At 45.9% G+C, this 60,483-nt stretch overlaps 1 protein-coding gene across 2 annotated transcripts; it reads left to right on the top strand.

Moving 5' to 3' along the window:
- Positions 1–19,563: 19,563 nt before the first annotated feature.
- On the top strand, positions 19,564–57,599 carry TNFAIP2 (TNF alpha induced protein 2). Of its 2 annotated transcripts, none has more exons than XM_032771618.2 (12): positions 19,564–19,740; positions 36,482–36,894; positions 39,264–39,903; positions 44,972–45,086; positions 46,517–46,639; positions 47,864–47,964; positions 48,068–48,166; positions 49,942–50,068; positions 50,834–50,956; positions 53,653–53,808; positions 54,341–54,462; positions 55,527–57,599. In XM_032771618.2, exons 2-12 carry the CDS (start codon positions 36,498–36,500, stop codon positions 55,666–55,668), a joined length of 2,145 nt encoding a protein of 714 aa, XP_032627509.1. In that variant the 5' UTR covers positions 19,564–19,740; positions 36,482–36,497; the 3' UTR covers positions 55,669–57,599. The 2 variants fall into 2 exon arrangements, with proteins under 2 accessions (XP_032627509.1, XP_032627510.1); XM_032771619.2 differs by lacking the exon at positions 19,564–19,740 and adding an exon at positions 29,741–29,918.
- The last annotated feature ends 2,884 nt before the right edge of the window (positions 57,600–60,483 follow it).

Below are 60,483 nucleotides of genomic sequence, written 5' to 3' on the forward strand. Positions count from 1 at the left end.
TCTGACGAAGTGGGTATTCACCCATGAAAGCTCATGCTCCAAAACATCTGTTAGTCTATAAGGTGCCACAGGATTCTCTGCTGCTTTTACAGATCCAGACTAACACGGCTACCCCTCTGATACTAAGCTAAACAAAAGCACCTTGGGTTAGCACCGAGGAATCCACAAAGGTTCCTAATCACATCTGTCTTAACTTTTCCTGTGCTACTTACATATCTGGGGTTCCAAATGAGGAGTTTCTAGGTATGATGCTGATGATTTCCCATACCTGGCTCAGAGTTTACAGCTTGTTGCTGCCTTCCCCTCTCTCCAGCCTGAGAGAGGAAGAAAAAACCTCCCACACCCAGCAGTTTTTCCAATTTGAAAGGGTACAGCCTCCCTGTTGGTTCGCCTGGTCAGGTGGCAGCTCAGGTTAAGCTTCTCTAAACCCTTTAAAGTTAAGGCAATTAGGGTACTGACTGGCTGGGTGTCCATAAAAGGGAGCTACCCCTCTCCCCTGCCCCCCATTTATCACACCAAGTTGTGTGATTTTATCACAAATCTTGCAAGATTTTGTTATTCTGAAAGCTCCAGCTTCTGAGGCCTGGGTTTACATGGGAATCTCAGCTTTCATTTTCTAGCCTTGCTGGCTGCAGAGGAGAGCTTGTAGTTCAAAACATGATCTGGATGCACCCTAAAGACTCAAACACCAAAATGCAAATGAAAAGCACTCCCATCTTTATCGACTGATTTCAGTCTTATGATTTTCTAGATATTGAAAAATCATGTCTCGTTCAGAGGTGCAATCCTTAATTTAGGAGTTTTCATCATTTCGAGCAGGGCCTGTTTCTAGGCTTTGTGATTATATGCCTAGCACTATACAAGGCACCACTAGAGACAGTCGCTGCTCTGGGCCTTTTTACATATTAAACTTCCAGGAAAAATCCAAGCCAGCCTGGTGGCCACAGAAGCAGGTGGAACTTGAGGAACGCTCCCTCACCCATGTAATATCAGGGTGGAGAGGGCATTTGACAGCTGTGGGTGAGTGTTGATCAGCTTTGCAAAGAAGCAAATCTTGAGGCAGGATTTGAATGAGGAGATGACAAGGCCAGGGGCTCTTGAGTGAAGAGCTATTTATCCTACAACATGCATTTGAATATTAATGATCGGCCTGGTTTTATTGGGAAAACACTTCATTTGCCAGGACAGTGAAAGCAAGGATTAATGATGTGTGTATTAGTAAGTATTTCACTCTTGGGTAGTAAGTAACAGAGCCTCATTATACTGGTGACTTGCTGTGTTTGCTGGCTGAAAAATGCATTGTCTACCACCAAGTGACACTTGTATTAGTTTTTGGAAGAGGGGCAAACTGCCTGCATTACTGCTGGATGCACTCCAATCCTTTTCTTTAATGATTAGAAACTTGGGCTGCAGATTCAGAACCAGCTCCCACCTGCTGAGTGTTTTGTGAGCTGCCTCTGAAGGTCTATCTGTTCTGGTGGATTGGGTTGGTTCCTAAGCCAGTCCATACCCATGCTATGATGCCTTGATTTGAGGCTGATAACATAGTCAGTGAGGGCCACATCCTGCTTGCTTTACTCCAACTGGCTTCAATGTGAGCACATGCAGATTTAAGGCAAGCACAGGTAACCTCAGAGTTACGTTATTACTCAGTAAGCTAGAGCGTCGGGATTCTGCTCTTTTCCCAAGTTTGTGATGCATCCGATCTAGTGTAACTTTACATGAAGTTGATCAAATGTACTGAAAAAATTTAAAAAAAGGGATAAAATTCTGGCCAGGCTTTACCATCCCACCTGTGATTATTTTTTGCCCGTTCTATAGAGATGATTTGACAAATTACAAACTGATCCCACAGAGGCTCTTAACTGCCAACAGGTACATGGTTTGATTACAAAAAAGGACAAACTACTGGAATTAGAGGAAGTGGTAGTGATAAAGTTTAGCAATCTGGTCAAATCAAGCCCCTCCCTCTTTCCATTCATATCCCACAGCGAGACTAAATATCTGTAAAATACAGAGAAAGATCTAGTTTGGCAGCACTGATGTTTCAAGTAATGAGCTTGATTCTCACCAACAAAGTATTAATTATTCCCCAAGGACATGACTGGAATAACATGCATTTATTTAAGACAGATGAAATGGTCTTGTTACAATGGTGTACAAAATCAGGGAAATGCAGTGAAAATGATGGTCTGCAGACCCTTTGAGAGAAATTTAGGGGCCCAGTACATCATGATTGCTGGGGGTCCCCACACCCTCCCATTTCACTTTATTTACACAGATGTTAGATAATTTGGGGGGACCCCTGAGCTCACCTTTTCTCCCCCCGTTCATCAGCACTGATGGCCAGTTTCTGTATTCTAGACTGTAGTCTGTCTTTACTAACAGTCCATACTAAGTTATTTAGAATAACAGCAGCAGCAGCAATTCTTTGTACTTTATCATGCAGATCATGGAAGCATTCCAAATCACTAAAAACATTAGGCTTCTCAACTCCATTGTGAGGTAGGTAAATATATTATACCCATTTTACAGGTGGAAATGTATGTAGAGAGAAATCTAGTGATTTGTACAATACCAAACAGCAAGCAGGTAGCTGTGCAAGCAGGTAGAGTTAGGAATAAACTATCTAATAAATTCATATTATGGAGGTGCATGCACAGCTGAGTTTTAAATTTATACATAGACATACTCTAGGCTGGGATTTAGGGGATATATAGTGACATCATGACTACACCAGATTGTAGGTTAAGCACTTTAATGTCATCAGAACCCCATTTTTTATTTGATGGGTCAGATGATTAAAGAAAAAAAAGTCATGTTAAAAAACAGTATAGCAAATCAGCTTTTTAAAATAAATAAATTAAATAAAAGCAAGCTCTCTAGCCTGCATTAAGTGAAAAGCAGAATCTTGAAGTCACATATGTTGGTCACAATCCTGTCTTCAGTTTTGTGGAGCTAATAAAATGTATACACACAATTCTTCTATGTCCATCTTTTTGCCAGTTCTGTAGTGTTTTACATACTAGGAACAATGACACCAACCAATAGTTAACACTTGTATTGATCACCCTTTAACTTTGCCTCAGACAAGTAAGATTACCTCAGCATTTGCTATATTCCCTGTACTTCCTTATCGTTAATAGGGGAAAATACCTCAAATCTAGTAAATGCTGAAGAAATCTTATTTGTCTAAAACAAAAAGTTAGCAAGTTTTGAAAGAGTGACCACCGGCAGGGCTAAGTATTATTACACCATACAAGGATATAGGACTATGGGGGAAAAGGCCACTTACTGTGCTTTCCATCTGCCAGATACTATTAAATATTAACCAACCCTCAGCACACTGTGAGAGTCAAGTAATCCCTTATTAACAGATGAGGAAATAAGTGGCTTGCTTGGGGAATGCAGAGGAAGCTAATGAATGAACCAAAATGATCACTTACAAGTTCTGCCCCTGCCCAATCCCAGTTAATATTTGAAACAAGTACAGCAGGACTTGACACAGAAGTGTTTCTGGCACCATTACTAGAGCCTGATTGTACAACTGGATCTGTGCAGGTGGGCTGCTATTGATTGCATAAGAGGTCCATTGTCTCAGGGTGAAGGGGACAATTAGATCATATAGTCTGACAGGCATATCACAAGTCATTAAATGTCACCCAAATAGCCTGATGGCAAACCAAATGACCTCAGTTAAACTGAAGTATTTTTAATCTTCACCCTAAGCTGTGGTGTGCCACAGGCAGCAAACAGGTGAGACTGAGGTGCCACCAATGTGGAGGCCCCACAATGGGAGGGAATTGATTAGGTGAGATGCATCCAGAGCCTCACAGGTGATCTGTGCCACTTGTTGTGGAGTGTGAGGTGGTGTGTCAGTGTAACAGCACCCCCATTAGCCAGTGATTTTCTCTTGCCTGGGGTTTTCCCCTTGTGCTAGGCAGGGTCAGCTGGTCTTGGTGCTCTGAAAACCCCTTCACTTCTTAAGTCTCAGGGGTCTGGAGCTGAAACTGAAAGGGGAACCCAGGCCAACCTACTCCACTGGGCTCCAGATCAGGGCCCTTAAGCTAGGCAGGCAGATTTGGGCCTCATCAGCTTCTGCTGACAGGGGCGACTCCAGGCATCAGCGCACCAAGCACTTCAGCTTCGGTGGCAATTCGGAAGCAGGTATGCTGAAGGCATGGGACCGGCGGACCTCCCGCAGGCATGCTGCTGAAGGCCACCTGGACTGCCATGCTTGGGGCAGCAAAATATATAGAGATGCCTCTGCCTGCTGTGCCCTGATCTCCTTCCTACCTCCTCTGGTTGTTGTAGGCTTTTCTAGCTTGTAGGTCCAGTCATCCCACCTCAGCGTATTGTCTCTGCATGGCTTCTCAGCAGCTTGCTGGCCAGAAGTTTTCTCCAGCCAGCTTGCTCCTCTGGCAGATATCATACCCCTCTGTATCCCAGCTCTTTTATTCTCCCAGCTCCTGTGAGGCTGCCACTCAGCACTGGCCAGCAGTACCTGCTTTAACCCCTTGGTTGCTGGGCCAGCATGGAGTATATACACCCCAGGACACAGAGGTAGGCAGAGGGGAAAAAACAAAAAACACATAAGGTCCTTACCAATGTGATTTGGAGGAAAATTCCCAGCCCCAAATTTGGTGATCAGTTTGATCCTGTACACGTGAGCAAGACACACCAGCCAAGCATTTAAAACAGAGAATTTTCTATATGACCATAGAGCATCTGTGTGCCCCAGCTGGTATCCTATTTCTAGCTGTAATCAATCTCTCATACTCCAGAGGAAGATGAAAAAAAAAAACAGATTACAACAGTGCATTGGGGAAGGGGGAATTTCTTCCTGGCTCCTGCACATCACTGGTTTAAACCCTGAAGCATGAGATTAGATTATAATCTTTTTATGATATAGAGCTACAAGGGTTAGGAATATGTTGAGGGGAATGTAGGCAATCATGCTTCCCCCAAGGTTCATGAAAGAAAGAAATGAACACAGAATCTAACAGATTCAGATTGCAAGGCCAGATGTACCATCTAGTCCAACTCCTCTCATATACAGGGTACAGAACTTCTCTTAAATTTCCAGCCATGGGATCTTGTTCAGCAGTGGATAAACCCATGGGCCCAGGGGGCCCATGCCAAGAGGCCCCAACCAATTTGGAGGCTCCCATGGAATGCTGGAACCTATATAGAAGTGCGGGGGACGCTGACACTGGAACTGTGGCCCCACCCCCTGCTCCTCCTCTTCTTCTTCCACTCCCGCTGGGGAGCTGCCGCCCTGCTCCTCCTCTTCCCCCTGAGGCCATGCCCCCGGGCCAGGCCTGAAGCCAGAGCCAGGCAGTGGTAGGGTGACCATACTCCTCCAACCCCTGAACTGGAGCAGTCCCAAGCCACTTGTCCAAGTGTGACCAGGAGTCCCAGGGGAGCCATGCTGTAGTTACTCAGTTAGAGTGAACTCCAAAGAATGGGGTAGACCAGGGGTCAGCAACCTTTCAGAAGTGCTGTGCGGAGTCTTCATTTATTCACTCTAATTTAAGGTTTTGCATGCTGGTAATACATTTTAACGTTTTTAGAAGGCTCTTTCTGTAAGTCTACAATATATAACTAAACTATTGTTGTATGTAAAGTAAATAAGGTTTTTAAAATGTTTAGATGCTTCATATAAAATTAAATTAAAATGCAGAGCCCCCCGGACTGGTGGCCAGGACCCAGGCAGTGTGAGTGCCACTGAAAATCAGCTCATGTGCCGCCTTTGGCACGCGTACCATAGGTTGCCTACCCCTGGGGTAGACAATCTCCAAAGCTGGTGGATAGTCCAATACTCAGATTTACCAAATCAGCACAAAACAGCTTCTATATCATCTTACTGGTTACCCAGAAGCCAACAGCACAGTTCCCTTAAAGCAGTGATCTCTAACCTTTTTATGCCCAAGATCACTTTTTGAATTTAAGGGCAACCCAGGATCTACCCTGCCCCTTTCCAGAGGCTCCTCCCCTTTCCTAAAGCCCTGCCCCACTCACTCCATCCCCTCCCTCCGTCATTCACTCTCCCCCACCCTCACTCACTTTCACTGGGCTAGGGTAGGGAGTTTGGGTGCAGGAGGGGGCTCTGGGCTGGGGCAGAGTGTTGGGATGTAGGAGGGGGCACAGGGTGCTGGCTCTGGGAGGGGATTCAGGGCTGGGGCTTGGGTGTAGGAGGGGACTTGGGGTGCAGGAGGGGGTTTGGGTTGCTGGATCTGGGAGGGGGCTCAGGGCTGTGGGTTGGGCTGCAGCTTCCCACCAGGCAGCACTTACTGATGGTGGGTCCCGGTCATTGGTGCAGCATGGCTGCCGTTAAGGCAGGCTCCCTGCCTACCCCAGCCCCACACTGCTCCCTGAAGGGGCCAATGGACCCCTGCGGGGGCTGCACATGACTCCATGCACTGCCTCTTTCTGCAAGCACCGCCCCCGCAGCTCCCATTGGCCAGAGGTCCCCATTCCCGGCCAATGGGAGATGCAGGGGTGGTGCTTGCAGGCAGGAGCAGCATGCAGAGGGAGACCCCTGCCTGCCCACCCCTGGGGCCATGCTGGCTGCTTCCAGGTGTGGTATGGGGCCGGTGCAGGCAGGTAGCCTGTCTTAGCGGTAGCCCTGCTGTGCCACAGGAGATCACAATGGACCAGTTGGTGACCACTGCCTTAAAGCATCCCAGCCTTAGGCCTCCACCTAGACACCCAAGTCAAATATGATGAAGATTACTGAAAATCTTATTCATCGTAAAAGAATGTTCTACCAATCCCAAAGGACCGGACACATTACCCCCCAGGTTAATGAATATTCCATATTTTACTCAAATACATGCTTACAGCCAATTCTTATTAACTAAAATAAAATAAATGTATTAAAAAAGAAAGGAGAGAGAGTATTGGTTAAAAGATCAATATGCATACAGACATGAGTACAGTTCTGAGATCAGATTCATAGTAGAGATGTAAAAGCAGCAAAGAGTCCTGTGGCACCTTATAGACTAACAGACATAATGGAGCATGAGCTTTCGTGGGTGAATACATGCATTCGACGAAGTGGGTATTCACCCATGAAAGCTCATGCTCCATTATGTCTGTTAGTCTATAAGGTGCCACAGGACTCTTTGCTGCTTTTATAGATCCAGACTAACACGGCTACCCCTCTGATAGTAGAGATGGTGAGCTATGTAGTTGCAGAATTAGTCCATAGGTTATAATCCAATGTCCATATTCAGGGTGATCTAGATAGGACTGAAGATCTCAGTGTTATGACTTTAGTTTCCCCTGCATGAAGCATCAAGCAGATCTGAGATAAAAAGGATCAGGACCAAAGGGTTTTTATACAGTTTTAGGGCTTCTTTTGACAGCTCAGTGTCCTTAGACAAACAATAGGCAATCAAGGAGACTTTGAAATAGACCTATTTCCTAAGTATCACCAGTAGTTAGCTACAGGGATTAACACAAGGCAATTGCCTGTTTTCCACCATTCGTAGGTGACTTGCTACATATTTCAAAGAAAGAAGAATTCAGTGATACCACTATGTTTACAGTTCATTTAAAAGTTAAGATGTCCTTTTGATATGTCTGCATTAATAGCTATAGTGACAGACAGGAACTGTCTGTTTACATGGCTAACATTTAACAAGATACAAGTAGACACACACAATTAGTATAACCTCCAATTCTCTAACACTACAGGTTTGCATTTCAAAGTTCTAGTCTATCTATCATGGAATGGCCCTAATTAACATTCACATACTTTTCTAACATGCCTCTAAAGGTTGACTCTGGGTCATTTAGCCTGCGAGCCCCTTAACCCTTTCTATTGACACTTTACTTAACACGCTTTGTATAAAATTAGTTGTAATTATATAAAGGTGGTAGCAACAATGATTTGCACAGTCATATTGTAATCAGATAACGTCACACCAAGCTCCCCTCCTCACTTACGCGGGGCTCGTCTGAGCTCCACCACTCACCCCCTCCCTGAGCCCTTTTTTGACAAAACTGGGCATTTGTCTTGTTTGCTCTTGCCAATTGATGACAAATGCTCAGTTTTGCCAAAAAGGTTACAAAAAGAGACTGTTCTGCCAAAACAGGATGTATGGTCACCCTAGGCTGTGATAAGAGCTGCCCAGGAAGCCCTGGTAACTGCAGGGCACCACAGACCCTCCACTAGCCCTGAACAAGAGCAGTCCCCAACCCATGTCCCTGCCCCCCCAGCACACCTGCCCAGGGCAGGTCAAGGGTTCAGGGCTCTCCACAGCGTCCAGATTTCCTGGGCAGCTCCTACCACAACTCGGCTTTCAGCCTGGAGAAACCAAACACTCTAATTAACATGTCTCTCCTTAAAGGAGAACTTGAACAGCAATTTAAAATTTCTTACCTCAGAGCCTAGGTTTGGATTACTCAAAACTTCAATTTCAAAACAAAAATCTCTGCATAAACCCAACTTGCAGAGAGCTGGGCCAGAAGTCACCAGCTCTGCTGCTCCTGGTCTCTATGCCCCATCACTTCAGCTTCCTGTTTTAAATAGAGCAGATCTTGATTGGAGCATGGAGGCTCCTTGATCATATGAAGGTGGTTCTCACTGCAGCACCTGGCTCGCCTGTTAAAGGTAGTACCCTCCGTAATATCAGGAGATTCAAATCGTTCTAACAGTAACCTGTCTTCATTATGTACTACCTCACCAATCATTGTGTCAGCTGCAAACCTGAACAGCAGAGATTTTTAATCATCTTCCATCTGCATGGGTCAAGTTGCAGGGTAAGTGTATCAGACGAAATTGTTGACTACATGAGTCCTATGACCGTATGAAAATGAGTTAGTGAATGTGATGTGACAACAATGTGTTGAACCTGCTGCTGCTAACACCTACCTATTCTTTATACAGCACTTGGAATCTTCAGGGCACCATGGAAACACAACTAACCATCCCTCCCATCCCCCATGAGGAAGATCGACAAAATTGTCCCCATTCCATAAAGGATGAAACTCAGACATGGTGGTGAAGTGACTTATCCAAGCCCACACAGTGCATCAGTGGCAAGATAAGGATTTAAATTTGGGATTTTAGTACCCAGTCTCAGGCTTAGCTCAAATAGTGCATTCAGTTTGCTCTTGTTCTATTGTAACTCATGTAATCGGTTTAAAAAAACTGGTATCTCGAGCAACTGAACATGACATTCTGCGTGGCTCATTGGGTGCATTAAGGGAATCTCACATCTTGTAATCTATTTGCTTTTCAATATGAGGAGGCTGTGCTGTAGGCATAACCTTATGCCATTTGTTGGGCATTCAGTGGATAATGTGTAACTATGGGATTATACTTCAGGGTTTCATTAGGGATTTGGAAGGGCAAAAATGTCAGTGGAAAAATGCCTTTTGCCACAAAGAATGTGGAACTTTCACACATGAATATCCTAGCAATCCGCACTTTTTAGAACACATTGATTGCTCTGCAAGAATGCAATACACAGGCTTTCCTTATGAGACTCCCTAGAACTGAATGGGTCCTAAGAATTTTATACCACCACAGAGAGACCATGAATGAATTACCTGTTGGCATCTCAAGACTATCTCCAGATTGTGTATGTTCTCACTGAATACCTCGTTAGTAGTAGCAATTCACATATTCTGACATAAGCCACTCCAGAGGACTGACACACGAAATGTATTAACAGAGTTGCATGAACAGGAATGAATATTTCAGAAAGAATGTGCTGGATTTATACTCAGGCAAGAGTTACTCCTCTCCAAGACTCCCCAAAGGAGCCATTATTTGGGAAGTTCTCACTTAGTGACTCATTTAACCCAGCAGGAAGATGTTGAGAAACACCAAGCTGACCTTTGATAACTGTAGGGTGAGCAGAACGGTTGTGCACTGTGGGCTGAGGTGCAGAGAAAAGGGAAAGGGGAGGCATTCAGGGCTGCTATTTGTGCTGCTTAATCCATGCTCCTTCTATCGCTAATGTAGCCAATCGCCAACCCTTCACTTGCCTCTGTCCCCACTGAGAAACCTCATGCAGAGTGATGTCATTCTGAACACTAGTTCCAGGAACCTAGGATTTCAATAGATCCCATGGATCTCGTGCCTGGAACTGCTTGAATTTTAGCCTTTGCAGTATTGTTCATGAAGTTCTTTTCCATGAAGTGCATGGTTTCAAGTGCCATTATTCCTTTGAAAAGAGAACAGGAGTACTAGTGGCACCTTAGAGCCTAACACATTTATTTGAGCATAGGCTTTTGTGGGCTACAGCCCACTTCTTCGGATGCCGTAGCCCACGAAAGCTTATGCTCAAATAAATTTGTTAGTCTCTAAAGTGCCACAAGTGCGCCTTTCTTTTTGTGGATACAGACTAACATGGCTGCTACTCTGAAACCTGACATTATCCCTTTGGTTACTTTCAGATGAATCCATTGTTCTGTTCTGCATAGCAAGATCCGTAGAGCCAACTTTAACCCTGGAATAAGCAGGCACAATTCTATTGACTCTAGTGTAATTGCACTGCCTACACACAGGCTGGTTGGGCCCAAAAGGCCTCAATCACTTTAAAGCTTGTTCGAGCCAAATTGCTCTTTAAACACAACTGGATTCTCAGCTATTAGTCTGTACCTATGCTCTACTGAGACAGGCCCCCCAGGCCCTCAGCTGCAGCACAGTTTGATGGTGCCAGAGGCAATGTGTAGTTGTTGACAGTGTGGGGGCACAATGTAAAGGTTCGGGGGGTGATGTGACTGCCCCATGCATCACCTCTGGATCTACTACGAGGTTTTCAAACAGTGGGATGTGTCCCGCTGTGAGGGTGCAGAGGAATGTTTGGGGAGGAGGGTGAGCGGCGACTCCAGGCAGCTCGGGGAGGGAGTGCCACCTCTATCTCTTGATTTACCTCAGCAGGGCACTCAGCCTGTCTGGGGTGTGTGTGGGAGGGGAGGGGGGGCAGGAGGCACAACCAAAAATTGTAACTCAAAGGGGTGGGGGTGGGGTCAGCTCAAAAAGTTTGAAAACCACCCTTTTTGTTGCACCCCCCACCCCTAATCCAGACAGGCTGGGTGGCCTGTTAAGATGAGTCAGGGGGGAGGTGGTGCTCCCTTCCTGAACCCTGCCATGCAGGGCTGGTCTGAGCTGCCTGGCATTGCTGCTTCCCCCCCCACCCAAAAGTTCCTCCGTGCCCCCATAGGGAGGTGTGCCCTACAGTTTGAAAACCTCTTATAAAGCTGTTGCTAAATGGAAGGCAGAAATCTGGATGGTTTGGGGACACATAAGGAGAGATGAGCTACCAGCGAGGAGAGTCTGAGTCAGAAACTGCTACCTAGACCCCTGTGAAATTTGAATCTGCACCCCCTGCAGTCCAAGACCACTGCTCTAACCCCCTGAGCAACAGAGCTAGGCCCCAGGTCTGTAACGGCGGAAGTCTCACCACTACACTGAGACCAGGTAACTAATGGCTGTTTACTTATGTCCGGAGCAATCTCATCAAAGTTATGCAATACACCAAGTCACCCTCTCATGTCGCCCCTGGGTGATGCAGATAACAGCTCAAACCGGTTAGATGTGGTACATGCAGGGATCACACTTCTGCTATTGACTGGATCATTACAGCACACAGCATGTGATGTTTTGAATCGATGGGGCGGCACCCTGCCCCACAGAACACAGAGCTGAGCTGGCTGTTCATCTGTTGCCGGCCTCCCCCTTCAGAGCAGAAATGGAGCATTTCCATTGCGTTTGGGCCCGACCATGCATTCAGCCTGAGCAGTATTTTCTGTCCTCAGACAGTCTCTCTTGTGAACCATTTCCTATTTAAACAAGCCCACGGTTGCACATTTCTCTTACTGGATTACCATTAAGAAGCCCCTTTTGCTTGTGAGAGTATTGTACAGGTTAATTTTGAACAGGTGCATGTTTTTGTTTGTTTGATTAAGCACCCAGCACAAAGACAACACCAAGGCTAATGGAACAGCTGCTTGCTGGCTATGAGCAAAAACAGCTGTAGTAAGTTACAGTTTCATAGAGTTATTCTCAGGTAGCTACAAATGACAACCACAGTACTATTTTTTGCCCTTCCTGTTTAAGAAATTATCACAGTGCTCGGTAGGTAAGTTTATATTCATTGCTGTAGTTTGTAAATTCCTCCCTTAGCTTCATAGCCCCAGCTCGGCTACTTTGTTTAATGCAAATTTGTAAATGGGAATTGCAGGAGCCAAAAATAATCTGGGAGTTTCCCAACATGCTTCCCAGCTCCAGGACTTTTTGCTAAAGGAAACAGAGTAAGTGTTTTGAGAGACATTAGTGCTATAAGCCTTATAAACAAAGACTATTCTAGCAAGCAAATAGCTACGAATGCACACGAGTCCAATGATCACCTTTACAATTGTTCACATTTTGTCCTTGATGACTAGTTAATGCTACAATACAGGCACATATTGGCCATGTTTACAATAGGGAATGCTACCAATACTGTGGTAATGCTGTTGCAGGCAGAGATGATTTAAGAACGGTCTCTGTACTCCTTTGGCGTTACTGGAACAACTAGCAGGAGTGCTGGCATGGGTCCATGTATGTGAATCATCTCACCCATCACTACAATTTGACTCTCTCTGGGATGGAACGTAGCAACACTGCACAAGGGGTCAGGGCAGGAAAAGAAGAAAATTTTAACAAACTGACTGATCGTTGAGAATTTAGGGAGGCAGAATGAAGTGACTGTTATCCATTCAGGACATTACAGCTTCTGCTTTCTCTGAAATGGTCCATGGGAATTTTATTGCGCACAGAAGGTCAGGGGGACCTTAGGGTTTAAGTCTCAAGCCACAATCATCAATGGCAAAAGCCCCACTGTCATAAATATGTAACCCTTCTACCCCTCTGATTTGGCAGCAACAAGGGCCGGGTTCAGTATCCAGGGGTTCTGTTTCAATAACACAATGCAAAACCGGCTCGAGCCCCCACCCAGTGACCTGGGGCACTTACATACCACATCCCCCTGGGCGCCTCTAGGAGGCAATACTTCCCCTCTCGCAAGCACAGAGTCTGAGTGTAGCAAAATCCTTTTAATAAAGGAGGGAAACAATGCGGCATCCCATTGGAGAAACACCACAAACAGGGTTATAACACAAACCATAAACAAAAACCCACCTCCAAGTACGTTTGGCAATGTCCTTTCCCCCTTAGGGTCTTAAGTCCAACAACCCAAAGGTCTCTGGTCATTGCCACCCCAGAATTCAAGAGTTTATCTGCAGAGTTTTACCACCCCCAGCCTGGGTGGAATTGCAGGGGGGGAAAGTCCACACAGGGTGTTAACCGGCACCTTACATGGGCCAGGGCCAACTGGTCTGTCTCTCCGTGGAGTTCTGCTGCAGCCTTCACCACAACCAGCTCCACCACACCAGCTGTGCCGCTCTGCCAGCCGTCCCTGCAAACCACTTCACTCTGCTCACTGTTCCATGGGCTGCTCCAACACACTGCAATCTGCTCTGCTCGGCCAGCAGCTTAACAATAGGTCTTCAGGCTCCCCCACTAGTCAACACAGCGCTCAGTGATTCTCAGCTCAGCTCTTTCAGTGATTTCAGCTCTTACCAGGGGAGCCCTGGTGCTGCTGCACCATTGGCCCAACATGAATTCAGCTCAGCAGTCTCTAGATGGACTCCTAATGGAATCAAAATTAGCTCTACTCTTTAACAGTGGAGAAAGGAGGATGTGCAATTGGTGTTCCAGACCCTCAAAAGGGGCCCATACTATCAGGTACACACAACAATCCCCAACCTCTCTCATTTCAATGGGTTTTGGCACTCATGTCCCTTGTCTAGCAACTACTACTTAATTTAGGTTGAGTCCTTTCTGTCATAAAGCAGTCTCATAGTACCTCATTCACATAATTAGGGTGACAGCACTTTTTTTTCTTCCTGCCCCAATAACAAAGAAATTGGGGATCCCAGCTGTCAAAATATCCATCCCAGGCTGCTGTGGGCTTATGCAATGCAAATATCAGGAATTCCTTTGCACAGGCCCTGAGATTCTTTCCACACTCCCCATAATTCACCACCAGATGTCAGGGTAGAGCTCATCCTGACTCTGCTTACAAACATAAAGCTAAAGGTAGCATAAAATCCCTCTTTACCTGTAAAGGGTTAAGAAGCTCAGATAAGTTGGTTTGCACCTGACCAGAAGGACCAATGGGGAAAGAAGATACTTTCAAATCTGAGGGGGCGGTGGGGGAAGGGAAAGGCTTTGTTTTGTGCTGTGTGGGTGTTCTCTCCGGAGACAAAGGGAAAGACCAAGCAAGTAATCCAGCTCCCACTGAAATGATACATCTAATATTACAGAAATAGAAAGTAATAGCAAGGAAATGTGTTAGAGTATCTTTTGTTTTAGCTTGTGAATTTTCCCTGTGCTAAGAGAGAGGTTGATTCCTGTTTTTTTGTAACTTTTTAGTTTTGCCTAGAGGGGAAATCCTCTGTGTTTTGAATCTTTTGTTACCCTGTAAAGTTATCTTTCATCCTTATTTTACAAAGGTGATTCTTTTATCTTTAAATACATTCTTCTTTTAAGATCCTGATTGATTTTTCATTGTTCTTAAGATCCAAGGGTTTGGCTCTGTGTTTACCTGTACCAACTGGTGAGGATATTATTCTCAAGCCTTCCCCAGGAAAGGGGGTGTAGGGCTTGGGGGAATAATTTGGAGGAATAGGACTCCAAGTGGTCCGTTCCCTGATTCTTTGTCTAAATCACTTGGTGGTGGCAGCATACTGTTCAAGGACAAGGTGGAATCTGTGCCTTGGGAAAGGTTTTAACCTAAGTTGGTAAAAATAAGCTTAGGGGGTCTTTCATGCAGATCCCCACATCTGTACCCCAGAGTTCAGAGTGGAGAAGGAACCCTGACACCCACTAGAGTGACTAGATGAGAGACATGAAATATTGGGACGCAGGGTGGGGGATGCCGGTGAAGCAAAAAAAAAAAAAAAAAACAAGAGCCGCCAGAGCATAGGAAAAATTGGTGGGGGCTGAGCACCCACCAGCAGCTCCACACCCCGCCTCTCCCTACCCCAGCTTGCCTTCGCTCTGCCTCCACCTCCCCTGAGGGGTGGCTGCAACGTCCAGCTTCTCCCCCTTCCCTCTAACATTTGCACCACCATACAACTGATTAGCGCAAGCCGGGGAGGGAGGGGTAAGGAAGAGGAATGCAGCGTGCTTGGGGAAGAGGCAGGGCCAGGGCAGAGATTTGGGGAGGGAGCCAATAGGGCAGTGGGGGGTAACTAGGGGGCAGGGCCGGGGTGGGGATTTGGAGAGGGATCCAATGGGGGAGGGAGGGGCGGAGTCGGGGCAGGGCCAAGATGGAGTGGGGGCACGAGCCCCCTCCGCATGTGTGCTAGAGGGCAAAATATTGGGACAATTTGCATCCCAACCAATGTTCGGTCAGGATGCAGGACAAACAAGTAAATATCGGGACAGTCCCGATAAAATTGGGATAACACCCACTGACTTCAACTATTGAATCCACACCCCCAGTGGGATTTTCCCTGGAAGATTTCCATGCACTGCTAACCAACCCTGGTTAGGGTTTTCCCTGGAAGACTTCCATGCAGTACTAGCCAAGCCCACTTGGCTTATTAGAATATGTGATGAGATCACAGCTGGAGGAGAGTGCCTGTATAAATGCCGAATGTGAAGTCTGGAGAAAATAAAGATGCAATGCTTACAAATATAACAATCCTTTGCTTTGTCTCCCATGGCTGCAGTTTTGAAACCTTCAGAGAAAAATATATCTGTACAGTGCTTAACACAACAGGGTCCTGGACAATTATTGGGGTTCCTTCAATACCAATAATAAATACAATTCATTCAATTTTTATAACCTAGAAATCTCAACAACCTAATTAACTGATACAAATAAACTGGATGTATTTCCTCTATAAGTGTATTCACATAATGAACATCACGGCATTGTGCTGACAATTGCACATCCACCTGCCATTACTGCTGCCCTCTCCCACTGCACATTGAGACGACTGTACTTCTGAAAGCCAGCGATCCATTTCAGAAGATTCCTGGATTGAAGGGGGCAGTGTGAGGGGTATCGTCTCCTTACACATTCAAGGAAAAGAAGTTATTAATCTTGCAGCAGAACTCTTGCTAAGAGCTCAGAGAAGGTCTCTGATTCTGTCTCCAATCAGATATGCCACAACAGTGGTGAAATGCAACATGGAAAGCACCACCAGCCATGGCAGGAGGATTCAAGTGAAAAGATACCCTGATCACTAAATATTACATTGTAGGTATTACTGTATCCACATACTTAAGTCTCACGGTTGCTTCATTTCCATAAGGGAGGCAGGACATAGGACTGAAAGTAACCTCCTGGGTCATCAAGTCCAGTCCCCTGCCATTACAGGCAACCCCGTCATATAATCCCTGGCCCAGCTTTTCTCTTGGGGATTCTACATACCACATAAGATATTACAGAGCACACCAAGAATTCACAGTACTTAACAGTGTTCAGACTAGTGACCCTGATTCAGCCTCATTAGTAGTTATTCCCTGGCCTACTGCCTTCTCATTTGTAATGTCTTTTTCATTATGAGTTCATTCGTATTGCAATTACTTGTATCGAAACATGTAAGCGTCCAGTTCCAAAGGATTGTCTTTTGCCACTTACTAACGTAACAATAACATAGAGTAATCATCCCAGAGTGCCTCCCCATGGCAAGACCCAGCATTGCAGCCCCTCTGTCTGACCCTCCTCCTGCAGACTTTGGTGGTCAGTCCAGTGTCTTAGTCATCCAGCCACATCTCTCTATAGGTAAGTCTACAGTGGTATGCATGCCCCTGTTGTGGATTGTGTCCATGTGGTCACAAGCTAGGCAAACCCACCCCAAGAGTCCACATTTGCTGTGCTGGTCATGCATAGAATCCTGTGTACTACATCCACACTGCTACTCCAGATATGCAGTTCTGGGGCTACGGTTTCAGGGGGCATATCCCAGAGTTCTCTGTGTCAGATGGAACCTCCCTAGAAACTGGTTTGTGGTGTGTTGTTGGTAGCACATTCCTGTCCTTTCTGGACCCCTGTGCAGAAGAGAGTCTTTCCCCACCTTCACATTGGCCAGTGACTCTTCCAGATGAGGTCTCACCTCACTTCTGTCCATTCAAAACTGGGTCACAGCCATGGATCCATTGAATGAGCTGATCCTGACCTTTCTTGCAGGTGCGATGTTTGTGTAGTGGAATATGAGCATGGCAAGACACTGGATTGTATTTCAGGAGCATTTTCTGAGATGTTGAAGGCAGCTGGACCTGGGGGATGAGAACCATTCATTCATGGCAGACTGGACAGACACAATGGAATAGCCTTGGGTTCACCATCACTGCAGGTGCAGGAGAACTAGCACAGTGTGGTGGGCTCACACTGTTCTGCTGACTTAGGATGATCAGTAGTGGCTCCAGAACCTCTGCATGAGGAAACAGACCTTTGTGGATCTACGTGAGGTGCTTGCACCAAGACTCGGCTGCCAGAAAACTCAACTGAGGAATGCATTAGCGGTACAGAAGCAGGTTGCTATTTCCCTCTGGGGGTTAGCTACCTCAGACAGCTACAGGCCCATAGTTGACAGGGACCATGGTGCTTGAACCCTGTTCTAGAAGGCTATTTAGAACTAGTAAGTTCCAGCCTGCCACCAGATGACCTGCTAACAGTTGTCAGAATAGTGCTGAACTCTGATAGAGGACTCTGGTCCTAGGAGCTGATTGGCAGAACACTGGGGGTCCGGAATGGTTCACAGCTTCTATTTAAATCAAGCACAAGAACAGGAAATTGTCCTGTTCTCCCTGCTTAGGACTGCTTCCCCTGCAATAGCTGCTCTTACTGCCGATCTCCTGGTAACCTGACCCTGCCTGACACATAACTCTCCAATTTACCCCTGGCCTGCTGCAAACTCTGACCTCCTGTTATCTAACCCGGCCTGAGTCCCGAGCTCTGCTCCGACCACTATGTCAGACCACTCACATCCCAGTCGAGACAGTAGCACACCACTTTGGTTCTGGCAAGTCTACTGTTGGGGTCATGTAGTGAAGGTTTGTGAGGCAATTAACCCTGTGATTTACACACAGGAGGCCAGCATAAGAAATGTGCCTGAAATATTCACTGGCTTTCAGAGGATAGGGTTCCCAAACTGCACTGCAGTCAGAGTTTGCCAGTCAGAATGGGCAAGAATGAACCACAATGGATATCATCCCGTCATTCTTCAGGGCATGGCTGACCACAGAGGCAGGTTTCTAAACACAGATAGGGAAAGCACAGGAAAGATTCATGATGCCAAGGTTCTGAGGAAATCTGCCATGTTCTTAAAGTGGGAAGCAGGGACTTTATTTCCCAACAATGATCTTCTGCTGAAGATCTGCTACCATCTTCTTTCTGACAGCAAAAGTGCCTCCAGTTCTGAAAGATGCACATGAACCCCATTCAGCTGAACTTCCTGAGGGCAAAGAGGTAAAAATATGGTAAATCTTAAGGTGGTCCAAGTTACTGCCACAGGACAGCTGTACACGGGAGGACCTAACTGGGACAGAGAGAGTCTCTGCTTGTTTGCTTTCTATACTTAAAAGAAAGCAAATGTACCATATGGGCAGTAATACTCCTTCCCTTTATGGATTAAGGTCCTGATTCAGCAAAGCACGAAAGCATGTATTGAATTCTAACCACTATGTTCTAACCACTGAATTCTATAAGTAGCCCCATTGGGATTGTGGCATGCATCTGACGAAGTGGGTATTCACCCCTGAAAGCTCATGCTCCTAAACGTCTGTTAGTCTATAAGGTGCCACAGGATTCTTTGCTGCTTTTACAGATCCAGACTAACACGGCTACCCCTCTGATACTTGGCATGGTTAGAGTTAGGCACATCCTTAAGTGCTTTGTTGACTCAGAGCTCACGATGGATAGTTTATAATGTTTGACATAGTATGTGGTCCTTGTGAGGCTCCCTTGAGCCTTCCTTCCATCACTAAGAACATCTTTGCCCAGCATCTCTTGCTACTTTTAGAAACCCTCCCTTCCCCCCTGCCCCTTTACAAAAGATTTTGGGATCACACGTGACAGGGCATACTCCCATATACGGTATGCCAGGAACCTGCTACCATCAGACAGGACTCCCCTATTGCAAGCTGTAGCCCAGACAGGATTTGGTAAGGTCAGATTACCTTCTGAATCAGCACTTCATTCCTTCTGATCTAAAATTAGGTTCCTTATCTACAATATAGAAGCTACACTATGACACTTACATAACAGCCTGCATTTAAGTGACCGTTTCAGGGAAGTCAAAGACAAATCTGAACTAAAGGAATCTGAAAGAAATCCCCATATATACAGATTTTTAAGGACATAAACATTTCTACCTACATAGGGGAGGTTAGCTATAAAAATGGCCCCATTTCCACCGAGAAATTGACCATTCCAAAACTGTTTTCATGAACGGATGTCAAAGGGTTTCAGGTAACAGCGGTGCTGCCTGCTGGTAGCCAGTGTGTAGCAGAGTAAACTTGTTTTTTCAAAAGGCTGTTGAAAATGACTTGACTTGCAAGCTGCCAGAAGCCATTTTAAATATCCATGCTTGGAAACTGTTTCAGAAGGTGTTGGATTGCTCAGTGCATGAGCACCTGAGTCGAAGCACTCACGTTAGAGCACCAACCAGGAGGTACCTGGAGTCGAAAGAGGAAGGATACATCTGAAATACTGAGCAATGGTGAGTAACAAGCAATTTTGCTGAGCAACATTTGGAAATCTAGGATTCTCTTTTCTCTGGATAGCACCAGTAGCTTAAGTATTTGAAGAAAATATACAGCTTGCATATCCCCACCTCATTTGGTGTTGTAGAGGGTTAACTGCTGCATGTTTGAGTTAATACCACAACAGATGTGTGCCTTCAGAAGTTGTTAACAAGGGCAAGTTTATATAAATAAGGAGCATTAAAGGCATGAAGGTGGGGTCATAAGACAACTGTAGTGTGGTGTTTTCATATAGCTTTCTATTCCAGAATCTCAAAGTACTTAACACGCATAATTATGCCTCATACCCTTCCTTTGATATAGGTAATTATTGCCGCCAACATCCCAGTACAGATAGGGAAAATGAAGCACAGATGTTAAGTAGATTGCTCAAGATCACACAGCCGGTGGAAGAGCCAAAGATAGAATTCAACTCTCCTGACTGTCTTCTGCTCTAACCACTAATCAATGCTCCCTCCCTATTGAAAAGGCAGCACTGAGAATAGAAAATGCTGGAACACATTTGCATTTTAATTTAGGTGTGCCGCAGCTTGAATAACCCCATTTCCGCTCTCTGAAAGCCTGTTAGCACCAGCAAAGAGGAGAAAACTAATCTTTCTCTTGGCAAATCTCCAGGCACAGATTTCTTAAGCCAAATCAGTTCCTATCAAAAGATGTTTCAGGCAAAGACGGGGAAGTGAGAATATTTCCTGTCCTGACTAACACCATTCACACAACTGTCTCCATTGACTCTGCCACAACAATAGCCACAAGAATCATAGAAATAAACAAGAATATCTCTATCTATTTTTGCACAAAGGGTCACCATAGAATCATTGTTCTCAGACATTATTCATTAATATTCACCATTAAATATATTTAACAATAATACTACTTAGACCTCACATAGCACTTGATAAAAGTAAAGTATCACAGTCCCCATTGTATAGATGGGGAAACCAAGGCAGAAAGTGCTAAGTGATTTGCCCAAGGTCATAAAGCAGTTCAATGGCAGACCCAGGACTAGCACACAAGTCCCCTAACTGCTGGGCAGTGCCCTAGCTGCTAGACCATACTGCCAACATTACTAGCCCCTGTACATTTAAAACATACCAGTGACAGCTGGGCCCAAACTGAAACCTCAAATATGGACCTTCCTCCAACAAGTATCTGGGTGAGGATGTCAGACCAGTCACAAAAATGAACCCCTCCTCCAACCTACATTTCAGAGTGCTGCTGTCAGATTTGAATTCCTGGTCCCAAACCCACATTTTGGTTTTGATTTTGGGTTAGGTCAAAACCAGATGGGCCCTACATTGAGAGTTTAGTACGAATGTGGCTCAAGATGGCACAAATATCTAGAACAGCTGATTGTAAGAGATTTATAGCATTTTAAGCCAAGATCTCAAAAGAACTGCTCGAGATCTTGGAAGCATCAAGCCACCACCCTGGCTCAGGTTAGTCCTCTAACCCAAACCTAAAGTTTGGCAGCTAGTGCTCACAAGGCACTCTTACAGCATGTCTACACTATGAACTTAACTTGATCTATGTCAGGTCGACTTACAGGCACTGCTGCAATGACTGTGGTAGTTCATGTCCATGCTGTCCTCCCTTCTGTTGGTAGTGTGCGTCCTCCCCAGGAGTGCTTCCATCGACTTAAAAGCGGCAGTGCTCCATGGCTCTCCAGAGCTCTCAGCTCCGTGCACGGCTCCTCACCTGGAGCTGGGATGCCCCCCACCCTTGGCTCCCCTCTGAGAGCAGGGCAGCCACGCTGGGCTTCTTGGCTCCCCTCTGGGAACGGGGCAGCCAGCTGGACACCAGGCATAGATCTCCCCACTGGGAGCCTGGCTTCCCCCCCTGTCCACCCCTCCCCCCCCGGCTCTCAGCTGCTTGCTTCCTGATGGGAGCATGGCAGCTGACTGGACTCAGGGTGAAAAGCTACCCGGTGGGCTCAGCCATGCTCCTAGTGGGGAGCAGGGAGCCCAGAGCCCAGGGAGGTAGCTGGGCTCCTGGTAGGGAGATCTGCACACAGTGTCTGGTCAACTGTCCTGTTCATGGCAGGGAGCAGGAAGCAGAGAAGCCCGGTGCAGCTGTCTCATTCCTGGTGGGAACAGGGAGCAGAGAGCCCCAGGGGGCAGTTGGGCTCTTGGTGGGGAAATCTGTGCCCAGAGCCCAGTCAGCTGCCATGCTCCCAGCGGGTAGTGGAGAGCCAAGGCCCTGGGTGGCATCCCTGCTGGGAGTGGGGAGCCAGCACCCCAGGGGGCTCCTCTCAGGAAGCGGGAAGTCCAGGCAGCAGCCTGAGTTGGGAGCCTGGGTAGCAGGCTGGCTTGGAGTGGAGACCGGGCAGCAGCCCAGCTGGGGAGCCAGAAGCCAGCTTTCTTGTCAATTTCTCCAGCAGAACAACAAGAAAGACAGCCAACAGATATAAGTAGCACAGTATCTACTGGGACACTGTGTTGCCCTAACTACACCAACATAAGCCCTATGCCTCTCGTGGAGGTGGAGTTATTATGTCAGTGAAGTAGCTCTTACACCGGCAGGAGCAAGGCTGTAGTGTAGACACTGACATAATTAGGTTGACATAAGCTTCTTGTGCAGTAATGGGAGGCGGGGCACAGGCACATTCCATTACTGGGGATGGGGGCTGACTGAAAAAGTTTGAGCACCGCTGGGTTAGAGGGAAAGAAACCCTGATTGCAGGTCAATATTTAGGTACTACATTGCCGAAGAATACTGCTACCTTTGTGCTCTGACTCATTTTAAATAAAATGCAAAGCAGTTTCAATAACTGGTTCCATCACCCCCTCCTCTTAAAGCAAGAGATCACATTCCCTCATTCACCCATCTCACAAAGATCCCTTTGAGCTACCAGCTGCTTTCTTTCAGACACTTGACACTGCCGCTTCCTTTTGGCTCAAACTTCCCAGCCTCATCCTGCAGGCACTACCTCTCCCTCTCGAACAAGGTACCCCCTTTTCACACAGGTACTACTAGCTGATCAGGTGTTTCCCCTCACAGTCTGGGTTCCATCAATCAGACTTACTGAAACTGAAAAACCCTCAGCTAACACTACACCCCATACATGCCTATATTTCTGGCCCAAAGACACAAAAATATGGCCACAGAGTCTCTTGGCACACCTACCTCAATAAATTCACCAGGGCCCTCCATATTCAGTTGCTCTTGGCTGCGCCCAGTCCACCCTAGCCAATATATTCCATTCTTTTCTCTTAGGATCTCTGAAGCAATGACCAGCTCAGCATCTATGAACAATGCGGGGCACACTAGATATTGGCCACGTGTCTCACATCAATGTATCCAGCTCAAACACTCCCATCAACAGATTTTTTGGGGAGGTGGGGGAAATAGAGGTGTTTGGAAGGGGACACAATTGAGCTCTGCTGTGGTATGTGGTTGGCTGTAGAATTCCATTGTTAAATCTGATGATGGTGTCCAGGAAGTTGATGCTGATGGGGGAGTGTTCCAGAGAGGGTTTAATGGATGGGTGATGGTTGTTGAAGTTGTGGTAGGAATCTATGAGGGATTTTAAGTCATTTGTCCAGAGAACAAAAATATCACTGATATATCTCCAGTATATCATTGGTTTTGTGATGCATTTGTTCAGAAATTCTTCTTCAAGGCAGCTGTGGGGGGGCTCCCTGGACCCCATATATCCAGTCCGTCCGTTGTTTACCCTCTCTTCTGCCCTGGTTGGCAGCGCTTGCAGGAGCTCTGTCAGGGAAGCCACCCACAGGCAGAGGGTAGCTCCTCCTCATCTCTTCCCCTTGCAAGAGGGGAGGATCTGGCTGGCACGAGGACCAGTCTCTCAGGCAGCCCTTAGAGATTCAACTCTATGGGCTCAGTCTCTCAGAGTCCATTGCCCCTTCACAGGGTTTACCTTCTACCCCTCTTCCTGGGACATACTGCTTTGTTGTCAGTCAGGGCAGCTTCAGGAACAGTGTGTCTCGCAGCTGTCTCCTCCTTGGCTGGACTATCTCTGTTACCAGCAGTCTCTGGGTGGAGCAGCCTTCTTCTTGTTCATCATCCCTTCCTGTGGTAAGTTTCCCTCTTTTAAGCTCCTGTCTCTTCAGGCTGAACAAACCTTGCAGGTGCATCTCGTTACATGGAACAGGCCCAGAGGAGTCCATGGAACAGGCCCACAGGAGCCCTTCACAATGGCCCGTGCAGAGGATGGCATATTGGAGAACCATCCTAGTACACAGGGCTGTTCCCATGGTTTGGACAAAGTGTTTGTTGTTGAATGTAAAATTGTTATGGGGAGGATAAACTGGATGAGTTTGGTGATGTGTTTGGGGTGAATATCTGAGGGTTGTCCATTGTCTTGTAAGTATTTGAGGCAGGCAGTGATGCCATCAGTGTGATGGATGTTGGTGTATAAGGAGGTGACATCCATGGTGACAAGAACGGTGTTCTGAGAGAGGTTGTTAATGTTGCAGGGTTTGTGGAGGAAGTTGGTTGTATCCTGGAGGAAGCTGGCCCTTTCTGTGGTGAGTGGTTTGAGGGTGGTTTCTATGAGTCCCGATATTCCTTCAGTGCCACGGCCAGATATGATGGTTCCGCCTGGGTTCCCTTGTTTGTGTATCTTGGGAAGAGTGTAGAAGGTCCCTAGGATGGGTTTATGAAGTTTGTAGAATTTATCTTGGAGTTGTTAGGAGAAGGAATTGATGATATCCTTAAATTCCTGGGTAAAGTGTGGTGCAGGGTCTTCTTTGAGTTCTTGATAGTTGTTGGCGTCAGAGAGTTGGTGGTTAGCTTTGTTAACGGAGTCATCACAGTTGAGGACTACAATGGTGCCCCCTTTGTCTGCTGCTTTAATCTCTATCTGGTAGCTAGATTTCAGGGACTGTATGGCTGTCCTTTCGGCAGTGAAGAGATTATGGTGGATGTGAGCTGACATTCAAAATCTTGTAAGGAAATGGGTGTCTTGCTAAGTTTCTGTGAACTCACTAAGTGACTTAGTTACCTCTTCTGAGCAGAATAGAGCAACTGTTTGATTGTTTGGTCACATGGGCAAATTCCTGTGTGGGCTAAATTGATTCCAGACTTTTTTCTGTTTGTGACATATGATAAGATCAATCCCTGTATCCAAAGAAAAAGGCTACTGCATTAACTCAGCTCCCTATACCCTCTATGGAAAAGCTGATTTAGTATACAGTAGTTTTTCCAATTCAACCTGCTTTGGGAACTATTCCATAGACTCAGCTACAGGGCTGCACTTATGTTGTTTTTACGCAGTTAAACTCCTCCAGTTATTTAAGACTCAGAAAGTGAGTGTGTTTCCAAATCAGATTCTAAGATATCTGAAACAGGGACCATGGCTAGCTATGTGTTAGTACGTGGTTTTAGTCTGTAATCAAAAAACAACCTGATTGTACATGTATTGGCATCCTAGAATTTGTTCATGGGCAGCTGGATTCATACAGGATTTAAATTAGCTCAGCTCTTGGAAAACCCCAGTGGGGAAATAAAATTACCGATCACTAGTAATCCAGCTAATTAAACGTGCTTAACCAGAAATCTCAGACTCATCTCAATGAACAAGTGTATTCAGATAAGAAAGCACTTATTCGTCTATAATTAATTTGTTGACTTTGGAATGTCACAAGAGGAACTTCATAACAAACCTGATCATATCACACAGTAATTGTATCAGTTTCCTGCCTACACCACAATGGTATAAAAAAGATGGTTGCTTATACATACAGCAAAGTTATCTTGCATTTCCCTTCTTTTTGAAGGGGAAGTGATTATTCATTCTGTTGCACAAAATGCATTCATTACAGGACATATCACACTTGTATGATCTTGGCCATTAGAATGTAGACATCAGGACTGGCTCTCGGTATGCAGAAGTGATCAGTGAACCTTAAAGTTTGCTGTTCAGATTTGGGAAGGATCCAAAATGCTTATCCAAATCTTATAAAATGGTTTATCCTCTGAACCCTCTTGAGCTCACAAAATGAGGCAGGAAATCTCATTGGAAGAAGTTCTCTTTCAGATTTCCAGAAACTCTCTCTCAGATAAATCCTCAGCTGGTGCAAATAGGTGCCACTCTGTTGAAATCAATTGAACTACATTGATTTTACACCAGCTGAGGATCAGACTAACAGACAGATCCCATAAACTAAGATAAGTTAGATCCTTTCATTCATTTGCTCATGAAACAAGGGAGGGTACCACTGCATGTACGCCTATGTCTATTTACACCAACTGAGGAGCAGACTCTCCCTCTCTTCAGTTCTTCTGCAGCACCTGTCATATTAGCATCTAGAACATTAGTTCTCAAACTTTTGTACTGGTGACCCCTTTCACAAGCAAGCCTCTGAGCATGGGCCCCCTCCCTTATACATTAAAAACACTTTTTTATATATTTAACACCATTATAAATGCTGGAGGCAAAGCAGGGTTTGGGGTGGAGGCTGGCAGCTCGTGACCTCCCCCTCATGTAATAACCTTGCCACCCCCTGAGGGGTCCTGACCCCCAGTTTGAGAACCTCTGATCTAGAACCTTTGCTCTTGACTCGGAACAGAAAAACTGTGGCAGTAGCTGTCCCGTCTCCTTATATTGTGATGCTGGTGGAGGAGATGAGAACTCTTTCTGAATACAACAAAGCTTTAAAAAAAGATTCAACACAAGTTTGGGTCTGGAATGAGTCGATAGGCTGCTTCACATTCTTGAGCCAGCGCTTTCAACCCCATTATCTGCACTAGACCCACGTGGAGATCCACCTCTAATCTTGTACGTATGCCCCTGCATGCTGCTTGGAAAGCATTATCCAGGAGGTAGGCACTTGGCACTGGAGAGTGGCAGGTGGCAAACTGGAAGAAATGGCATATTTGAGTGCTCACTCCACATCCAAGTTCATCAGTTGTAAGCAGCGGCCTCTCTGCAATTTAACTTTCAAAACTGTAGCCTTAGTGTCTGCACTGTAACACCCACGGCTGGCCCGGGTCAGCTGACATCGGCTTGTTGAACTCAGCCTGCAAAGCTATAAATTGCAATGTAGACGTTCAGGCTCAGAGCCCAGGCTCTGAGACCTTGCAAGCCGGGTGGGTCTAGACCAGGGTTCAGCAACCTTTGGTTCACAGGCCATCAGGGAAAGCCCCTCGTGGGCTGGGATGGTTTGTTTACCTGCAGTGTCTGCAGGTTCAGCCGATCGCAGCTCCCATTGGCCACGGTTCGCCGTTCCAGGCCAACTGGGGCTGCAGGAAGCGGCACGGGCCGAGGGATGTGCTGGTTGCCCCTTCCCACAGCCCCCATTGGCCAGGAACGGTGAACTGCAGCCAGTGGGAGCTGCGATCGACCAAACCTACGGATGCAGCAGGTAAACAAACCGTCCCGGCCCGCTAGAGGATTTCCCTGATGGGCTGCATGCCAAAGGTTGCCGAACCCTGATCTAGGCTCCAGCCTGGGCCAAAATATCTTGCATGGTCCCCAGGAGCGGCGCCAGGGTATCTGACGCCCTAGGAGGACGGCCATTTCGCGGGTGGCACGCGGGTCTGGGGGACCTACCGCAGTCATTTTGGTGGGCGGTCCGCTGCTGGAAAGGCCCCGGTGGAGCTGCCACAGTCATTTCGGCAGACAGTCCGCTGGTCTAAACGTTCCAGTGGACCTGCCGCAGGCATGACTGCGGTAGGTCCGCCGGAGCCTTTAGACCAGCGCACCATCCGCCGAAATGACTGCGGCAGCTCCACCGGAGGCATGACTGCGGTAGGTCCGCCGGAGCCTTTAGACCAGCGGACCGTCCGCCGAAATGACTGCGGTAGGTCCCCCAGACCCGCGTGCCACCCCACCCCGGTAAAATAGCGCCCCCCAAAATTCTGGCGCCCTAGGCCATTGCCTAGGTCACCTAAATGGTAGCGCCGGCCCTGATGGTCCCACAGCCCAAGCCCTTGAGCCCAAGTCAGCTGATCTAAATCAGCCAACAGGTGTGCCGTGGGTTTTTTATTGCAGTGTAGACATACCCAAAATTGCATACAGGTGCAGTTGCCTAATGACATTCAAATGAGTGGAGCAGCTGGGCGGAGAACAGTGAATGGGAGACAGATAGTAGAAGGAGGAAAAAACACTCAGGCTTTTCTTCACTTCTTCCACAAACCCTCCTGGGCTGTTTTCTCACCAGGTGTGCCCACATGTCAGAACTGCCTGGACTCTGTATGAGAGTTGGACTAAGCTTTTGGGGGCAGGGACACTATCATCATCTTACACATTCTGCAAAGCTCCAGATGCATCTCCAGTGCTATATGAATAACAAATCTGACTTGAACTGAGATACTATGCATGGCACAGCACATTAACCCTTTCTGGTGGCCTGCCATGGTACTCAGACCAAAAGCAGTGCTGCCTGCCTCCCATCCCCTCACAGTTTCCTCTGAGCAAAGTGGGTTGGAGGGAACGGGCACGAAACTGGCAACAATAACTATCATAGCCCATTTCCCATCCCTCCATGCCTTGCTGCTTGCATGTAGAACAGGACAGACAGAGATGTGAAACAGCAGGAGACCCCATCTGGCAGAGCCAGAGGATCAAGCAAAGCCAAAGGACAGAGCATTGGGGCTCCAGGTCTTTCCTACTTCAAGAAGTCCCCAATTGGGTTGGTGCTTAGAAAAGCAACAAATGTATGTTATTAATCCCCTTGAGCACCCATCTGCCTTTCCGTGCTTGTTGCTCCTATGAGGCTTAATATATCTTCAGCCACCTCTCAGCTGTAACTCCTTGAGTCCTAAAGTAACCTACATTCCACACAAGGTACGTGCCCACCTGTATCTGGAGGATAGTCCATGAATGACTATTAGCTAAGATGGTCAGGGATGCAACCCCATGCTCTGGGTATCCCTAGCTTCCGATTGCCAGAAACTGGAACTAGACAATAGGGGATGGATCTCTTGATAATGGCCCAGTTATGTTCATTTCCTCTGAAGCATCTGGCATTGGCCGCTGTTGGGTGACAGGGTAGTGGGCTAGATGGATCATTGGTCTGACTCATTCTTATGTTCTTCTGTACAAATCTGGGGCCACTTATTGAAGCTTATTTATCCCAACAATGCAGAATCCTGAGACTGAGACAGTGGAGAGTCATTTACACGGGAGCTGGGGATGACCCCAAATCATTGTTTCCTACATAGATGGGTTAGTTTTAGACTGGTGCAGCACTGGGATTTTTATCCCAGGGAACATTTCTTATTCCTGAAACCTTTAATGTGATATTTTACATGGAACAGGATGAACAAAAAATGCCATTGAATGTTTTGAAAATTTTCCACTGGCTACCTTGGTGGCAATGGCAGGCAGCTGGGGGCACCAGGAACCACTTACCCAGCAACTGTGAACCCTGGTGATTGAGCAGAATCAGCATTTCCCAAGAGAAAGCACAGAAGGGCATGAGACCAGCCTGCGGGGTGGACCATGAATTTCCTTTTGCGGGGGGAGCAGGTTCTTTTCTTTTAAGTTACTGTGTAAGTACTTGGGGAGGGAGCCATGGAGAAAGGGAGGCCAATGCTGGGAGGAGATGGACTCTTTCCGAAGGGATATAGCAGATCAAGGACATGCTCCTAGCTGGTACCTAGCAAGGCAGGGATGAAGGAGCCTGCCAACATGGGCGCGGGCCATCTTCGACTGTGTCTTGAGTGGGAATTTACACCGAGCCATGACAGCCTGGTGCCGATGGCATCACAATCAGTTTCCCAGCCGGTCAATCAGAATTCCGCTTTGGACAATCCGCGGCTGTGGCGTCAGGGGGACTATTGCCCAATCAGTTTTGCCAGGTTCCCCCCTGGGTATTACGCGCGGGTGCCTGCCATTGAGGATGAGCGCTTCGGGCAGCCGTCGGAGCCCAGCCCTGCTCCTGCCATGGGGGCAGCAGCTGTGCTGTAGCCCCACCTCCTGGCCTCTGCCCCACTAGCCCCCGCTCCCCGCCGCGGCGCGGGGGAATTCCGGGCTCCCCCTTCCCGCAGCCCCCTGTCGGGCCCAACCGCGGGCGGAGTTCCCCGGGGCCCGGTCCTCCCTCCGCCCCCATAGGCTGCTCGCTATATAGCCGCCGCACCGAGCTCCTCCAGCAGCAGCGGAGCTGAATCATCACCTGCGGCAGGAGCGAGCGCCAGAGCCACGCAAGCCAGTCTGGGACGGCCGGACAGAGTAAGTCACCCCAGCGCTCCTTGTGCTTTCCAGCTGACCTGTCCCCCCGCTAGTGGGGTCGGTGCCTTCTCTCCCCGTGCCCCACTCTCCTGCTCCCCCCTCGAGCCTGTCCCTGCTGAAGGGCTTGTGACGGGAGTAGGGAATTCACTGCAGGCAAACGCTAAACCCTGGATCTCTCTGGGACCTGCCAGTTTTTGTGCCCTTGAAATAGACACCGGACCTAACTGCTCCCACTACATCACAAAACCCCAGCCCCGGCAGCATGAAACCTGGATCGGGCCCCTGGTGGATCCTGTCAGATTTTGGCCCCAAGCTCCCAAATTTTATAGCTTAAACTCCTGGGCACTGAAAAATCATCAACCCCCAGGATCCCACTGCAGCAGCACCACACAAACCCAGTTCTGTCTTCCTAGATCCATCCTGTTTTTGGTATTCACCGCCTAAATTCCATGTCCCGGAGTACACCTGGAGCTGCTCCTCCAGCACCAAAAATTCCAGTGAAAAGTGCTGTATAAACAGGGATCCAACATGGGGCTCCAGATGGATTTTAGCAGTTTGGGTCCCGACTCCCAAATCATTCTAGGGAGAAAACAGTTCCTCCTACTTCACTGCAAAAATCCAGACTGGTCCTGCCCTGACACATCCCAGCCCAATAACATTGGAAAGACATCTGGTGCCTGGATTCTGCCAGTTTTTAACCACAATGGGCAGTTACAGTATTGCTGTATACTGCTGGACATACAGCAACACTTTGAACCTCCCCCCTGATGTTTTAGCCCCCTTTTGAAGGTGCAAAGGTAATTCCCATCCTGGAATCACTTTACTTGGAGAGCCCACCTCACCCTAGAACATCTCCTACCTTGTGGAATCTCACCATATACCTAAGAAGTGATCTCTTCCCCTGCAATGGCTATGAGGACGGTTAATTGGATGATGTTTTCAACTCCAGAGTGAACTATCTTCTTAACATTTGTATAGAGGGCTTCTCCTTGGTGCTGTTGCAGAGAGGGCTGTTATTAAAGCATATGACTGAAAGTCACATCTGGTTCTGTTTCCATCGTGCCCATGGAGAAATGGGCACACATTTTATGGTCAGATGTTAAGAAATACTCATCACCCAGCAGCTCCTCTGGGATTCTCAATCAAGAGCTCAGCTCTTTTGAAACTCTGGCCTCTTCATGTAATTGACCAATGGGGAGTTGAGCTCTTTTGAAAATCTGCCCCTTAATTTCAGTGCTTCCCTTTCCTCATCGGTAAAACAGGGATAATAGCTGCTTCCCAGAGCTAAGTATTTCTGCAACAGGCTGAGCCATCCTGGCAAGGAAGATGCTGTGTAAGTACAAAGTACTGTTAGAACTCTGTGTCTACAGTAGAAGTTGCCTGTATCCTTCTCCCATTCTCTTTGTTTGCATCTTTTAATAAGTTTAGACAATGTTTCTAACCACAGTACTGAAGGAATGTCATGCAGATACACTAAGGAAGCTGTGTGAGGAAAAATACAATGAATAATAATTTACATTCTGCACATGCACTGGTATTTATTTATATATAGTAATGAGAGTTTTGGCAGGCACACAAAGTAAATTAATTACAGAAACCAGTTTTTAAACAGCTAGCCAGTTGTCTAATATCCTGGGGCCAGATTAAGCTCACCGATATAAATGTGCCACTCCCACTAATGTCCATGGATTTGTGTTCAGGTCTGAGAGCACAATTTGGCCCATGGAAGACTGTGTTGAAATGGAGTCCTAGATTCTCAAGATGCTAATAATTGTTTACATTTAAACCAACTTGAAACCTAGTTTCAAAGGGAGATAGAAGAAATTTCAGCTACTACGCTTTCCTGTGTCCCCTAGTAGGTTTTATGATTTTTTTTTTTTTGGTAATTTTTTTCCCCCAGTGCGTTTTGAAAAATCCTCATTAACGAGAGAAAGTGACTTAGATGCCTTAGTCACATAGGAAAAATTTTTCAAAAGCGCTTAAGTTCTATTTTCAGAGGTGATTTGGGAGCCCAAATCATAGGGACTTGCTCTCCTAAGTGCCTGAGTCACTTTTGAAAATAGGACTTAAGCACTTTGAGAACTTTACCCACAAACTCCAATTCTGCAGTGAGATGTGGATATGTGACAGCTGCCATTTTGGCTGACACATCAGGAAATGATTTGGGGACTTCCAGAGCTAAAGATTCCTAACTGGAGCTGAGCAGATAAGTGATTTTTGGCTTGGTTGTGGAACCAAAAGATCATGGGGGGAAAAAAGATTAGGTTCATTTCATGTCAGAACTGGATGTTTCAGTTTTTCTGTTTCTAAGCAAACGGTCATTCCCAAATGTTGCTTCTGTTGAAACTATTTGCTGAGTTTGATCTGAATTTGCAAAGAGTTTGGGGGTTGCCACAAAACTGCATTTTTCATTAAATGTATTAGTCACTGGAAAAAAAATGTCACGCAGCTGTACTCACATCCTCTGTGGATCAGCAGATTTGAGGACCTGTAACACACACTCCCGGGGTTACACAGAGGCAAACAGACTTCTGTCCCGCTATGGAGCCTCACTGAAAGTCGATAGGAATACTTGCATGCTAAAACTTGCACATGTAAATGTTTGTGAGATCGGTACCTGTCTACACTGCAGCAGTCAGCAAGGCTCCCAGCACAGGTAGACAGATGCATGCTAGCAGGACTTAAGCTTGCATGCTGTCTGAATTGAGTGGCTATTGCAGTTTAGGCAGCAGCATGGGCTCTCAAGCCCCTGGCTCTGAGTGTGGGTGGCGAGCGTGAGTCTGTGGCAGAAGCTCAACATGCACACTCCTGTTTCGAGTGTGCTAGTGTAACCCACACACCTTCTGGGTGTGGTGTTCTGTCCCATCTAGTGGCACTGAGACCACTTAGAGAGAGAGTTAAATGAGTTTGCTCTACAGCTTTCACTAAGTGCCAGGTGGCTTTTAGTTCATGCGGTAGAGGCTCATGCACTAAGGTCCAGAGGTCCCTGGTTCAATCCTGCCCACCGATGACCGGGGTCTGTCAGTGTTACACTAGCTCAAACCCCACTAGTGCCCATCTGTCTACTGCGAGGCTTTACTGTCAACTGAGAGGCTCACTTCCAGCTGCAGTGCAGACAATGACCTAAGTCATTATAGGGGGAACACACACACCATATTTATTCCTGATCTCATAGGAGGTATTAATTTGGCCCTGCAGATCTAGATACAAATAAGTCTTTGTTCTGGAAAACAGAGATTAGGACAATAGCCTTGTGATATATAACCACTGGGCATCTGTCTAGATCCTCTATTACAATGGCATCCTTTGAAATAAATGACAAATAAAAGAGGAAGATGTTTTACGTCATAAGAACCATAAAACTGGAGTTGATGTACCTTATTGAGTCTAGCTAAAGTGAATTGCAATGGCTAATTACCCAAACAAAAACAAAACAAAAAAAAATCCCCACATTTCTTTTGTAAGATTCCAGAAGGGGAAATTGTATCCCTTGTTTAAAGTCATAATTAGTATGATGTTAGCGATAATGACAACATCCTTAAGAGCCTGAGCATCAGTCCTCCCATCTTCTCTTCCTGTGTGAGTGATGCCACAGCTGCCGTGAAGACTGGTTTGAAAGAACTACCATTCAAGCCCTCTGTTTCTGGCCATTGTGATAACATTCCTGCTGGCAGAAGAGTCAGCACATCTACACCTAGGATTTCCCGGAGTCATCCCTTATTCCTATTCATTTGGAATGCTATTCACCAGGTTTTAACTTTTAGCAAACCTTTGTGATCACTTGCAAATGAGCGAACCTGTTAAATGAGGTGTGTGCCTGGTAATTTTTCATAAGCCAATTATCTTGGGTTGATTTCTGCGTGTGTAGACTGGCAGTGGCACTGAATATAGCCAACAGGTTTTTTTATTAATAAAATGATCATGTTTCTCGCATTCTCTAAAAGCAACCTGCATTATTTCTTCCAAATCCTGAATCTCACCCCATAGGTCAAAGCGGGGAAGGAATACTCCTGTGTAAAACTGAATGATTCCCTTTCCCAAGTGCCTGTGAGTCATAAGTTTGTGTCATACTGTCAGCTTGACGTTCTAGAGTAGTTGTTTTTGGATGATGCCAATGTCAGTAATCAGACTCAAAACAAAGAGCCATAGTCTTCCAATTGTCATGCCTACACGTCAGTGCTTGTATCAATGGAACCTGCATCTAGGGGAGTGATCAAGCATATATCCTAGTACGTAGCCCTAAATCTTACAGTATAAACTGAAGAAGAGCATTTGGAGGGCTTGATATTATAAGTTCATTTGTTAGGGGTGTGGTCATCGCCAAATTCTTCCGCCACTTCTAACCATGCAGCTGCCCACTGTTCTGATGCTACAGTTTCACAGCAGATGCTGAAGGGTGGCCAATCTGCATATAGCAATGCATTAAATGTGACCTGCATGAGAGCCAAAGAGCGGTGTTGGCAGCAAGGACTAGAAACTTAGCTTGGGGGGGGGGGTTGTTTTTTTTTTGGTTTTGTTTTATTATTGTTTGTTATTACAGAAGTGTCTAGGAGCCCCATCAGGGACAGGACCCTATTGTGCTAGGTGCTGTTGCAAAGAAACTGATGGCTTTGGTCCCTCATTCACCAAGAATGCTTCCTACTCACTGATAGGGAGTGAATTTTTTAAGTACTGATATTTTACAGTACCGAACATTTGCAGTGCTGATTCCAGTACCACTGGAAATTCCTATATGATTAGGATCTGCCTGTCTCAGGCCACGTCTAGACTACGCGCCGGATTGGCGGTTAAAATCGATGCTCGGGGATCGAAATATCGCGTCTGGTCTGGACGCGATATCTCGATCCCAGAGCGTGCTTTTAGGATCGATTCCGGAACTTCAGCTAGACGACAGGACTTCCGGATTCGACACAGCGAGCTGCGCGGATCGATCCGCGCGGTGAAGACGGGGTGAGTAAATCGATTTTAGATATTCGATTTCAGCTACGCTATTCTCGTAGCTGAAATTGCGTATCTAAAAATTGATTTTATTTCGTAGTGTAGACCTGGCCTCAAGAACAGCCCCCACCCACCCTTCCTTGCCATAGGAGGATACTCTCACTGTAGAAACTTTGGCCAGGTTCTACACTACGAGATTAAATCGATTTAGATACGCAATTTCAGGTACAAGAATAGCGTAGCTGAAATCGATATCTAAAATCGATTTACTCACCTGTCTTCACCGCGCGGGGATCGATCCGCGCGGCTCGCTGTGTCGAATCCGGAAGTCCGGTCGTCTAGCTGGAGTTCCGGAATCGATCTAAGCACTCTCTGGGATCGAGATATCGCGTCCAGACCAGACGCGATATTTCGATCCCCGAGCAATCGATTTTAACGCGCCGATCCGGCGCGTAGTCTAGACGTGGCCTTTGAGTTGAATTTGCTTCCCATGCTATTTCAAGCTAGTGCCTGGAGGCCAGCATTTGTGCTGTGTAAGGCCCATCTCTTCTGAGGGGGTGGGATCTAAAGATTTGGTTTATTTGTGTGGGAATTTGACAGCAGACGAGCTGTATCTTTTTAGATACTGTAGCTGCACCAAGAGGCTTTCTGGAATGGGGGGTATTACATTCCAGAATACATTTTAAAAAGGACCAAAATAGTCTACAGTGCATCAGTCATTGCTAGGATGTATCCTACTTTGTTTGGACAGCCTAGAGTACAAAAGGACCCTGACTCTGACTGGGGTCTTTGGTGTTTCAGTGAGACTAGTAATAAATATTATGCTAATGCAGGAGAATTCACTCCCTGCAGACTTTAATATTACTTGATAAGATTTTTTTTCCCAGTATATGCCTGATTCTCCTAAACATTGTAAATGGGATTTTCAAAAAGCTTTCAACATTGGCTGAAGTGAGAGAGTTTTACTAGTGACTTCACTGGGAGCATAGTTAACCCATCCCAGACTTCCCCAAAAAATGCATTTGCACACCCAGCTTGTCTGAGTTTTATGATTGTGCTTTCAAATCCGGTAACTGCATGTGCAAGTTGCCAGTGGCAACTGTCGTGTACCGTCAAGTGCAGATGTGTATGCATTTCTGTGCTCATAGAGATTAGAAGCAGGCCCAGATTAGGTGCAGGACTGGGCCCCAGGTGTGCCTATATTACAGACTGTGTATATTAACCTCGCTGTGTTCCTTGTTTCCACCACACTCTGGAAAGACATGTACTTATGTATTTATATAGACTTCTGAAGATTTCCAGTAAAGACAGTTCTGAATCATCACTTTCAGGTTCCACAGGAATACATCCACCCACCTTGGTGTTATTAATGTCAACAAAGGTGTTGTCTTGAGGCCCTGTCTAATGTTCTGCAGATCGCCTGCTTCAAATGCTCCTCCTGACTGACACACTCTTGGGCCGTAAGCTGTAACTCGCTCAGTGCAGCCCACACATGTTTAACAGCAGATTACTGTAGCAATTTTCATTTACAGGAATAGGCCTTCAACGTTGTGCCACTGGCATGTTGTTTTGTTTTAATGCAACTAAGCATTTGGGCCTGACAACTCCTTTACTCTAATTTACAGGCTTAAAAAAAAGAAGATGATAAAAATGATGCCCTTTTTCAACAACAGTCCTTTTGGGATGGGTAAGATTTCTAAGGACTGCATCACTGGAGTAAAGCCACCTGGAAAACCTTCTACATTATCAGAATCCGAGCCAGATAGTGTGTCTATTGAATCAGCTGTGGAAGAGACCGAGCCAAAAGATCAGGTGAAAACTGAAAGCCGAGGACAAGATTCTGCTCTCGGAGACTCACATGCACCTTCCACTCAAGCCAATGGGAGCTGTCGTCCTTCATCTGAGTGCAGAGATAGTCCCAAAAAGAAAGGAATAAAGGGAAAACTAAAAGATGCCTTTTTTAATTTTCGGGGTGGTCAGAAGATAGCGAATCTAACAGAAAAGGATGGAGCAGTGACAGACAAGAAGCCACTGACAGGTACAGTATGCGCCAGTTCTATCTATCTACACTTATGGCCACCCCACAAACATTAGTGTATTTTATCCCCACAGTGCCCCTTGGGGGTGAGGAAGTATTATCCTCATTTTACAGGTGAGGAATGGAGGCATAGGGCAGATCAAATGACTTCCACTAGATTTCCTGTGAAGTCTGTGGCTGAGGCAGGAATTGGACCAAGGTCTCCCAGGTCTACTAGACTATCCCTTCCTCCTTCTAAGCAATTAGTGTTGTGTAGTCTATGTCTAATGTAAATGTCCAACCCTGATACAGATAACAAACAGACTTGGCAAAATGTGTGCATGTCTGACCACTAGGATATATGTCTGGAGGCCAAGCAGGTTTGCTGGCCATTCCAGCATCCATGCAGCCTCGAGGCTAGCCGGAAACCACCTGTTGTCAGTTGTTCTTGGAAACCACACCATCCGCAAAGCCAGGCCTCTGTAATGAATGATGTAGATTTGGACAACGATAATTGACCTTTACTGGGAGGGGTATTCTAACATGGCAGCCCCTCCGGTCCAGAGGATAGTGCCTGAAGGAGGATTGGACACTTTAATGCTTACCTACTAGCACCAAGTATTTGTATTCCGGCCAACCTCTCAGGGTTTGTCTATATGAACAGTTAGTTTGTGGCAAGCTGAGGTGTAAATCTACCCCACACTAGCCTGCCATGCACGAAGTGTCTGTCTGTGTGGACCTTGCTAGTGTGCACTATAAATTCCTTAATGCGCATGCATTTTGAGTTACCCTGCTTTGAAACGAGTGTCGATTAAAGCACATCCTGGAATTTTTAGTGTGCGGCAGCAGGGCTTATAGGGACCCTTAGTGTGTGGCAGGCTAGTGCAGGAGAGATTTATATCTCAGCTTGCTGCATGCTCACTGGTTCTTGTAGAAAGGCGTACTTGTGACACCTTAGAGACTAACAAATTTATTTGAGCATAAGCTTTCGTGGGCTACAGCCCACTTCATCGGATGCATGCAGTGGAAAATACAGTAGGAAGATGTATATATATACACACACACACACACACACACACACACCGGCTGCAAATGGACCATTTTGATTACCACTGCAAAAAGTTTCTCTCCTCTGCTGGTAATAGCTCACCTTAACTGATCACTCTCGTTAGAGTGTGTATGGTAACACCCATTGTTTCATGGTTGTGTGTATGTGTATATATATATAATCTTCCTACTGTATTTTCCACTGCATGCATCCGATGAAGTGGGCTGTAGCCTACGAAAGCTTATGCTCAAATAAATGTTAGTCTGTAAGGTGCCACAAGTACTCCTGTTCTTTTTGTGGATACAGACTAACACGGCTGCTACTCTGAAACCTGTTCTTGTAGACAAGCCCTCAGGCATGGCATAGGATGACAAATCAGTTTTCCCTGAGGTTTTTTGTTCTGGTGCCCAGCTCTTGGTACAACAGCAAGTACCAAGAGCTGGACAATAGATTCTGGATTCTGAGTACTTGCCAACCGTTTCTATCATTCTGTTCCACAATCCTAGCAGAAATCTAAATTTAGGAGCAACAATATTGGGACTTCATGTGCCAGGTTTTTCAGTTACTGTTGTAGTCTGTTTGCTTATGCTCATTCTTCAATGTCTTAGCATGCCCGTGATTCATGTGTCGAATTCCCAGTGATGTCACTGGGCATGACATGACTGGAATGAGCAGATTGCCTTCACTGTTGGTCAGTGGCACTATTAATGGCCTTTGAATGATTTGTAGTCTTTCTGGTGACTAAGGTTTTGACATCTGTTCCCTCCAGTGTGATCTTTGAAGAGCAAGCGGACACAGGTGAGAACTGAGGATGTATCATCTCATTTCCACTCCTTCCCGTCACTTACATACGCTTACACTAAAGAGCACAACTGGCTGAGCTTTTGGTGTGTCTGTGTGCACTTTCCCATAATCTTCAGTGTTCCTGCTATAAAGATGCAGGTACCACACAATTTAGTAGCCTGGATCTTTTTTACTGCTAGATGGATGGCAGAGGGTAAAAACAGATATAGATAATATCCCACTTGAGTTTTGAAGCTATCGATCTATAAGCCCTGAGTAGAACCTCTAGTATTTTAGCATAAGATAGTTGGCAGTACATCTAACCCCTGGACTGGTAATACCTTGGCACAGCCTGAGTCACAGTTATCTCTAGTGAGAGAGATGGCAGGAATATTCAGAGATCGCTAAAAGTCACCTGAATGACACTTTGCCGTGAAGTCTAAGAATCTGCATTAAAAGGGCTATATAACTGAATGTGCTGTAGTATCGTGGGCCATTTTTGTTGAGATGGGAGCCTTGGTCGTAAAGCAGTTGAGTATAAAAATTGTTCTTTTGACAGTTGAACAAATCAGAGAGCACCTTGAAAGTGACCAATTCTTCGATGCCACTCAACAGCTGATTGCTCTGGAGCGGGCCCTTTACAACAACTTAGGTGGCAAGAGTGAAGAGGAATTGTCAAGGGAGCAGAGCACAGTGGAATCACTCTATGAACTACTGAAGAGTAAAGTCTTCAGCATCATAAGGAATTCGATAATCCTAGCGCCATCTAATCCAAAGTTACTACGGCATGCCGTGTACGCAATAGAAGAGCAGGAGGTGGAGGATGAGAGATACAAGTCAGAGAAGCCACCTGACAAGGTCGTGAGTTACAGACCCAGAAAATGGAAGGAGGTTTGGATGGACACAGTGAAGCAGTCTGTAACTGATCGTATGAAAGACATCCAGCGCACTAGCTCTGCTGAGACCCTGTCTACAACTGCTTTTTGCTTTCTGCACATGGGAAGGACAATGAAAGAGGATATGATAACAGTGGTGGAATGCATTAAACAACATTACCACGCGCAGTTTAACGTGTGCAGCACATATGCAGAATGTTACCATAGCTATTTCTCTTCTCAGCTGCAGCTGATTGCTGAGTTTGAACTGGGAGATAAGGACCTATATCTCCTCCTCACCTGGGTGCAGAACTTTTATCCAAAGTAAGTGGTGATTATATCTGCATGTTTCTCACTAGAGTTGACTGATCTGCATTCGTGTATTCCCGTGCCATACATGCACAGGGTCTATCATCACTTAGTCTGTTATCTTTGGTTTTGCCAGTGCCAGATTTTGGATAGTAGATTCCAGAAACAATCAGTAAAGGTGATTTCTCTCTCCGAACGTTTAGAAATGGTGTCTGAGCAAAGTGTATCTAATAAGAGAACACTTAGTCTGGATCTACACTTAAAAGTTATGTCAACATAGCTGAATCTGACAAGGGTGTGAAAAAAACCACACTCCTCACCAACATAGCTATGCTGACAAAACCCCTGTTTCAAGGCTGGCTCCAGGCACCAACTAAGTAGCAGGTGCTTGGGGTGTCACTCCATCCACTATTGGGGCGGCTGCCGAAGAGGAAGGGAGGGAGTGAAGGATCTGCTGCCAAAGAGTGGAGTGGTGCAATTGAGTTGCTGCTGAAGTGCTGCTGATCGGCTTTTTTTTTTTCTTTCTCCTGCCGCTTGGAGTGGCAGAAAACCTGGAGCCGGCCCTGCATTGTGTAGATTGAGCTATGTTGACAGAAGACGGCTTCTGTTGAGGCAGCTAGCATTGTTCAGGGAGGTGGTATTCCTATCCCAACAGAAAAAGGCCTTTAGTCGGTGTAGGCTGGATGTACACGAGAGGGCTGTGCTGACAAGCTGCATGGTGTGGACATAGCCATAGTATAGGGGATATTTATGGCAAAATCCTTCCTTTGCTGTAAGCAGGCACACTGGGAAGTGGGTATGTGTTTGGAACCCATCTGAAAGTGTAGGAGCCATCTTGCCAGTGCAGGATAGGCAATGGCAGCTGGGAGATACTCTGCAGCATAATTTACTGCCGGTCCCAGAAAGGAGCAGGGTTCACCCACCTCTAGAGCAGGCTCCATGTTGCAGCATGTGTAGAAGGTACCTAGGGGTCACATCACACCCTATGCTAGCAGACCATACCACTCTGCAGGCTGGTGAGAACTGGCAGGTGGGCAGCCAGGTCCCTTTCCCAGTACCTTGTGGCAAGTGCTGCCACATGGGTGGGGGGGTGCACTCTCATGTACCCCCACCAGCAACACCCACGCGGCCCAGGGCAGGAGTTTGTCTACAGTGATTAGTAATGTACAGCATCAAGTACGATTTTTACAGTATTCAATTCAGACAGTAATTTTGAAACTCAAACACCTCTTGGGTGTCTTGATAGCCGTGCCAGGTTATACCCTGTAACTTAACATCGTGCAGGTGGCAGAAGATGCCTCTCTGTCTATGCTCTGTAGGGGATCGTTTGCCAGCATGTACAGTTACACTTTATTATCATGCTCCCGTGCACCGAGTCATGCCAATTACACTCCATTGCTCTTCAGCCAAGTAGTCAGGGAGTCCCCTCACCTGTCCCTGTGGCTTAAATACATAGGATGGTATTTGCCAGGTCTTGTATTGTGTGGTCCTTGGGCCTGACGCTCCACTAATGTAAATCTGCATTGCTCCATTGGCTCCAAAGATGCCCACATATTTATGTGCAAGTTGGCTTTGCTTCACTGGTGTCAAGTAGATGGCTGATTTTTGGAATCAATGGTGCTATGCTGATTTACCCCAGCTTGAGGACCTGGCCTGAAATCAACACCTGCAGTTTATTCTAATCCTCTGGGGAGGATTTTTCACTTCCCCTCAGAGTGCCACAACAGCAATCTTTCAGCCCAGTGGAGCTGGAAGGGACTCCAGTCCATTGCTGCCACTCTTTAATCAAATAGCTCACAGCATCAGGCTGGCCTGGCCAGGCTCCCTATCCCGAGCACCCCTCCAGCTGTGCGACTGAACTCTTCCAGATTCTCCTTCTCTACCCCAGTCACCTCCTGGGGAAGTGAAGGACCTTTTTTTCTTGTGGCCCCTCATTCAACTGCCGGACTGTGCGCCTGAGAAACGTGATGTGAAGTCATCTGGGAGGGCAGAGTATGTTGCTTAGGCATTACCCACAGTCCCTGTGTACCTCAGAGGGTGTGTCTACACTGCAGCTGGGAGGCGTAATGCCCAGCTCAGGTAGACATACATGGGCTAGCTCTGCTCGAACTAGCACCTGAAAGTAGCAGTGAGGCTGCAGCAGTGTGGGCGGAGGCTTGGATTAGCTGCCTGAGTACAATCCCTCCTGGTCCTGGGGGTACAGCTCAGGCAGCTAGCCCGTGCCACCATGGCCCCGGTGCTATTTTTAGCATGCTAGTTTGAACACAACTTGTGCATGTATGTCTACCCACACTGGAAATCACATCACATAGCTGCTTAGTAGATACTCCCTGAGTTAGGAGAGCAAGGAATGGAACCCAAATCCAGCAGAGCATTAGCCAAAGGACTGTTATTGGGCTAAACTACCACATGTTTTGTAAAACTGAACTCCTCCAAAGTACTAGACAAACCAGTTGCTCTGCTGTTAGATATGTTTTGTGAAGAAGTCGTGTTTCTTATCACAAACTGTAAATACAAAAGCTGTGTTACTTTATTTTAAAACCCCCAAGTATTTTTTTCCTAAGTGCTGCTTTGCTGTAAGATGGAGTGACTTGAGGTTGATTTTAGAATTTTTTCAAAAGCGCTGCTGCACTCGGGGTAGAAACATTGATCTGCTAGTCATGTTTTAACTACTTTCATAAGGAGCAACACGTGATTAAATTGGTATTGCTAAATATGGATGTGAGAGTTTGCAGACACCTTCCCTTATACTGCAGAGACTGTCAGCGTTTCATACCCAGCCTAACCTACTTCCAATGTTAAACACGCACTGTGCAGTGGGGGAAGGTACATGCACAAGGCACGCACCTGCCACTGGTAAATGAGGATACGTGATGGCGCTGGGCATTTCATAGGAGACCACAGGATACGTACACCAGGGATGAATTTACCCCAGTGGGTTGAAATTCTAAAAGCAAGTCCGTTTTTTCATACACAAAACATACAGTGTTTCATTCACAGTGTCCTATCACTCTGAGTGACTTTATTTGAATATATGGAGATGACAGTAGATTTCCTCCGTGAAAGAGTCTCCTCAAACCATGCTTCTCATGTAACAGCCTGAGTGAAACATAGCCGTCACCTCTAGCAGAAGGCAGGCTTCTGGGCCCAGAGCCTGAGCTCATGCTAAGGAGTGCTCAGAGCAGCTGAGGAGAAGGAAGGTGTACACAGTTGGACTTAGTCATCGTTGTGCCTCCCTTCCCACCCATGATTCTGGGCACTGGTTGCTCCCCTCACAAAACAGTTTTAAGTTAGTTGCCTGTGGCCCCAAGGGGCTATTTCACCTGTCAGGGAACAGCAGAGTATAGAGAATCCTTGGCCACACCTCCTGCAGCAGGCAATAAGAGGTACAGCAGTGGTTCGTGTTGCCGCAGGTTCCCCTTGCACTGGGTGAATCCTCCTGCAGCTGGCCATACAAGTTTTACGGCAACTTTGCACCAGAGACGCAGCACAACTCTGATCCCGAGACATTTAAAGGTGCAGCACACGGGGGGAAAAACCAACAATGACATAGCTACACATACCGTGCAAGCCTCCCTCAGCGTATTGCATTCAGAAAAGTTCTGGCATAAGCCAAAACGTTTGGCTTTGTTTTGAAAACCGAGTGGGTGGTTTTAGGAGTAATTTGGGAGAGGTGAATCAGCAAATGTTGTTTCAATGTTCCAGACCACTGGATTAGGGTAGGATGATCTAGAACCCTGGCTATTTTCTTACACAAATACTCTGTGAAGGATAAATGGTGGAGCTGAGTGAACATTTTTGACTGAACTTTTTTCAACAAAAAGTGCAGATTCCACACCTTGGCCATCTTCCCCCACTAAACTGTGCCTGGCACAGCACTACTGCTGCTAAAGATCTGGCAACAAGTTTCTGAAGTTGTAGAAAAGCAGCCCATATATTGTTGCTAGTAGTACAATGTGATATTTGTGAAGTGATGGTTCATATATAAATGTGGATGTTGGGTAATCACTAACATTACTCACTGCAGTGCAAAACCTGCCTTCAGTGTAATCTCCTTTGAGGCTGATGGAGTGATTCCACATTGACACCAGGGTAGCAGTTGATTTCTGTCTCTATGTCAAGCCATCAGTCCTCCCTTCAATAGGATTTCACAGAAATGTTACAGGGAGAGCAACCGTTTGGGGTTCGTTTGCCCAGTGTGCGTATCCCCAAATAACCACACCGGAGTGGAGAGGCTAGTATTACTTTATTTGAGCTCAAATAAGGTGCACGGAGATGCAACTCTCAAATCATGCACGAATTACTATCCGTTGCCATGTCTTATATACCTTACTTGTTTACAGAGATGTTCACAGGTGCTACAATTCATCATTTACAATTCATTAACTACCGGATCTTTTAATTAACTATATCCTTAACCCATACTACTGACCCCCCCCCTTTGATCGATTACCTCCTGTACCACAAACAAAAGAACAAAAGAAAATGATAAATGATCACATGTACTTATGCTAGCTAGCAGGCCTAAGAATGTAAACTTCTGACCCCACGCCATATTGCCTAGTTACTTGGAGCTTTTCTCCCCGCCCCCCCCAACAGAAAGAACAGCAGGATATGAGACACCAAAAGCAGCCTTTTGGCCATTGAAATTCTAAAAACAACTGCTTGTCCAACGTTCCTTTAGTCACTAAAACCCAGTGTCCCATCAGATAATTCAGCTATTGAAGGAGGAAGGGTTTCCTTTATTTTCATTGTTTTGAATTCTCCCTTTCCCACCAGAACTCAGCTGCTGGCACAAAACTCAATTCCTGGTTCCATTTAGGCTAGAACACTTCTGCACTGTTTGAATTCCCACAGCAAGCTGTGCCAGTGTCCATTATTGTTTAGTGGCACGAACAAACTATAACTGGAGACTTGGGCTGCAAAGCCTGGCTGCTGTCTCCAAGCCCTGCCTAGGTTTAAGGGCAGCACCCATTTTTACATCTGGTTTTCACTAATTTCTTTAGCAATGTTAGATTTATGTAAACCAACTGTCTTCAATTACATGACTAAGAAATATGATTGCTTGACTTTTTCATTCCAGTGACATAAGAAAAAATTCCATTTTAATGAAAGAGTTGGATGAAGCTAAACTGGGGAGCCTGTTGCCACCCAAAATGATCGAACAGCTTGAAGTTAAATACATGTATAATGAAGCGGTGAGAATCTGTTCATTCCTTTCTTACCTTTATTTCTGTGACATGCCTTAGTGAAGCTTTATTTTGTCCAGGGCAGAGTTACTGTGCATTGCCCTGCTCCTTGCCTCATTTTACATACCCTTCAAGATCAGACATGTCAGCTCAACCTTGCTAAGTGGGTGGGAAATGAATCATGTTCTCTCTTGCACAATGATCTACATAACAAAATGCTGTTGTCTTCATGTTCAGCCCAGCCTACTAGCCTTGGGGGCTGCATGGCTATTTACACAGAAAAACAATTATCCTATCCCTGGAAGCCTAAGAGGGAATAAACTGTCAAAGATTTTTTTGGACCCAATTTTAAGTAAAGCATGCAGAGAGGGCTCAGTTCTCGTCTCCTAGCCAGGTATGTGCTGTGTCACTCTAGTGGCATTACTCCTGACTTGCATGCTGTTGTCAGAGGAGACTCCTACCCAAAGCATTTGTGAAAGCAGGTTGGGTGCATGCAAAGGGGTGCAACTGTGCAGGCCTGCTTTTTAAAAATCTAGCCCTTAACTGTACTGAACAACCGTGGCAGAAATGGCAGAGAGACTGTTAGTCTTGTGGTCTTTTGGGGGAGAGGGGAGGGAAGATGGAGAGCACCCAAGTGGTGACCATTCTAGTAATCAGTGCTTAGAACCGTGTGATCAGTCAAAAACATCAGGCTAGAATTCTTGGAGACTTATAAGTAGAGAGGAAGTTCAGTCTGGAGTTCCAGTCTATAATCCCTTCCAGATGTGAGCTAGGACAGGCAAGTTGTTGAGCAAACAGAACCCAGCAGTAGCCTCTCGGTGTTAATTACAGTATGTGCCGTGCGGCTCTGCAGTTATCCATGTCAGGAGCAGGAAGGGTCAGCGCTGAGAAGCAGCCACTATATGCAGCATGCTTCTCCTCCCAACCTGGCAGCTAGTCAGGTGGCGATGTGCCCAGAAGACTGTGCTGCTTTTTGTAGCATTATCTTCTGGGCTCTGGCTGGTAGAGGAGCCACAAGGGAGACTGAACAGCACCCAAAGCATTGGAGCTTCCATTTCCCTTCTCCTGGGAATTGGGGGCAATATCCTGTACACCTTCCAAGCCTCTCCCTGAGGAAACATTAATTGGGAATATTGAAATGAGTATCAAGTTCCAGAGTTCTTGTATGCCCTCCCCTGAGCTAAGCACAGGAGGGTACAATATGGTCATGAATAAAGACTGGGCCCTATGGGTATAGGGTCTTTACACGCATCTCTCAGAGGGTAGCTTGTAACTGGCAGAGAGCAGATTTTCAAGTTCCTAGCAGGGATTGATGTAAAATTCTGTTAGGCTAGACAAATTACATGACTGAGCAGTAAAATGTAGTCCACAAACCGTGAGCGCTAAAACCACGTACGTGGCTGTGGTAAATGTTGTTTCTTTTCCTTCATTCTGTCAAGGCTTCTGTCAAGAACTGGCTGGCCAAGAGTTTAGAAATGGAAGTAAAGAGGTGGACAGAAGAGAGAGAACCGGAAAAACTGGATGGACGTTTTCATAGTGAATTAGCCATAGATGTCATCCAGGTAACAAATACACTGAAGTGCGATGTTTTACTTGATCCAGGATATACTGAAAAAGAAATAACTATCATGCAGGTATTAGGATTTGAAACCAAGTACAATCCATTCAAAAAGCTCTGGATATCCACATAAAGGGAAGACTGTGTAATGGTATGGAAAAATCTCTCTAGGTAGTTGACATCATCATAGTAACTGTGCACTTCCTAATTACAATGGATTTTATCCTCAACACCCCTGTGAGGTAGGCCAATGCTGTTATCCCCATTTGATTGATGGGGAACAGAGGTACAGGAAGACTAAGTGACTTACCCAAGGTCACCGAGGGAGGCTATACCAGAGCAGGGAATTGAACCCATTTCTCCCACAGCACAGGCCAATGTCTTATCCACTAGGCCTGCCTCAGTCAGAGGCTATGGGCTGATTGCATGGGTGGTTATTCATTAGGGACTAGCAGGTCCCTCTGTTCTGCAGTCCTGGGAAACTCCCTTTCCCCACACCTCAAATATGTTAAGGGGAAAAATCCTGCCCTTGTTTGACCTGACAAAAGGGGAATGCATGTGTGTAACCAAAACTGAACCAGTAGGACCTCTTGTACACAAATGAACAAAATGGCAGTTATTTGTTGACGAACTTGGCTGATTTTCAGGTTATGTTAGACAAAACAGCTCTTTTCCTTCATCTTTTCTTGGGTAGGACTCTTTCCCCCTGCCCAGAGATTAGAAGATATTTTTCAAAAAGTGTGCATGTATTTTTATATATATAAAATCATTTGACACTATGTTCACACTTTTTCTTCCTCTGAATTCCTGTTTAGTTTCTCCTTCATTTATATTCCTGATTGAAATCAGAGGGTGGAAATATTGCATTAGTGTCCAAAATAAATACAGTTCCATTGCTTATTCCCAGGACAGGCAATGTTGTCCAGCAGCTGGGACCCTGTGCTGGGACTCTGGAGAGACTAGCATTCTGTTCCACGCTCTGTGTGACTTTGGACAAGTCACGGCACTTCTCCACCGTCTTTAGTTATAGGCAGTCAACGCAGGCAGCTGCCACTGGCTCTTGCTTTGTGTTTGTGCAGTGCCTAGCACATTGATCACTGCTCTTCTGACACCAGTGACTAATAAGAAATCAGCATCAGCCACCTTAGCAACTCTCCTGTGGGTTTTTTTGCAGGGGAGGGTTGTTGTTGAAATTTGAAGGTGACAGTTGTTCAATTTTATGTCTTAGACTATTCATGGAGGACAAAAGCGAGCTACAGAAATTACACCTGAACTGGGAAAACAATTGTCCATTGTACTGTTGGTGGAGCTGTCAACATTTTTGAAAAGGTAGAGTAACAATCTGTTGCAGGAAACAGCTTCCTAAGCGCAACGTTGACATCCAGTTGCAAAGTTACTGATCCTGATTTCTTCTTTCAATCTCTCCCTTTAGCTACCAGAAGGCCTTAGAAGAATTTAAAGAGAAAAACAAGCAGCACAGCTATTTCCAGGCTACGATAATTGCGAATATTAACAACTGCATGAATTTTAGGTAAGTGTCACAATGAACATGCTTAACTTATTGCTTTGTAATCAATCCGGGTGACAGTAGCTTGTGGCGGTAAAGAGCATTTCAGCAGCAAATCCATGGAAACCTTTAATTGTATTTTAATATTTACATACACTGTAGCTTCTCTCTCTCTAAATCAGTAACTTCCAGTATCTAATATCCAGAAAGTTTAATCAAATCTTTACATTATATACTTGTCACTCTTATTATTTAGCTAGTGTAAATCAGCATAGCTCCAGGGAAGTCATTTATGTGTCATTTTAGAGCAGCTGAGAACTCCACCCAAAGATTTTCAGCTACTACGACAATCCTATTATTCCAGATTTCAACTGTTCCTATTGAGTGCAAGTTCTGACAACATAGGGGTCATGGAATCAGGATACCAGGGTTTCATTCTTTGTTCCTACACTGATTGATCATAGACAAGTCACCTAGTCTCCAAGTGCCCATCTGTAGAACAGATATGTGCTTGGGGTAAAAGAAAAGTGCCATTTGATTATTTAGGAACATGCAGTTTCATTCCATTAGGACAGTTTCCACAACTGCATTTTTCCTTTTATCCAAGCTGTGCATCATTAAATAATTTTGCTACAAAACTAAGGTACCCTCTGGCTGTCCTAACAGAGTGGAGATATTATCTATTATTTTCATGAAATAATGGAAAAACAATAGACTGAATCCTGTGTGAGAGGTCAGAGCCTGAGTCAAACTGTTCAAAAGGCACAAGGCCATAGGCACAGAGTTTCTATTCTGCCGGGGGATGCCGCCTCTGGCTCTGCCCAGGCCCTCCCCTACTGCACCCTTCCACCAATGCCCCACCCCCACCCTGCTTCTTCCCACCCCTGCTCCGCCCCTGCCCTTCTTCCCACCCAGTTCCACTCCCTCTCCAAGTGCACTGCACCCTCACTCCTCTCCCGTTTCCCCCCAGCACCGTCTGATGCCGCGAAACAGCTGATCTCTGGCAGGCGAGAGGTACTGGGGGCGATGGGGAGGCAGTGATCCGTGGAGCCGCAGGTGGACAGGAGACACCGGGGGAGGGAGAGGCGTTGATGAGGGGGCTGCCAGTGGGAGCAAAGCCCTCACCATTTTTTTTTTTCCCCCCATGGGTGCTTCAGCCCCAGAGCACCCACAGAGTCAGTGCCTATGCACAAGGCTGAGGAACTGAATCCTACAGCCCAGCCAGTAGTAGCCAGTATCCACCAGGGCCATAGGAAGGAGCATCAGATATTGCCTGTTGCCACTCATTTCATGAGGGTTTGAGTCTATGTATCTGCACTGTGTGCCCTGTGAACCTGCTACAGCTCAGCTCACCCACAACTTCATTCCTGCATTCCTGTGCCAAGAACTGCCATCAAGCTGGCAAGGAGGTATGGAGCTCCTGCAGTGCCTGGGTCCCATGTAGCAGGGGATGTTATTTCCACTGCAGTTTGGCCTTTACCGGGGCAATGGCAGGGCTATTTGGATCTGCCCTTTTGCCGTTCACATATGCAGTGATAATTTACATGCACCTCCAGTAATAACAGAACAATTGCCAGACAGACAAATTAAAGTCATCATGTAATCAGTATCCCTCCCACTAACACTGACCATCACTTCTACTCTAAGACATAGAAGCCACTCAGAAGTCTAGTTTGCTTTTTGGGTAATGACCAAAACTTGATGTCCTGGTGCAGGTTCTATTTTCTGACCTATTAAAATGTGTCTCCCACTAGTGTTCCTATTTTGTGTAACAAATCTATCCCTGCATCTTGTTTCAGAGACCACACGGAGAAAACCACGCCATCAGCACAAGACAGCATGAGATTGAAAATACTTGGTACACTTAGTGAAATAGAGAACCTGGGCTATGATGTATTGCTTCAAGATTTGTTTCTGGAGTTAAAGGTAACCTGTGTGTATTACATGAATAAATACCAAGCATATAGGAATGTAATTGTATCTTATGAAATATTCCTGTAGAGGAAAAGTCTAATATGTTACTGATTTGATTTGGGACAAAAAAGTAGGTTCCACATAATTTTCCCAGCATTCTTCTTTTGGGGTGGGAGGGGGGTTAAACATATAGCAGCACAGTGTTCCAGAGTTTATACTACACATCGTAGTATCTGATCACATTTCTTCGCTGAGGTCATCATCATGCTGTCTTTATCAAAGCAATGAATATACATTTCATGTTGATTGATTTAACTGAATGGGAAGTTTACAGTCTAAAGAAAAATCTGATCTTTTCTCATCTATTAGAGAGGGGCCCCAAGCCAAACCCCACAACCTATCACACCCAAACTTGAGAAAAGATCAGAGCCAGATCTGAACTTTAAGTCTCAGCCCCCACCTTCATTATTAAACTCAATTGGATCCCATTGTTTTATTCCTCAATGAGGGTGACCAGATGTCCTGATTTTATTGGCTCAGTCCCGATCTTTGGATCTTTTTCTTATATAAGCTCCTATTATCCCCCACCCTCTGTCCCAATTTTTCACACTTGCTGTCTGGTCACCCTATCCTCCATTCACCCCTTCTCCTGTAACAGGCCATCTTTAATTTTTGTACAGCACCATGCACACCTGTTGTATAAGATGTTAATCTCTAGGTACATATTTGCATTTAGACTTTGCTTTGTAGAAGCTGAACAGCATGTTCTTTCCTCAGCCTATTTTTAGAAAGTTCACCCAAAGTAAATGGCTTTCGTGCAGTGAAACGATGAATGAAATCATTCAGGCTACCAGCAACCATCTTTCAGAATTCAAGACTCTCCACGACCCCTTTTATCAGGTAAGGTCAAAGGGAGACATTGAAAGAATTCTAGGGAATCCAAGCTTGGCTTGTCAGCTAGGGACCATTCTGATGCTCAGCTATATGGACCCACCTCAGTTTGGCCAGGGGACTGGCTGTGCATGTTGGCAAGTGCCATCTTAACCCCATTTAAACTGGTGAGTTTTCACAATTAGGTAATCCCTCCTTGGGAATGGGATTTGCAAATCATCCCAATGGCCAACATCAACTCCTATCCATCAAAGCCAGATTCATGTACCTCCTTCTGACCTTGGTTTCTTCAGCATGATGGCCAAACACGTTGAAGCCTTTCTAATGTTCAGGCAGCTTTTCAGAATAAGGCTGTGTCTACATCAAGAATCTGGGCTGTTGGTCCTCCAGCCCCAGCATGGCTGCACATGTGCAAATTAGTTTATGGTGGCTTTGATAATCCTAAGTATTTGCAGGGGTGATTGCAATGGGCGCCAATCCCAAGAAGAGGCCATGTCTAGATGTTGTGATCTGCAGTGCAAGCTTCTATCCTCAGCCACATCCAAGTCTATATTTTTTGTGGTTATACAGCAAGCCTCAAATAGACAATGTCCAGTCCCCATGTAAGAATTCTGTTTCCTCCTTTTGTCTCTCTAATAATCTGAACAAATTTAGTAATATTTGTAACCAAATAGGGGACCAGGAGGAGCTGAGGCAGATTCCTGTTTCCCTGCGATATTTCTACCTCTCGTGCATCACTCGTTCCCAGTAGGAAATCCTCATTCTGGGAAAGAGCCAATTCCCAGACATCATTTGCTTTGCTTCGAGGGGCTGGGAGCCTTTGTGCACTGGGTAGAACAGGACTCCAGATCAGCCAATAATAAGGAGATGAGCGAGTACTTCAGAACTAATGAGAATCCAGCATGGCTGTCCATCTGTAACTGAGGGCAGGAATTTGGCACACTGTGTTTTAGCATTGGGACCTGTGGTAACTTAGCCTTCCAGTCCCAGACCTGGACTTTAGCGTCCACAATCTGGTCCTGTCCCAAACCTGGACTTTTGCGTCCAAAAGTCTGGGGGCTTACCTGAAACTCCCCCAAGCTCACTACCAGCTTGGGTATTTGGGCTGCCACCAGGTCAGGTAGGTAATTTACTTTAGGGGGCCTGACCTCCCCCTTTCCTCTCTCTGGTGTCCCCAACCCTCCCTGGGTGGGACCTCCAGATTCCAAATCCCTTGGATGCTAAAAGCAGGGGAAAAAATCCCTTCTCCCTTCCTTCCCCGCCTTGCACAGAAACCGGTTTCTCTACTTCCCAAGCGATAAGCGTTCTCTACCCTCAGGACAATTGAGATGCAAAATGCCACCAGCTTGGCTTTGCCTTCCCCCGTGTCTGCTCTCGTAGCAGTAACAGGAAAAAAACTTCAACCACAAGAGAACAGAGATGATTCTTTGTCTCTTGCCCCGTAGCCTGCTCCTTCCCTGAAAGCAATAGGAAAATAGCTCACAGCCTGGCTTTTCCCTTCCCTTTGCCTCCCTAGGAAAAGAAACTTCCACACGTTTTAAAAGAAAAAGTTTATATAAAAATAGAAAGAAAATATAAAACAATAATCTTGCATTAAGAAACTCAATACAGGCTCTTGCTTATAAGAAGATATGAAAAAACAGTCTGATTTAAAGATAGCCCAATTAAACCAGTCCAACAAATCAACATACAGGTAAATACACCACAAAGATCATCATAGCCGAATTACTTTGCGTTCCCTGGGTACTTACAGATGTTTAGAAGAAACTTTAAGATAAGATGGAGTTAGGAGGAAACCTTGTTTACTCACAGCTGAGCAAACAACAAAGACCCCTGGTATACAAATTCCCGCCCCTGACTTTAAACAATCCAGTTCTCTGATTGGTCCTCTGGTCAGGTGTTTGGTTACCCTTTCCAGGTAAAAGAAACTTAACCCTTACCTTACCTATCCATTTATGACAGGACCATATTGCCATTGATCCACATGTACAAACAGGGACTTAATGCTACTTAAAGGTGTCCCAAACAAAAATTCGAAACAGACCCTTCAACCCTTTCCCTGAGCTCACCTATGCTAGCCCAGGCCATCCTCCCGTCCCCTGGTGAATGTCTCCTCCATTCCCTCTTTCCTCCCCTAACTCACCCAGCTCCAAGACCGCTCTTGCTATGGTCCTTCATGGCTGGCCTTGGAAAGAGGCTGCACATCTGTGAGTCCCCTGGTGAGTGGGCAGGAGCTGTTACTTTCTCTAGACATTCACCTCCTGCATCAGCTCCACCAGGGGCAACTATGGAACTTGGGGCTGGGAGTAACTGAAAAGAAATTGCCCAAGGCTGTCCTCTCCATGACAGCAGTGGGCGCAAGTCTCTTAGAGGTGGGATAGGATTGTCCCTCTGTTGCTACTCTTTGGAAGCATCTGAGGCTCTGCCCATTCGCTGCCCATTCCTCCTGTCAAGTCAAAGGTGAGTGCTTGGAGCCTCATTCTAACTCCCAGTTGCAGGGCTCAGCCCCTGTAGCCCCACCCCTCACCACCACTGGACTTGGATACACAGTAGGAGGGGGCTATGGAGCCCTATACGTAAGTGCAATTGAGATAAGTGGCAACTCTGTGCCAGACATCTGGCATAATCTGTAGCCCTCCCAGTGGGTTCCATGCATATGATCCTACTGAATTAACTTCCATTCTCTCTCCCCGCACCACAAACAGGGCATTATGGAGAAGATTCATGGTCACTTGGTGAGAGAATACATTGTGAGGCTAATTAAGAAGAAAGTCAGTTTGAAAACCCCAGAACTACAGCAAAACTTGGCAAATCTCATTTCAACTCACGCCTCCCACTTGCAAAGCTTCTGCAAAGAGAAGGTTAGTGATGGCTCACCATGTCCATCTTAGAACTTAGTCCTATGAACTTCTGAAAGGAGTTTTCTTCAGCCTCTAGCATTAAATTCTTCAAATGCTATTTAGTTTTTTCAAGTGGATGTTACACAGAAGGGGAGTTTTCTGAGGTTCGGGGCGGTTAAAGTTGGAATATATGCCCGCGGACTGAAGGTTACACAGTTTACAAGTCTAACACTCTAGTAGCAGCAAATGGGCTGCCAAGTATGATGTTAATTTCCCACTTCCTCCTGATTACATGCAATTGGTTCCTTTCCTGTTATGCTCAATCTGGGCACGGCTAAATCCAGTTTAGAACAAAGTCTCTGCAAACTATAGGGCATCATTTCTAATCGCTGTTTGGTTCCTTCCTTCGTGCCAAACCCAGTTGTGTCAGAAACTGGCTTAGCTGGAATCATATTTAAACAGCGTTCCTTGGTTATGTCCCCACCACATGCAGACAGGGTTTTGTATTCCCAATGGACCTGTATTAGATTGTTTGCTCACTATTTTCTGATAGGGGTCCAAGGCCACGTGGTTGGATTCTGCACTCCCAAAACTGGCTGAAATAATCAGACTTCAGGATTCAAATGGCATTAAAATAGAAGTTGCTACGCTTGCTAATACATACCCAGATATGAGGTAAGAGGTACTGAAAAATACTTGTGAACATTAATAGGAACGTCCACAGTAGTTCCATGAAGATACTTGAGTATTAGATGAAAAGCAGCTAGTTTGAGCATCAGCTTTTCTAGATCAGGTTCAAGCACTTCAAGGCCTGCTACACAGAGAGCAGAGAGTTCATCATCCATACCAAGTGCCTAGGAACACTGCCGCATGGTGGGTAACAACTCCCCTTTTAGAAGGTACAGTTCAGAGATCTTGATAGTAGGTTTTTTTGTTTTTCCCCCCCTAAATGTTCCTGACCTCTTTTCCAAAGTACATACAGATCCAAGTTCCATAATTCAGCTGTGTCACCACTGATTTTATAGCTCAAATTAGGTGTCTTCCACTCTATCCCTCCAACATGTAATTTTTTGTGACCGTTTGGCTGGTACCCCATCAGCTAAAATAAGTTGTCTTAAACAAAACACCATCTAGAATCTACACATTCTGAGCCAGGGATCAGGGTATAGCCATGTTAGTTTGTATCCACAAAAACAACAAGGAGTCCAGTGGCACCTTAAAGACTAACAGATTTATTTGGGCATATCTGAAGAAGTGAGTTTTTTACCCACGAAAGCTTATACCCAAATAAATCTGTTAGTCTTTAAGGTGCCACTGGACTCCTTGTTGATTCTGAGCCAGGTTTCTCCTCTTCATGTCAACTGAGGGCAGGGGATGGTGCAGTGGTCAGGGTGCTAGCCTGGGATTTAGGAGACCTGGATTATATTCCCTCCTCTGCAGAGACTTCCTGTGTAACCTTGGACAAATCACTTAGCCTCTCCATGTCTCAGTTGCAATCAACAGAATTGAGATTGAATTATTTGTATTACGGTAGTGCTTAGAAGTCTCACTCCTGGAGCAGAACCGCATTCTGCTAGGTGTTGTATAAACACAGAACAAAAAGCACTTCCCCTGCCACACAGGGGTGTTGTGAGGATAAGGACATTAAAGACCTTTAGGTGGTCAGATGATTGGGCCACAAAGGAACCTTAGATATATACACAGAGTGGCACTAACACTGGATCTTTTCTGTTCGCTAGCAAAAAGCACGTTGCTGCCATCTTGTACATCAAGGGAAACCTGCCAAACAGTGAAGTAAGAAGCATCCTGAGCATCCTGGATGTCAGCACAAAGTCCACCACTTCCTGTGAATCACTGTTCTCAGCTATAAAGATTTCCTAGGCTTGATCCCTGCACCCAGCACTCATACTGTATGCGACTATTTGCTAAGCTAGTCAAAGTCACAGCATGGGGCTAGGTTCAGCAAGCCTCACACATGGGCTGTGTAGCTAACTGGTGCAGCAGCATTTCTCTAATGAAGTCCTTTTTTGGTCATTGTGAGATTGACTCCCCTGTGGGAAGAGATTTGCTCTGTGCTTAGCTATGAAGGGATGGAATCTAATGGAGGGGTTGTGTTCTAGCTCTCTGAACAGCAAACAGAGCTCTCAGATCAGACACTGACTCCCTCTGAGGTCTCAGGCAATCCCACTATGCCTCAGTTTCCCCCTGGGTACAATAATACTCCAGTTACTTCCCAGGGCATTACAAGTATTACCTAGCTAACTAATTATTTAGCTAAGCTCTATAAAGCATGGCTTGTCCTCTATGGAAGAAGAGGATCTTTGCTAAGCTTTTTTGTGGGGAAAAATTAAATGTAAAGTGATTGGGGGAAAAAAGTTTCAGAGCATGCTCAGTAGACATCTGCTAGGTTTTCTTTTTAATCAGAGGCTAAGAAGCTGCATTTTCTATTAGATCAATAAGATGTGGCGAAGGGGTCAGGAAGGAACAAAGCCTGCCCTGAGGCTGGCTTGCAGGAACAGTTTGGATAAGGAAAGTTTTAAAGGGTCTCATTGAAGGTTGTGACTGCATGCTTTTCAAAAAGTGAAACTGCCTTATCATGGACAAGAGAAAAGTCACAGCACAGAAAGTTGCTGATCTTGGAACTTTAGGAGCTTTCGGCATTTTGTAAAATCCAAATTTTAATTTTTTAAAAATCTAAGTTTTGACACCTTTCTTGTGTGAGGCTATAGCCAGCACAGTGTAAACTGATGGGCTGCTGCCCAGCTAAGCAAGCCTTGCGGAAAGCATTCCCTAGCCACATCATAGCAGTCAGCCAGAGGTGGGAATTTACCACTCCTATACCCCATTCACCTCCATGAGGTGTGAATTTCTAAGCCTGCTTGGCAAATTAGGATCCAATCTCTGCACACAGAGCTCCCATCAGAGTTCTAGGTAGGATTGGGATTCTAAGTATTCACATTTCTGACTTCCTCCTGTTTATGTTCAGTAGTTCCCAGTGCTAGAGATTAAGGGTTTCTATAGCTAATTATACATTGCACTAGTTGTTGTAGCCTAAGGCCCCAATTCAGCAAAGTACTTACCTTGCTTACATCCACAACATTCAGCAAAGCATGTGTTTCAGTTCTATTGCTTTCAATGGGATTTGAACACGTGCTTTAAGTGTTTGGGAGCCTAACTGCCACACACATTTTGTGTTATCTTTTTGTATAAAATCTCTCTCTCTCTCTCTCTCTCTCAGTTGCCCTCTATCCTGCTGTGTGGGTTTAGAATAGGGTTGGAAATACCAATCTTTGGTATGTTTTGAAAGCAAGTTTTTGTTTTCAAAACTTAATCTTTTAGTCAGAGAATTAATCATCAACATATCCAATTTGTTGAATCCAAGACCTTTACCCTTTGTATCAAACTGTAGAAAGCTCATCTGCAAGAAGTAGGGTGACTAGATGTCTTGATTTTATAGGGACAGTCCTGATTTTGGGGTCTCTTTTATAGGATCCTATTACCCCCACCCCCATCCCGATTTTTCACACTTGCTGTCTGGTCACCCTAACAGGAGGATGAATAGTGACTACGGAAACTGTGAAACGGCAGTTGCAGACAAAGCCTATTGGCATTAACGTCACTATAAAACCATTTTAAATGTGACCACATCTTGTGTATGCTGCATGTAAGCTTCTGAGTTCTAACCCTGAGGTTATATTTCCACAGGTACTTGTAGGTCATCGGTGTATTTTAGAATCCAATTTTATTTTCTCTAATTATCTTTGTATGCAATATTTATATTTAAACAGTATTAAAATTATGCTGGAAATATAGGTGACTTACCTCTGGTTGTGTGTATGTACTGTATATACCATATGCATGGGGAACCCTGTGTATTCCTTCGGAGATGATTCCCTTAGTACTTGCACCCTGACGAATGTTAGGGTAGGACTGCCAACTTTCTAATTGCAGAAAATCCTGCCCCTTCTCAGAGACCCTGCCTCCCACTTACTCAACCCTTGCTTCCTCTGTTGCTCACTCTCCCCCACCCTCACTTACTCGCTCATTTTCACCAGGCTGGGTCGGGGTGTGGGCTCTGGCTGGGGCTGCAGGCTGTGGGGTGGGGCCAGGGAAGAGGGATTTGGAGTGCAGGAGGGGGCTCGGCTAGCGGCATGGAAGGGGGTTTGGGGTGCGGATTCTGGGCAGAACTGACCTCAGCGGCCCAAGCATTTCCCAGGGATGGAGGAAGTACAGGTGGCTCCTTAGACGCGGTGGCATGTCGCTCCAGCTCCTAGGCAGATGGGCAGCCAGGGAGGCTCTGTGTGCTGTCCCTGCCCCCAGTCACCATCCCAAGCACTGGCTTCACAGCTCCCATTGGCCATGGCGTTCCTGGCCAATTGAAGCTGTGGAGCTGGCGGGCAGGGCAGGATAGGGGCAGTGCACAGAGCTCCCCTCACCACCCCTTTGCCTAGGAGCCAGAGGGACATGCTGGCCACTTCCTGGGAGCCATGCGGAGCTGGGCACAGAGCCTGCCTGCTCTGCTCAGGGTGGCCAACCAGACTCTTAGCAGCCCTGTCAGCTGTGCTGACTGGAGTTGCCAGCATTCCTTTTCAAGCAGGCATTCTGGACGCCTGGCAACCCTATGTTAGAGTCCAGTGCCTCATACGCTGAGGGTACTACTGGAATACAAATAAAGAGAAGCTAGTACTGCAGGGCCACATGGGTGTGTGTGTGTGTGTGTGTGCGCATGTGCATACTGTACCTTATTCACTTGATACTGTAGCCTGGCTTCCTATGGTCTTGGGAGCAGGGATTGTAATTTCCTGTGTGTTTGTGTAGCATCTAGCACCGTGATGCCCAGCCTAGGTGTTACTGAACTATAAACATTGAATAAAAACAGATCAGTATATTTTTTGAGGATACACTTGTGACAGGTTGGACCCCCATAGGATGCCACCTGATGTGCTGAGATACCACTGAGCCTGCCTCTTATACCAGCTTGGGCACCCTTTTTACCTATCTTGCTGACCTAGGCTATTAAACCTCCAGCAAACACACAGGCAGGGCCACACCCAACTGCAGAATGAAACAGATAAACAGTTCTGGGAAGGCTCATCTTAAAGGACTTGCCCCATCACTCAGGTGTCTACCTCCCTGGGAGTGCAGACCCTAAGATATATTATGAAATCCTCCTCGTCCCTCAATGTGGAGGAAGAAATGCACAATTTCTCACCCCCCATCCCTGCCCCGGTTAGACATTACAGAAAATGGGTTTAATAATAAAAACCAATTTTATTAACTATAAAAGGCAGATTTTAAGTGGTTAAAGGGGTAGCAAACAGAACAAAGCAGATTACTAAGCAAATGAACCCAAATATACAAACTAAACTAGTTTCACTTAAGAAACTGGTTACAAAGAATATTTCTCACCCTAGATATCGTGGCAGGCAGATTACAGAAAGCCTTGAAAGTCTCCCTTTTGAGACTTCAGGTATTATTACCCACAAGCTAGGCTCTCTTCTAGCTTGGGTTCAACCCTTCTCCCCTCAATTCAGTTTTTGCTTCCAGGTCTTTCAGTGTCTCTTTGGGTGGGGAGGCAGAGGAGAACCATGATGATGTCACTCCCCTGCCTTATATAGCTCTTGTGTAAGGTGGGATCCCTTTGTCTTCTAGTGGAAAACCACTGGCGTTCCAAAAGGGGAAGAGAAGTATCTAGGACCAAGTGACTCAGACCCCGGTCTCTGCATGGCTGTGGCAGCCATTGCTTGTAGGCAGTCTCCAGTGTCTACAGGAAGACTAAGCTCTTTCCCAGTCCATTGTCTCTCCTAATGGCCAATGGCCCTTTTCCCTTGTTGTATCTGAAGTCTTAGCAGTGGGCGTCACCCAAAGTAGCATAGTTGAACTACAGATACATAATCAGTATTCCTAACTTCAGATACAGAAATGATACAAACATACGAATTGGACAATTACATTCAGTAAATTATAACCTTTCCAATGATACCTTGCAAACCCATCTTGTATAAAGTACATTTCAGTTATGTCATATCATAAGTGTATTTTCCAAAAGAATATGGAGTGAAACATCACACCACTTAATTCTTGTTATTCATGCACACCCTTGTTGCCAGTTTGTTTTCTTGTGTGGCTGAAAGTACAGTTCACCACATATTGTCATTTGTGCTCTTAGGCCCAACCTCCATGCTGAGGTTGCTAAACTTCCATGGAAGCAGTCTCCAACTCCCTAGTTACTGCCACAAAGATGTTACACTGAAAGATGAGAAGTTGGCCAGAGGGATCAGCCACCTTTTCACTGCCACAATTTACAACATCCCCCTCCCTAGATATGGCAGTCACATGCCTGACTGATCCTAAAGGACTAAACACCATGAGTCAGTCAAGCTCTCAGGAACAGACGATTCCAATTGAAACCAATGGGAATTATACCCATTTTAACAACAAGCATCAGGTCCCAGACAGCACGACCAACCATTGCTGAATGTTGTTGACATGGCTGAAAAAGCAACACCATAAAAATTTTCAAATGTTGTGAGTTTTGGGGGCAGCCAGGACTGTCCCCGCCTGCCTCCAGTGTGAGGGAATCTTGGCTGGGCCTGACTGGGTGTCAGCTACTCAAGCTCTCTCCTCTGGGCTATGCCAGCCCTGTCTTTATCTTGCAGGTTAACAATAGATGCCCCCCTCCCCCCCCCCCCCCCG

Source organism: Chelonoidis abingdonii, chromosome 4 (genome assembly GCF_003597395.2).
Source record: "Chelonoidis abingdonii isolate Lonesome George chromosome 4, CheloAbing_2.0, whole genome shotgun sequence".
In the NCBI taxonomy this organism is placed as follows: Eukaryota; Metazoa; Chordata; order Testudines; family Testudinidae; genus Chelonoidis; species Chelonoidis abingdonii.

Coding starts and splice junctions, on each gene's coding strand:
- TNFAIP2 (XM_032771618.2), top strand. CDS start 36,498: ATGATAAAAATGATGCCCTTTTTCAACAACAGTCCTTTTGGGATGGGT. Junction 46,640..47,863: donor TAGCCATAGATGTCATCCAG/GTAACAAATACA, acceptor TTTATGTCTTAG/ACTATTCATGGAGGACAAAA. Junction 50,069..50,833: donor ATTTGTTTCTGGAGTTAAAG/GTAACCTGTGTG, acceptor TTCTTTCCTCAG/CCTATTTTTAGAAAGTTCAC.